The sequence below is a fragment of the Rhinolophus ferrumequinum genome, chromosome 13 (genome assembly GCF_004115265.2).
Source record: "Rhinolophus ferrumequinum isolate MPI-CBG mRhiFer1 chromosome 13, mRhiFer1_v1.p, whole genome shotgun sequence".
In the NCBI taxonomy this organism is placed as follows: domain Eukaryota; kingdom Metazoa; phylum Chordata; class Mammalia; order Chiroptera; family Rhinolophidae; genus Rhinolophus; species Rhinolophus ferrumequinum.
The window spans coordinates 45,551,679-45,623,767 of record NC_046296.1 but is presented as its reverse complement, the minus strand read 5'-3'; the positions used below and the strand labels follow the sequence as shown (position 1 = coordinate 45,623,767).

General features: G+C 36.4%; 1 protein-coding gene and 1 pseudogene across 1 annotated transcript; one reads left to right on the top strand and one right to left on the bottom strand.

Moving 5' to 3' along the window:
• Positions 1-3,483: 3,483 nt before the first annotated feature.
• LOC117033324 (60S ribosomal protein L23a-like) lies at positions 3,484-3,958 on the bottom strand (annotated as a pseudogene).
• A 14,620-nt stretch (positions 3,959-18,578) lies between these two features.
• RMDN2 (regulator of microtubule dynamics 2) lies at positions 18,579-70,688 on the top strand. The gene is made up of 10 exons (XM_033124304.1): positions 18,579-19,047; positions 40,758-40,932; positions 41,953-42,055; positions 45,509-45,569; positions 52,215-52,290; positions 53,353-53,430; positions 57,636-57,734; positions 63,251-63,304; positions 63,392-63,472; positions 70,038-70,688. Exons 1-10 carry the CDS (start codon positions 18,596-18,598, stop codon positions 70,089-70,091), a joined length of 1,233 nt encoding a protein of 410 aa, XP_032980195.1. The 5' UTR covers positions 18,579-18,595; the 3' UTR covers positions 70,092-70,688.
• Positions 70,689-72,089: the final 1,401 nt, after the last annotated feature.

Here is a 72,089-nt window from a genome sequence, read left to right as displayed (position 1 = left end):
CTGCCAAAGGAAAGGGCTGGGCTGAATGGTCTGAGAGGCCAGTATCAGGTTTACCAGAGCATAAAACAGTCACATCTGCTCTTTCTGCAGTGCTGCCCTTCTGAGAATCTCCAGACATTCAGACATACCTGCTTTATTCCTCAGTACAACTTCAAGGCTAGGTCCCTGACTCATCTATGACAAAGATCCTATAAGGTGACTGGCTGAAGGTCACAAAGTAAAATCGATTTCAGGGCCCAAAACAGCAACCCAGTTCTCCCTTCCTGCTTTATTCAATCAAGACAGCTTGAAAACAACCCCCCACCATAACCACCCCCAGAAAAATTCTTGATAGATTTACATTCGTGTAAAACTTCTTTTTAACTTAAATTTGAACTTTTGAAATGGTGTGTATTTATACATGTATACTGTCACTATTCAAAACTCTTCCTTTAACTTGCATGAAATGCTCATGAAAGAACATTTAGGAATTGTGGTGAAACAATATCGACACATTTTTCTTTCCGTGTTTTTTTAAAAACAAGAAACTTCAGTTTCCATACACAGTCCCTGTACCACTCAGGACCTGGTGGCACTGATTCGGCCAGGGATACTTAATATTCTGCTGTTCTTCGTCTGAGAGGCTTAATGCTTTACATGCAAAGTTCACTGGCACAGAAACCCACACCGTCTCAACCCTGAGTACTGAATCCCCGAAGAGCAGCCAGGCTCCCCAGAGGTTAAATCACTGAAAGCAAACATTGTTTCCCAAGGCAACATTATCTTATCTCTGACTTTGTTCCCTTATCTAAGAAGAGAGAGCATCAAATTCTTCCTGCTATCCCAATGTAGTGCTTGTACTGTTGGAAGCAATGCTGACTTCTTATTTTCTTCCATCATAATCACAACTTTTATGCAGCTCTGTAAAAGGAAAGTAGGGATTTTGCAAGATCTGTCAGTCAGGAAGTCTCTTTTCCAATATCTGTGCTTAAATGTGTCACCATTATTTTTATAAAAAGCCCAGTTTGTCTCAGACAGTTCTGTTACACCGCCCAGGTAGGAAAGCTGGCAAGAGACGGAGTAGGGAGGAAGGGGAAGCAGAGGTGCTGAGAGCCAGAGACCAGGGAAAGCTTATGGTTCGGCCACAAAAGAAACAAAATGCTAGATCTTGAAACTAAAGGCCATGGAAATGACCACAGACGCCAGCAGCTGAAGCCATAGCATGAACCCAAAGCATGAACCGAAAGACGGGTGGAGGTAGGGGTTGGGGGCAGGGGAGAGAGGTCAAACAAACTCACTCTCAAGGGAAGAGAATGGAAATAGAGCATGGCTACGCTGGCAGGATACAGGAGCTGCCTCAAGAGTTCAGCTCACCCTCAGGGCAAGTAGAGAAGGCGAACAGAGTGGGGAAGAATCCCAGATTTAAAATCTGAAAGTAACTGGGTGACCTTGAATAGACAATTTTGATTTCTATTGCATTGCTAGTCAGGATTAAGAGTTCCACCACTAATCTAAATTCAGTCACAGATGGATAAAGAACGTGACATCTTTGCATGTTTGAATCTTATGACTGAAAGACTTACCTGCTATACCAGCAATCTTTTGCAGTATTGAAGGATGTTGTAGTGGATCTCTCCAAAATATGTTTACTCCCTAAAAGTTAAAAGGCCATTGTCAGCATGCCTTATAGCAAATCTAACCCAGAAGCCTAAAAGGGTAATTTAGCTTTGATGATATCAAGGTTTTTGTATTTTGTTTTTTTTAGTATTAAATCATAGAATGGATCCATATTCCTAATATGTAATACTCCAGTCAGAGTTTTACATACTTAATATATGAACCTGTTTTAAACAGAAATAAATAGAATCACTATGTTGACTTATTTCTATTATAATGTTTCTTAAATAGGTACAAACATAAAATAGGTATAAAATCCTTATGTTTGATGTCCTTTTATATTTATAAAGGAAAACACATAAATATAAACAATACCCATATAATTCAAGGTAGTAATATTAATTTAATAATAATTGATGCTGTTTTGCTGAAACTAAATTGTTGCTTAAAGGGTGACTTCAGTGCAGGTTCTTTCCTGTTCAGCATGTTTATCCTACCATATGCCCTGGGACCACTCAAACTTTCTGCTCTGTTTCTTTATTTTGCTAATGCACAAAAAGATACATTAAATTTTGAGGGTCATTGTAGCCCATATGGATTGAGGGACCCACAGGTTCAAGAAGTCCGAAGCCCAGAGTAGCAAGCTTTTCATCATTAAATTGGGGGAGGGACTCCATCGTCACTCAAGGTTTATCCTATTGACATATAAGGAAAATCATGCTGCGTCTCATTCCATCACCAAACCTACAGCATTCTGCCACAGCCAGCCACAGACCTCTCAACAGGAAGTAAATAAAAATGTGTGCTGAGTGCAACTTAGATTTGAAACCCAGTTTATATAATTTAGTAAAAGAAAAAAGTTGATGTGTATACCAGTGTACACTTATTAACTCAGTAGTTTCAATCTAGTATGAATACATTAACCTATTATTCTCTTGGACATTTACAGCTTAACCCATTTATTTATAAGTATAGACTGAAAAGTCTTGTGTAAAGGTATTTCAGTCATCAGTAATATTTTTTTTCTGGAGGTTGGGGGAGATGGGGGAGAAGTGGGTTGAGGAGGAGAAAATCGAACTGTAACTCAGAATGGCCCTACAAGTAGATCTGACCTTGTCCTTGTGGCATGTCTGGATCCGGAAAAGTCTGTTTCAAATCTCTGTCATGGGAGATGGAGCTGGTGTAGTCAGATGCTGGGAGCTTATTCTTAAAAATCTTTAGCGGCTGAGAGGAACTGCTGAGACCTGGAATTGGCCCCATCCTCTAGGCCTTGCTGGCAATTCAGCAAGTCTACATCTTTGGTCCATCCCAACTCTTCCCATTGATTTCCTTCCTGCCAGAGTACTGCTGGAATCCTCTCCTCCATGTACTACATAAACTCTGTTCTTTACCATAAGAATCTCAGGCCTACTCTTGGCCCATCTGACAAACTTTTGGAGCCAGCATAGATCAACCCAGTTTTCTGACCTATAATACTTAGGCCCCTGTTAATGATGTTTCTGACAACATAATATGTTTCTGGAACACATTCTCCTTTTCAGTTCAGACATTACTCCTTAAAGTACAAAAGCATGGTAACAGAAGAGCTAGCTCAGGTTCATGAGCGGCATCCCATATCCTGGAGTCAGTTATCAGCTAGACTTACTCTCAGGAGATAGGAGCTATCTGGGCCTGAACTATTCTGAACTCATAGCACCATGACAGATCAAATAAGAGACTTACCTATTGTCCTGGATATTCAGATATTGTAAACATACATGTGGACAGAGTGTACTACTTTTTGTGACCCTCCCACCTCCACCTAGATGTTCATTCGTTTTTTGTTGTTGTTGTGTTTTTTTTACAGTGAAAAAATTTTGTATTTAGAATTAGCCAGCTGGACTCAGTTTAGATGATCCCCATTTTGTTGGCAACATCCAAAGCATCATAGTCAGGAGCCAGGGGAACACATGCCTTCTTCTCTCCATCAGGCCTGATGAGGGTGCTGACCTTGGCCACGTCAATGTCATAGAGCTTCTTCCCAGCCTATTTGTTCTGGTGTTTGTTGGCCTTGACACTCACAAGGAACACAGGTGTATGTTGTCTTCTATCTTCTTCATGGCTGACTCCGTAGTTAGGGGAACTTGCGGATGGCACAATGGTCAAGCTTGTTTCTCCTAGGGGCGCTCTTCCGAGGATATTTAGGCTGCCTTTGGAGCCACGGTGTCTTGGGCCTTCGAAAGGTAGGTGAGATCTGGATCTTCTTTTTTTTGTGGCTGTGGACACCTTTCAGGACGGCTTTCCTTACCTTCAAAGCCTTTGCTTTGGCTTCGGCTTTGGGAGGGGCAGGGGCTTCCTTCTTCGCTTTCAGGGCCATCTTCATGAAAAAGCTAGATTTTCATTCTTTATCTTTTCCCCTTCCTACCACAACTCTTAACAAATTATTCTCCAGTGATTTAATTGATGATCTCAGAAAATCAGTCTAATAAGTGTCTAAAACCACAGTGTTCAGGATAAACAAAAAGTACTAAGGGGCATTTTCCCTTTGAGTTGCAATCTTGAGAATGTTTCTTCAGTGATTCATGCAATGAATGAGGGCCTTCCTTATCTTTGCTGATTATTGCATAGTCCAAATACTGCCGAATTTTATCATTCTTATATTCCTGAGATATACTTCAAGAGGCTGTTATCTTTTTGTGAGAATAGTTGTTTGAAATTTAGCAATACTTTGAAAAGTAAATTTCCAGTTGCTCAAGTGCTTTGAACCTGCAAACTTAAAATTTCTTTGTCAGTTATTCCAAACTTCCCCCTGAAAGTATAAATGCTTGCTCTGTCTGGGTATAAGTGCAACAGATTTTCCCCCAAGCTGTGCTAATAAAGATCCCAGGCACACCTATACTGCCTCTGACTTTATTTGCAGAACCCTAGAAATATGCCATTAGCTGTCATCTCAAAGTATTTGAAAATCTAAGTGACTTCCCTGAATCCCTTCTAACTCTAAGTTTATGAACTTACAACATGCTACAGAATTGTATAGCAAAGGTATGAATAAACTGTGTTTTCCAGAAAAGCACTGGATTGGAAATAATCTGAAAGTAACTTGACACCAATGCTTGATGAAGACAATGAATATGCTTTATCATTTTTGAAGACATTTCGTAAAAAACTTGGCGTCTCTATAGGCAACTAGCATTTTGTTAGTCACTTATTAATTAAGGGTAGCATTTTTATGCATTAACGTTTTTAAGTTTTCTTCTACTGAGTAAAATAAAACACAAGAGGGAAACTTAAAAATGAACTTTTAATTTTGTGTATTAAAAACGAATTAGCACTATCTTACCTTGAGATTTGGAAAGGCAGCAATGGAAGAATTAGGAGAGATCATCAGGAGCAAAGATGTGTCGTTAGAAACCAAGGCTAAGATCATCCACACCCTCGTATTCCTACTTACTATGTACGAATGTGAAACTGGGACGGTGAAGAAGGCTGTTAGGGAAAAAAATGATTTATTTGAAATACGGTGTTGAAGAAGAGCTCTATGGATACCCTGGACCACCAGAAAGATGAACAAGTGCGTGCTAGAACAAATGAAACCTGAAACATCACTGAAGGCAAAAATGACAAAACTGCTGCTGTCCTACTGCGGGCACATCATGAGAAGTCAGGGTTCTTTGGAAAATACAATAAAACTGGGAAAAATAGAAGGCAGTAGGAAAAGAGGAAGACCAACTATGAGATGGAGTGACTCCAGAAAAGAAGCCACAGGCATGAGTCTACAGGAGCTGAGCAGGGCGTTGTGGACATCACTCATTCACAGGATTGCCAGGAGTCAGAGCCCACTCAGCGACATGTAATACACACATCTTACCTTTCTGTGCACTCATTATCTGAGCCTAAGCTTTCTATCACTGATCAGCCAACATGCTGCAGAAATGGACACTAGCAACTAGGCTTGATTAGGAAAGGCAAGGAGGGGCTGTCAATTGCAGGTGAAGAGTTCTGAGCTGGATAAGTCACACTCCTCCCTGAGAGGCTGTTTCCTTATCTGCAAAATGGAAATGAAAATATGCACTCTGCCCATTCCAGAGGCTGGGGTGACAATGGAACACAAACACATGAAAGTCCTTTGATCGCTACAAAGTGCCTCCTGCATGCCGTGTTCTATGTGTCTGATAAAGGAGGCAGAAAGCGTTCTCACACCTTTTGCATCAAATCTGAGGTCGTGCCCACTGAATATACACAACTTGAGAATTAACTTGTGAGAGGAAAGGAATTTGGCAAGCAGAGAATGACTGTGACACAAATAATTTATCTGGATGACAACAATAAATCTGTTGGGCAACTACTAAAGAGCAGGTGCTGCTCACAGGAAAGTTGCCTCATTTCAAGCTGTGAAGGCTTTCCAGAACATGTAAGCTCTGAAAGCTGCCAAACAAGACCCAGAGAAGAGAGTGGCCCTGTCAGAAGATATTGAAGAAGCAGGGACAGTTTCTTCTCATGCTGAGAGAAAGGGAACTGTGTTTTAATATCTCTCTCTCTCTCTCTCTCTCTCTCTCTCTCTCTCTCTCTCTCTCTCTCTCTCTCTTTCTCTCTCTCTCTCAATCTCTCTCTCTTTGGCAGGAGAATTGCAAGGAGAATCCCTAATGAAATATCCAATTTCCAGAAACAGAATATCATTTGGTTTCTTTCAACATGGTCTTTGAACCCCTTTTTGGGTAAAAGACCAAAAATAAATAAAGACCAGATTCAACAGTGGTTCCTCTAGAATAAAGCTTCTTGATCTCATTTTTACTTTAGAATTCAGCAGTAGATCGTCACCTACACTGCTACATGCATTGTTTCTGCATTGTTTCATGCAACATCAATTCAGGATAATATTTTGAAATGCAAATTCCCTGTGCCCCATCTCAGGACTAAAAATCTGAGTTGGGTGGTCTGAGAATCTACAAAATCAGCAAACAACTCAATCAATTTCTATGTATGTCTATACATAGCTCAGTCTTGCAGTTTGCCACCTTAATTACAAATGCTACTAAGAAGATTTAGTGGGCCTTGCAAAGCAGAAACCAGTGACTAAAACATTTTAGAATATACATATATTTATAATAGAAAGAATTCCAAACACTGGATAGTAAAGTTCTGATAAGAGAAGTAGTTTGATAAACAGGGCTGGCTTCAGGCAAAATTTAGATCTCCGACATGAAGTCAAAGTTTTCCATTTAATTTTAGAAACTTCATTTCTCCTTTCGCAGCTTCCCTACAATTCCATGTTCCATGACCCATGGGCCTTTCTTCCCTGTAAGCTACCTTCCCTGGCATTAGCTAAATAAAAAATATATACATATTAAAAAGCAATTACATAGGCTGATCACATGTGGGCAAATTTGCCAAAACTTCTGGTTGAAAATTGAAGAATTGAGATACCTAGATATTTTAATGTATTCATGAATCTACTCATTCATTCAAGATATATATATTACTGAAGGTCAAATGCTGAGGGTAGAAAACTAAGGCACGATCCATGTTTTTAAGAAAAATCATGCAAAATATAGAAATTAAGAACTTATAGCTATTCTTTCAATGATGCCCAACAAGCCTCCCCAAGCATTATTTAATTCTCTAGGAAAATGTACTTGTCTTTGTGCTATTTCCATTAACTAAGGGCTGGGATTCTATGAAGTTACATGTTAACTTACAGATCTACCAGCGACTAGTGGGTAGAGGCCTGGGACGCTGCTAAACATCCTACGACCATGACACCCTGACAACGACAGAGAAGTCTCCCTAGGACAAACAATTATCTAGTCCAAAAAGTCAATAGTACTGAGGTTGAGAAACTGTTCTAAAGAGATCAAAAGCCACTTTTTGGAGGAAATTGGGAGATCTTTTACCTCCTTGGTGAGAGCTATTTCAGTGCAATTTTAGTGGTTTCTGCAGTAGACTAATAAAGGGAGGGAAGTCAGGAAAAGAAAAATTTTTAAGAGAAAAATTTTAAAAGAGAGAAAAATTTTAAAGTTTTTGGTAGTGGCAAATGTGCGAAAAGGCAGTAACGTGAGAGGAGGACAGGGCTGTAGGAAGAATAATTGGTGGTACCAAAGTATTTTAAAGTATTTGAATCAACTGAAATTTTCATTTTCATTTAGATGTTTGAAAATTTTCAAGCCACAATCTAAGCCACAGTAGCAATACTTTATTTTGATCAAAGATCTTTATAGATTCCACATCTTAAAAATACGAGAAAATAATGATGCCTGATTATGGTCGTATCTCCATGATTGCGAACTTTTAGCAAAGGAAAATGATAGAAGTGCCTTTTTGTATAAAATTGAATCTCACAATTAAATACTTTATGAAAATCTTGGAAGCTATTGTCACTCTGCAAATAAAGTCTTATTACATTTCTGTATGTAAATATCTAAATTATTGAAGTAGTTTGTAAACAGTCTTTCATTTATTAAATACAGACACGCCTTGAGTTGTGCTTTCTGTACCATGAGTGACTGGCCAGACATTATGTCCAGAAGAAAAATTCCTCTCAGCACCCTTCTGTTTGAGAAATGAGAGGTTTTTATTACTAAGAGAGAGAGTAAATGTCATTATTGTCAGAATTGGCTTTTTTTTTTTTTTTAAAGGAACATTGGAAGAGTTGTTTTGCCTTATGTGAGAAAGTCAAAGAGTCTTATGGCTGAATGAGTAGTTCTTTTCTTGCTAGCAACCTGACAGTGTGTGGTTGGTGGTAGGAATTTTGTTGTATTAGTTGGTAAGCAGACTCCATAGCTGGAGGGTGGGGTCTCTCTTTTCATTGGATAGTTAGTAGTTGCTGCAACTGGCAGAGACAAGTCCACTTTCTTTGTTTTTCAAGCGGAAGCAGCCAAGGCCGTAGCAATAGATAAATGAATTCCTGACCTCAGCATTTCTGAGTTAGAATCCATCTGACAACCACACGGTATGTGGTCAAATGGATTATGAAGGATTTGATGGGGTTAGTTAAGAAAGAAACCACAATTTATAGCATGATTTTCATAATAAGATAGGTTCCCAGTTGTAAACCATCAAACTACAATTATTTTGGATCACAATACAAATGGTTTGGTCACCTGACTTATGAGGCAAGTTTTTTCCTAAAATCATTACAGTGGTGAATTTCAGTGTTTATCTTTTTTTAGATTCACTTCTCTGAATAAGAGTCCAAATATGTGTCTTAATTATAAACATAGGAATACAATTTTTATAAAATGGAACAAGTTTTAACAATCGTCGATTAATTACTGTGTCTCTATTGCAGCAGGAAAGTGTGTTATCTCTACAGACTGATTTACATACCAGGAAAGAGGCTTTCTCCATCTATTGAATAATTTCTTGAAAGAATTATGCTCCTAAAGGGAAAAATAATGTCTTTATATAGTCTGAGGACAGTGGGTCTGGAAAACAGTTAACCCAAATTTTTCCCAGCAGAACCTCGCCCAGAATTAACTTACCACCCAAGTCCAAAATGAAATCTTTTGTCTGACTTACATACAATTAAAACTATTCATTTAAACTAATTATTTTAACTAATTTGTGCATACATGTATCGTAAAAACATTTTGTCTAACTGATGAACATTCAAGTTTATTTTCACTCTGCCATAAACAGACCTTGCCTCGGGAATGAATGAAACTGACCTTGCCTCGGGAAGTTGACATATATGATCAAGGATGTCCCTGAACATTTTCTCTCAAGAGGAAGAAAGAATGCAGAAGGGAGGAGCTGAATTACTCTTTGCTCTGAATCTCTTGAGTTCCACTGTAGAGTGTATCCAAGGTTGCCCTTTGAACAGGCTGATTATAGAAAATCAGTGTAAGAATGTGACTTACAAAAGCTCCTGCGATTTCTGAAAACACTTCATTCCTATCTTGATGTGTCACGGAATAGCTGCTGATAATCACTGAGCAAGGTTAGTATGAACTGGGCAAGGAATATACTCGTATGCCTTTCTGAAAATGACTGTTTCTTCACTGACGGAAAACTTAATTATTCCAACAAAACAGAAAATTTCTAATAAGAATTCTCTATTTTAATGAGGTAGTTATGTTTTTAATAAATTGATTCAACATTGAATTGCTAAGTAGTATTATATAAATTTTGTTGATAGCTCTTCCTTCATGCGTATCTTTCTAAAATACTGTTTCTGATTCATTCAGTACAGGCATATTGGGTCAACTATTTTCTTGTATTTAAGTGATTGATTTATTACACTAACCACTTAGTCTTATGGAAATATTTCATAAACTTTTCCTCATGTCTTTTTCAAAGAAAGCATTGTTGCCTTGGAAGGCCCAATTTAGTCATAGTTATTTTTCAGAAATTTGGGGGTAATTTTCTTGTGTTCTAGGGAAAATTAAAAACAAAACAAATAACTGTTTATATTAGACACAGTATTAATTTCCCTCTTTTCCCCAAACTGTGTTCTTACCCTAACCTGAATATGAGAGACCCACAACAATTTTGTACTCTGTGGCTTAGAGATCATGGTAAAACCGTACAGGAAAGCCTTCCAAGAGGTAAAAGCTCTCGTCTGGGGATTCAGTCCCTCCTGTAAGAGGAGCAGTGAAAGCTGAACCCCACGTCACTGAAGTGGGAGATGCAGACAGAACAATAGCATGTGACAAGTGCTACAATGTGCTTATGAAAGATGCTGTGAAGAGTTCCCTCCAAATGTGTTATCACAGGCAGGAAATCCTGGCTCACGGGGAATGGTTACGAGGGAAGGTTAGGTTTGACTTGCTTCTAAAACTACCTGTGTGGCCTGCAACAAGTTTCTTCACCTCCCTAAGCCTTGGTTTTCTCACCTGTAACTTTTTGTTTTTTAACCTCAGTGGACTGTTAGGAAGATGGAATAAGATAATTCATGTAAAGAATGAAGCAGGACGGGTGTTGGGGAGCTGGGTGCAAAAGGTGAAGGGATTAAGAAGTACAAATTGGTAGTTACAAAACAGTCATAGGAATGTAAAGTAAAGCACAGAGAATATAGTCAACAATATGGTAATAACTATGTATAGGGCCAGGTGGGTACTAGACCAGTCAGGGGGATCGCTTCTTAAATTATATAAATGTCTAACCACTACATTGTACATCTGAAATTAATATAATATTGAGTATCAACTATAATTGAAAAATAAAAATCAAAAAGTAATTTTTAAAAAAAGAACGAAGCAGTAACTGAATATAAGACTCAACCACAGTTTTTGCTGTGGCTGTTTTTTGCTCTCCGTCCAGTTCACAGGAGAACTTGGAGCTTCAGTTATGCCTGGCTGGCTCCTTTCTCCACCACTACTCTTTGTATAGGCAGACTTGTATCTTTCCTTGCTCTTTCTTGCTCTCTTAAGGTTAATGTGTTCTTAATTTTAAAATAATTTCTTCAGTTATTTTGCAGTAAAATACTTTCTTAAACCCATCTGAAAAAGAAGGTATACTTTGCTGTTTTGTGGTAGGTTTTCTGGATGACATGGTGTTACTAATTATATTTACAGGTCAGCCCTCAGTTTGTCAATGAAGAAATCCAGACTGTAAATTAGAAAATTTGAAGAGCAAAAATATAATGTAATGTAATGTAAATGTTAATATCTGACTATCACCAATTCCTGAGTTTTCAAGTAAAATCCAGATCAAATTTCTAGAACACAAACAAGACTATATCTTCTCAAGGAAATGGAGGCAAAACTCTTGATTGCCTTCTAACTAAACAGTTCGATTTCCTTTAACGGTCTATTGACTAAGTTGACAGGTGATAAAAGGATTTGGAAATAATTGCACAACAAGGAACTATAAGAATAGTTAACTATAGAGTATTTTGGTAATGGTCACAGGGCTAAAACTACCTTTGTCATTTAAAGGCTTCCTAGGAATAAAACCATTCAGATAAAACCCAAGAAATAAAACAAACAAAACCACAAAAACTCTTGATACACATTTCTCATATTACTATTATATGAAGGACTACAAATTTCTTAATGCTTTTTTCTTGAGTGTACATATTTTTTTCAGAGAAATGTTTTCAAATATTTAATATAGAGTATGTGTACTGTGCCGAGCATTGGGGATATAAAGATAAATGCATCCTTGCCTTGATGACATTCACCATCTCAGGGGCACCAGTCAGTGACCAAGCAGTAATATAATAGTACAGTGTACACGACAGAGGAGTGCTGAAGGACAGCAGGGAGAGGTTTTATATTTGTTTAAACTCCTTAGCCTTCCACAGAAGTTTTGATCAGGCATGAAGGATAATACCTTTGGGGCGGAGGAGAATGTGTAAAGTAGCTTCTCAAGTGAAGCAGGTTAGGCTGGCTGAATTGGTTTTTGACAGGTGGCAAAGAGCAGGGTATTCCAGGCACAGAGAGCAGCCTAAAAAGGACACAGAGACTAGAAAAAAGGTGGTTTATGGCAAGATGATAAGGTAGTTTGGCTATAGCTGAGGTATAGCACGGTGCCTGGTGAAATGGTAAGGGAAAAGCTGGAAAAGTAGGTGAGGACAAATTGTGAAGGGTCTATATGCCACTGGTACCATACCAGATGATTGTAAATGCTATCTAGTTGTGATGAATTAGTGTCTTAGCTTGGGCTGCTATAACAAATCACCAGAGACTGGGTGGCTTAAATAACAAACGTTTATTTCTCACAATTCTAGATGCTGGAAATCTGAGATCATAGGGACATTATGGTTAGGTTCTGGTGAGGATCCTCTTCTGGGTTGCAGACAGCTGGTAGAAAGAGTGAGCTCCGCTCTCTTACTCTTCTTGTAAGGGCATTACAGTAATCCACTCATGAGAGCTTCAACCTCATGACCTAATTACTTCCTAAAGGCACCACCTCCACATACCATCACATTGGGGATTAGGGCTTAAATATGAATTTTGGGAGAACATCAACATTGGGACAGATACTTTTGAAATTCCTAGTTTTTTCCTTCTTCAGAAGTTCCTTTAAGACTGTACACTCCTATTATGGGTCAGAGGAGTCATATCTTCTTTTTCATGTCATCCCTACAACAGTACCTGGCAAAAGTAGCTCCTCTCTTTGCTATTTAGTTTTAACCTTAAAAGATTAATGACTACCACTACATGAGTTTCTACTTCCCAGATAATTTTTACTGATCAAGGAGCAGAAACAAAGGGCAGGCACGGAACAGGTGTTGCATAAGAATACAGCAAGAGTCCAGCTATTTAACCCTACTTCCTGAACTTGAAGAACAAGTCAGTACCAGGTGCCATCTCCCTCTTGGAGCAGAGTAGGTAAGGCCTGTTTTCAGCCCACACCCTATATTTTAACTGAAGACGTCTCCTGTGCTGTGTGCTGGGCATGCAGCAGTGCATAACTCAGTGGGCTCCTTCTGGAAAAGCTTAAATCTCAAGATACTTTAAGCTTCTTTTCAGTCTTATTGAAGAGACAGTAAAGTTTCTTTAGTCATAAGATCTTGTTAAACTTTGCATAACAGGTTTACACTGTATAGTATTCTGGCTAAATAAAGCAGGTGTTAACATTATATTGTAGTATCTTTGCACACCATAATAAAATGGGAGTGAAAGTAGTTCTTAGAAGGCAGTGCTTCAGTAGTTTCAAATCTCAGGTTAGTCTGATATCTTCCAAAATATAACTAAGTTTTAATAAAATGACTATGGCTAAGCTTATTCTTGAATGCAGCTTGCTTAAAGTTCAAAAACCATCTTATAGTATTAAAGATCCTATAGAATCCCCATCAGTCAAGAGTATTATATGAACTGTAAAATTAGTCATATGATTTTTTAAATAGTTTTGATAGGCTGTACCGGTTTTTAATTCATTCTGTACATTGGTGGGGAATTTAGTAATCAAAGACTACCGTGTTTCCCCGAAAGTTTCTGATCAAGGACAATCAGCTCTAATGTATCTTTTGGAGCAAAAATTCTTATTTTCGGGGAAACACGGTAAGTCTGCAAGCCTAAATTTAAAACTCAAAGTGAGGGCAACACAGATGGGAATGAAAGCGCAGTTATTTGGCAGAATTTTATTTTCATTATACAAACCACAAGAAGTGAAATTGGGAAAAATCTCCTATGTTAAGGATCTGAGAAAATGATGGTTTTCATCTAAAGCCTACTTACTACAATGGTGCGGGGACGAAAATTCGTGGGCGGTGCTCATTAAAAGGGCAGACGAGTTCAAGTCAGGAAAACGAGGCTGGGGACATGATTACTAATTAGTTCAAGACACTGTCACGCAGAGGAGAAGGTTCAAAGTTGTGCCTAGACAATGGCACAAAAGGCGGCCAATGATAGGGGAGGGTAGGTGCATTTGGGAGCGGGAAAGGACCGGGGTGAGGCAGTGAAGAAACGCGCTGGGAGGTGGAAGCTTGTGCCAAGCCTGTGGCGGCGCGGGACGCCGGTGGCCCAGAGCCAGGGCGCTGGGGAGGGGGGACGGGCGTCTAGGGAAGGCGGCATCCGGGCAACAATGTCCGGTGAGGGTCGGGCGGCCCCGCGGAGCACAGTTTTCTTTTACAAAAGGTGCGCTGGCCGTCCGTCCCAGGTGAGGTAACAGGCGAAGAGGCGGAACCTGCGGGGCGAGGGGCCGCGGACTCCTCCTCCCGCGCCGCCGCTCTCTGGGTCAGAACTCGGCGGCCACGGCGCCGATCCTCGGCACCCGCGGGCTGCGGAACGACTGTCCGCTCGCCGCTTCCCTCCCACCCTCCCCGCCCGCAGGTTCCCGGTCCTTGGTCCCCAGTCTACGACGGCAGACGACCCCGCGCGGCGAGCACAGGTGCGTGCAGAGGGAAGTGGGGCCGGCCCGGAACGGACGCGGCCGGGGGCGTGCGGAGGGTCGAGGCCGCCCTTCCGGTGGCGGTCACTGCACTTCCGGGTCGCGTAGACCTCGGGCTGCCGCATCCTCACGCCCACGGGCACTGCTGTTCATTGTCTCGGCGGCTGAGTGGGTTTGCAAGCGGCTTCCCCAGGCGCAGCCCTCGCCGAACCGGTGGCCCAAGAGCCACAGCTCCTCCCGTTGTGGGGTGCGTGGGAAGTGGGCAGTGTGCTGCCTCGGCCCCGCAGGTCTCTGCAAACCTCGATGCGTTTCTGCCAAAGACACTCGCTTCGGCTCTCTGGGTCTTACCTTTCAGCCTCCCGCAGACGTTTTCCTTTGTTTTGTTTTGCTCAAAACAAGCTCGGATTCTCTACCTATTTTACGCAAAAGGAAGACCAGATTTTCAGTGCGACAAAGTTGCAAATAAGCCGAACTTCAGAGAGCTCCAAATTAAAAAATTATAAAATTGAAAAAATTAAACCTGATGAAATATGAGAATTAGAATTCGCTTAGAAGTATCAGGTTATCCAGGTTGCTTTAGGGAATCTGATCACTAATTCAAGTCCTCGGAGCGATTCCTTTGGGAAACAAACCTCACCTTGTCTGTAACCCATAATGTTCCTTTATTCCTCTTGAAAAACTTTTCATCCTGAGTTGTATATTTTATGTATTTCCCCCAAGAATCTGCTTATGAATTAAGTGAATATGCTAGATTTTTCTGAAAGCATTATAATTAACTTAGTAAAGCATAATTTTTATCTAAAAGTTAATTTAAACTGGAAAACGAAAATTGTTTTCTGAAAATTTTTCATGAGTTTCTACAGAGAAATTTTAATGTAGAAATTAGAGTCAACATTTTGATAATTTATTTCAGAATTCTTGATTCTCTGAATAATCTTTATTACACATTAATTTTGGATACCAATTTACATTAAAATAATGTCGATTATTTCCCATTATTATTACTAGCATCTTACAAATTGAAATTTGTAACAGGAATAACACTTAGCATCTAATTATCTAGTCAATAGATTTTTTTAATTACTGTGTTTTTATACTGTGTTAAATACAGTGCAAGTATTTACTACTAATTTGATAATTAAATTTATAAAAGTTATATAAATGATGTAATATAACCTTTGAAGTCATCCTGCAGGCAAGCGTTCTAATCTATTATTAATTTTCTACATTAGTATTTTTAATGAGTGGCATTTTTCAAATTATTTGCTTAGAATCACATTCATTTTATACTGATGTAAAACTCAAACATAGCTTGAGCTATTAGTCTCTAATTGTGGCTATTTAAAACCACTACCTACTCCAATGATTCTAGTTTTTCCCCAGAACTTTCATAGTTCTGAAGTTGTATTTCAGCTCTGAATATCTCTGCCCAGCCAGCATTCTCCTTCGTGTCCTTGTTGATGCTTTCTGAATCTTCATCATGCAGCAGCGCAGCCAGTAGTTATCAAGGGTGACAGTTCTCACTTCCTAGTTGTGACCCCTGGGTAAATAGCTTGACAACTGTGTGCCTCAGTTTGCTTATCTGTGAAATAAAGATCATAATAGGACCTGCCTCAAAGAGATGATTTGGAATAATTCCTAAAGAAAAGTTGAAACAAAATTTGATACTTTATCCCACCTGTTTAAACCTGGTACCATCTCAGGGATAAGATCTTCATAGGTAGATTTTGACTTCCATTTACTTACTAAAGTGAAAAAGATTCGAACTAGACTGTTTTTAATGTAATGTTCAAGGAAGCCCCAGTAGGACTGAGCCAAGAAAGCAATCAGAATAGGAATATTGCTTTTAATAGATCTCTACATCAGCATATGAACATCCTGCATTAATCTTTTTACTGACAGAAAAGAACCAAAATGATCAAGCTTCATGAATAATTATTAGATGTTATGCAAATATAAGTCATGGGCATATAATGGCTTTGATATCTATTGCTTTTTCACAATAGTCTTCCAAAATAATTTAGTTTTGTGATTTTTTTCTTGTGGAAATAAAATTGAACAGCTAATAATAATTACCTACAACTTCAGCTGAAGTTACAAATTGATCTGAGTCCACTGATGGCAAGTATTCTGGATGGGATGGGAGTGGATCGATATTAGATTTACAGTTCACAATTTTACCAGTTACATGAAAATACTTTTTACTAAAAAAAAGAAAAAATTAATTCTAGGCAAAGTGTATCCTGAGGTCATGCAGGCCAGATTAAGCACAACGGCTTGCTACTGGGACCCTTAGCTTCAGAAGAAGGCATTTTTAATTCTCTCGGATATAATATTCACCAACACTTGAGGCTATTTCTGGAAGATTATTATTTTAAAATCATTAGTCCTTCTCTTTTACACTTAGACCTGTAATGTAATAGAGCATCCAAATAGCTCTTTCTCTGCATACCTCACTCATCTTCAGTGCAATGCCACACATATTCTAGGTGCTTCAGTTTCTCTGAGCTCTGATCTCTGTTCAACTCAGTGAGACTACCAGGCTCTATTTGGTTTTCCCCTCCTTGTGCCCTCCTCCAGAAGTTGCCTCCAATTGTAAACCTGGGGAGATTAAAGGATTTACCTCATTTGTTTCCTTTTTCTCAGGGATCACAGGTAGCAGTGCTGTAATAATCTCCTTGAGAAAGTGTCAGGAAAAACAAACCAAAACATTTATAAATTTAATTGCCTGTAATGAACAGTTTGCCATTATTTGTAACATTTCTCCCAAGTTGCTAACAAAATTTAATACAAGTGTTGACCTTTTTACAGAACAGGGGAAATTGATGGGAAAACAGTTTGGGGAACTTCAAAGTCTATTAAAAAAAAAGTCTTACTATATTTTACTCTGATTACAAAATTTCATCAAAGTTCTAATATACTTATTGCCACTGTAAAGGCTCAGAAGGAAAGGGGGCTTTCTGTTATTATTTTTCTTTAATGGTCTCCTGACTTGAAGAACAGAGATAAGCAATAAAATTAGTGAAGATGGGATATACTGTGTTTCCCCCAAAATAAGACCTAGCCAGACCATCAACTCTAATGCGTCTTTTGGAGCAAAAATTAATATAAAACCTGGTCTTATTTTAATATAAGACCCGGCCTTACATAATATAAGACCGGGTCTTACATAATATAGAATAGAATAGAATAGAATAGAATAGAATAGAATAGAATAGAATAGAAAATACTGGGTATAATATAATATAATAATATAATACCCAGTCTTATATTATATTATATAATTTTTGCTCTAAAAGATGCATGCATTAGAGATGATGGTCCGGCTAGGTCTTATTTTCGGGGAAACATGGTACTAAAGAAAGATTATGCTGCATTTACTCAAAGTAGCTGAGTTTATATGGAGTTAGGTGGGCCAGAGCTTGGACCCTGAATGCAAAAAGATAAAAATAAAAGTTCAGAAGGAGAAAGGAGTCAAAGAAATGACTTCTTTATTACTTTTTTAAAAAGTGAAAATTTGAAAGAAAAGAAAAGTATTAAGACCTCAGACAGAAATAGAAATGTAAGGAGCAGAGTAATTCTGGGTCAAAAGAAGAAAGGAGATGAAGCTTGTTTATATGTTAGCATTTCTGCTTTCCATGTTGAAAAAACCAGAGATGGGGTGAGTTACAAACTTGCCAAAATTCTCTAATATATTTTGTATCTCAAAGCCCTGGGCTTTTAAAATGTTTATCATTCTAAATTTAAGTATAAATGTGAACTAGATGCTAAGGAAGAGCTTTTTGGCCTTCCTTAAAGATGAGACCCAGAAATTAGCACACTAGTTAATTTTATAGAAATAAAAGGTTCAGAAAGAGTTAAGCATAATTTGAATTCTTAAATAGTTTTCTTCAAAAATTTATAATGATGCTTTTACTTCTCTGTTTATCACATCCTTCAAAAAGACATGGTAAAGAATAAACTTCAGGCCAGTCATGTGAAATACAAATTCTGAATTAAAGTAGTTGATACTTTACACTGGACTTCAGTAATATCCCTTAAAGTATATATTTCCACTGGACCACGTACATTATAAAGGTAATATATTTTAGTTTATGATTTATCAAGTATTTTTTGTGTATATGTGATGATGTAGACTTGGCTTTTATTGATTGAAAAAGCTCTATTATTTTTGTCTTGGGCCAAGACAGAAACACTGTGCATTTACATTTGTATTTTTTAATTTTTAGAAACAAAAGCCCAAGAAATGCCTCAGTCCACAAACAAAGAACTGATACTTGGCATTATGGTGGGAACTACTGGCATCAGCTTGCTTCTTTTGTGGTACCGCAAGATTTGTAAACCAAGGACAGGAATGAATTTACCTAAATTTCTTTCTCTGGGTGACACATTTGATCCAGTGACTTTGCAAGATGAAATGCATAATGGCCAAGACGCAGCAGCGATCTTTCAAGGAAGGCAACTTCAGATACTGGAGAAGTTAAATGAATTACTGACACATGTGGAAGAACTGAAATCGGAAATCAGAGTGCTTAAAGAAGCCATTCCGAAACTGGAGGAATGTATACATGGTGAACTTGGAGGGAAGACCACAGCTCATAAGATAAGTCCTCAGCACAGAGCTAGAAAACGAAGGCTTGCCACAGTTCAAAGTTCGGGAGCAAGTAATAGTTCAGAGGAAGCGGAAAGTGAAGGGGGGTGAGTTTCTTTAAGATGTTTCCCATGTTGAATTGATTATTTATTGTGTTTTGCTATTATTTAGGTACTTTCATTATGCATTTCTGGTCATATATTTTGCTACTAACAAGCCATAGAAAAATTATTTTGGCTTACATTACATGAAAACCGTATTCAATAGACATCAGCATTTAAGCTCGTGTAGACTGCATTGACAAAAACAATGTAAGTGACTTACTAGTATTGGATGACATCATGTGCATATCGAATAAGACAATAATTGTTGGCCAAACTTTGTAACCTATTTTTATACATATTTTTATACAGTATTAAATATAGCCTATTTTATACTGCATGACTCCTTATATAAGAACTATCCAATAAATGCAGTCCAATAGAATCTTCTGTGATGATGGAAATGGCCTGAATTTGTGTTGCCCAATATGGTAGCCAGTTGAAGTATAGCTAGTACAACTGAGGGACTGATTTTTAAATTTTATTTAATTGTAATTAATTTAAATTTAAATAGCCATATGGGACTAGTGGCTCCAGGATTGGGCAGTGCAGACCTAAAAGGATCTGAGAATGTACAAATGATTCCATTTCATCCTCACATGGGGTAACACATTGAATTCTAAAACCAAGAACATAAATAGTATTATTTTGTAGTGGAAAAACAAATGATTTATGAATAAAGAAATTGTGCTTGACTAGTGTTTCTGAGAAGTAAAATAGGCAAGTAAATAAAGAAGCACTAGTGAATATGACATAGCCTGAAATTCTTTAAGGCAAGGAACTCTTGTATTCATCCTTGTATTTCTCACATCTAATGTTGCTGGAACACATCTGTGCTTGTTGACCTAAAATACATACTTTTTTGTTTTTAAAACTACTTCCAGTTTGTTATTGGATCAGTTCAAACCCTTCTGTTTCTAGTATGTTTACTAGACTGCTTTTAGTAACTGCTATTTAGTGAATTAGTTAATCTTCTTTCTTTCAAAAGGAACTAATAATGGATAAGGCAATTCTAGAGATAGTATATATTAAATTATTTGGTGATCCCAAGCAATGCTTTTTCTATCTTTCAAGTCACATATAGATAACCATGCTGAGTAGCAAACTACAAATAGCGAACCTATGTGGATAAATTTAATAACGTAATGAACAGAGTTTAAATTTAATAACGTAATGAACAGAAAATATAACAGAGTTAACCTGGAGCTAATTTAATGATGAACATTATTGTTATTTTGTACAATTAGTTACATCTGGTAAGCCATTTGTACAAATAACTATAATTAATGTAATAGATTGAATAATTTACATTCACTACACTCAGATCAGCTAAAGGTGTAACTGTACTATAATCGAATTCAGAGTAGTTCACTGTCTCTGTTTTGGGAAAACTTGAATTTGTCAATCCAAATGAACTCAGTCAATTCTTGTTTAGAGCTGGTCCTTTTGAGTTAAAGACTCAGTCGCATTCAGGATTTTCCCCTCTTCCCTCCCCAGGTGTATACTGGGTTCCTGAAGGGACTTGACCATCTAGGCACCAAGAGAAGGGTCAGTCAGTCCTGATAGCATTTGTTGTCCTTACTGGACCCCAGTTCGGGCAGGAAACTTCCAGGATGTACCTTGAAAGGCCCTTTTAACCTTCACTATGAGGGCTTATTCATTACCCAGATGTTTTAGAACAGAGCTATTCAGAGAGTGATCTGTGGATCAGAAGCATAAACATCCCATCTGGTCTGGGAGCTTAATGGAAACGCACATTCGCAAGACTCACCCCACACCTCGTAAATCCAAACCTCTGGAAGTGCTGCCCAGGAATCTGAATTTTAACATGCTCTCCTAGTGACACTGATGTACTCTAAAATTTGAGAAGCTTTGTTCTGGAAGATTTTCTAAACTTCTGCCGAAATAGTATGATGAAATTGTTTTAATTAGTGGTAGTTATAGTTACAAGTAAGCAAGATGTTCATGGGGCATAGCGAGCTGTGTCGTGCTGGGGTTTGGGGCTTGGTGGGAATGGAGTGGCTAAGGTGAAAAAGGAGGAGGTGTAGGTGATCATAACACATAATGAAGGTGCCTGGCATCATGCAGTTGATAGAATGAAGAGTCGGGAACGGATTGAAGGAAAAGCATGTTTTAGATGCGTGCCATGATGAGGGTTTACTAGCTTTGGGGGGGCTAAGTCTAATTATGGTTTTCTTAAAAATAAGTAGTGAGGGGGCAATTTTAGGACTGGAGATTTAGATAAGTAGTCTATCCAGAAAAATATTACACATCTCCTATATATTACACAGACTAGTATATGATTTCTTTTCCTTTCAAATATCCAGACATCTTTTCCCCACCCCCCAAACACATCCCCAGACCCTTTCTTTAAAAAATTAGTTATCATAGATTTACTTCAGTTGGGGGAGGGTGGAATGATCTGTCCTCGTTTATTACCTCCAGTGGGCAGAAATGTTTGTTCCCATTGAGATCTAGTCATAAGGTCATCATTTCCTGTGGGTGAGCCCAGTGGGCAAGTGCTTTATTTAGAGGCCCTATGTGGGACTGTTGAACAACAAACTAACCACATTTTGGAAAGAGAAGTTTGTTATAGAAACTTAATATGTCTTACATAATCTATTGTTTCAATATGCAAAAGATGTTCTTTTGGAAAATGTAGTCGTTGGTCTCATTGTGACTTAGGAGCAATGGAGGACCATTTCACAGGACAGGGGGAAAAAGTAGTAGATTGCTGTGGGGAGAGCCAGCCCTCCTTGGGCTTCTTACTCTCCTACACATCTTCCTAGGTGTCCCAAAAAAGAGGCCCTGAGCACTCTGTTTTTTTTCCTTGATTTTTTTGGAGAAGTTTTAGGGTCACAGCAAAATTGAGGGAAAGGTACAGAGGTTTCCATGTAAGCCCTCACCCGTGTGTGGCCTCCCCACTATGAGCAGCCGGCCCCGGAGTGGTGCATCGCTTACAGTTGCTGAGCCTACAATGGACACATCATCATCCCCCAAAGTCCATAGTTTACATTAGGATTTGCTCTCGGCATTGCACATTCTATGAGTTTAGATATATATCCATTATGGTATCACACAGAGGATGTTCACTGCCCTAAAAATCCTCCGTGCTCTGGCTATTCATCCCTCCCTCTCCCCCAACCCTTGGCAACCACTGATGTTTTTACTGTTTCCATAGTTTCTCCTTTTCCAAAATGTCATATAGTTGGAATCGTATATATAGTATATAGCCTTTTCAGATGGGCTTCTTTTGCTTCATAATATGCATTTAAGTTTCCTTCATGTCTTTTCATGGCTTAACAGCTCATTTCTTTTTAGTGCTGAATAATATTCCATTGTCTGGATGTACCACAGTTTATTTATCCATTCACCTACTGAAAGACATCTTGGTTGCTCCCAAGTTTGGGCAACTATGAAGACCGATGCTATAAACATCCATGTGCAGATTTTTGAGTGGACATAAGTTTTCATCTCATTTGGGTAAATACCAAGGAGCATGATTGCTGGATTGTATGGTAAGAGTATATTTTATAAGAAACCTCTGTACCGTTGTGGCTGTACCGTTTTGCATTCCCACCAATAATGAGACTTCCTGTTGCTCCACATCCCCACCAGCATTTCAGTGTTGTCAGTGTTCTGGATTTTGACCATTCTAATAGGTATGTAGTGGTATGTCATTGTTGTTTTAATTTGCATTTCTCTAATGACATATGCTGTGGGGTATCTTTTCATTTGCTTATTTGATATCTATATGTATTCTTTGGTGAGGTGTCTGTTAAGGTCTTTGGCCTATTTTTAAATTGGGTTGTTTGTTTTCTTATTGTTGAGTTTTAAGAGTTCTTTGTATATTTTGGATAATAGTCCTTTTTCAGATGTGTATTTTGCAAATGTGTTCTCCCAGCCTGTGGCTTCTCATTCTCTTAATGTTGTCTTTTGCACAGCAGAAGCTTGTCAATTATTTCTTTCATGAATCGTACCTTTGATGTTGCGTCTAAAAAGTCATTGCCATGCCCAATTTTATCTAGGTTTTCTCCAATGTTGTCTTCTAGGAGTTTTATGCTTTTGCATTTCATATTTAAGTCTGTGATCCATTTTGAGTCAATTTTTATGAAGGGTGGAAAGTCTGTGATCCATTTTGAGTCAATTTTTATGAAGGGTGGAAATCCTGCCCATTTCTGAGTTGTGGGGAGAAACCATGAGAAATGAGGTAATAGTTTTCTCCAGGAGGAACAGCAAGTTTAGCAGATATGCTTACTGCTTGCTTTAAAAGTGATGGGTTTCTTAAGCTCAGTGTTCCTTTCTTTGTAACACAACTCACTGCCATGCAAGAGTCTCTGGGCCCTCTGCATTGCCCTTGTGGAACCTCGGGTCAAGGAGAACCAATACAAATACGCTGGTGATCACATTGCTTGATTTGCTGTGAGTAATAAAGTTCTCTATCTTTGACCCAAGAATGGTATATCTTCCACATCTATGAAACAGTAATAGATTAATTTATCACCTTGTATGTAGCGTGAAATCAAATTATAAACTGGCAATTATATGGTGAGAATTAGAGAGCTTTAGGCCTCTGGAAAGGGATTCCTTCAAAGGTTTCTCAAAGAAGGTTGTTAGGAAGGGAACAAAAACAGAAGGTGGTAGTAGGGTATTCAGGATATTGAACAGTAAAAGCAAATAGACTTGGGAGGGTGTTTTATGTTGTAAGTGGCTACACATGTAACACCTATTATATGAACAGTGCAAGTTGGTTTGGAAAAGGAGAGGATAATATATATATAGTTTGTTTTTTTTAACTAATAATGCTGTTAACCTTGCTTTGAAGTGAGTTTAAGTTATTTCAAGGGTTATAAACAGATCTCCATAGTCTGTGCATGTGGCCCATACAATCAGGTGTTACACTTTACTGCTAAGGTAGGTGAAGCTTGTTTCATTTGGGGGGCTGTAACATTTGCTATTTAGGTCTTTAGACCTTCTCAGCATATCTTCGGACCAAAGTTTGTAACAGTCGCTTTTCCATATTACTGGAAGTTGTAAAAACCTGGGGTAAATCGAGTTCAAGTGAGTTCATTAGCCAGGGATATGTAGGGCAGCTAGTGAGAGAAACAGTTCCAACTAAAGAGTTGTGCAGATATCATATATGTTATTGCCATCATCCAGCTGTTTTCTCATCCCTTGGATTTATTGGCTGACTCCTTGAACATAATGAACTTAGAATATACACTCCAGCCACGTGAATTGGAGCTTTTCAGAAAGGTGCGTCACAGGACTGTTTTATGCTGAACTGATGTCATTAGATTCTAGAGTCTGCTGTCATCACATTCTGTATTATTGCAATGTTCATTCCACATGCAACTTAAGAGTTCAATCTTGTGATCTGTTTCACCTACACAGGGCATTTTATGACTTAAGGATGATGGCTTAGAAAGGGAGAGATTTATTTTGGATTAAATTCAATATGGGAAAATGCTTAAGGTAAGCCTTTCAAAAGGAAAAACACTTCTCCATAAGTTTCATGCACTAAAGAACATTGATATCTTCATAAACCAAGCTTTAATGCTTCCTTTAGTTTCCCACAATAACTGAATATCTGGAATAGCTGGATATTTATCTGAAATATTCTCCTGAGAGGTTCTGCTTCATCCATGGTTAATATTTTTCAGTACATTAGTCAACAGTGTATAAATTTATTCTACTTAACTGCTTTAAATAAAAGTAGTTTAATAGTCTCAAACAGATATCATGGCTTATTATTTTTGAAACAGAAAGGTCTACCTTTTCCTTCAGGGGATCTGTTAGTTCCGGTGCCCTCTCATATGTTTCTGTCTGCTCCCCTGGATCTTTCAACTTATCTTCCCAAGGTTTAATAGGCTGGGCAGGTAATTAGAAACAATCTTTTAGACTTAGGCATTCTTTTGGGTACCTCTATGTGACCATCCACTTCAGCTGCCATAATTTTCTTATTCCCTGTTGTTTCCATATTGGTAAGGTGGATGCAGTTCTTCAGGAAGCTTGGCTGGTTTCCACCTCTGATCCCTAATTTTTTCCCTCATTTGACACTTTTCTCACTCTAGCTGCTGTAAAGAGGACCAGAACTTCCAACCAAATTGTCCTGCAGATAAAGTTATTTCAGACCCCCTGCTGCACCATGGAACCTCTTCTATTATTCAACCAAGCACATCTCTTGACCTTAAAACAAGTCGTCCTCCAATGCGTAAAGTCGGTTTCCGTAGAGGTGGTTTACCTGGAGGAAGTAAATATTCATCTTCTCAATCGAGTACATCTACTTGCTCATTTTCCTCTGAAAACAGATATTCTTTATTGGTTAAATTTCAGAAAAGCAGTGCTTCCTTTCACCGTCAACAAAGTAGAGCTAACTTTGATTCTCAAGAAAAAATAATCTTCAATGATTTAACATCTTCCTCTGGCAATTTTGGCTTTAGATTCCAAAGACCTTTTTCTGCCCCTAAACTAAGTATAATTTCCTGTTATGAAAGTTGTACTGTTTTTACTCTTCAACCAAGTAATGAGAACATACTTAATTCGAAAGAAACTGCAATAGTTTTTAAAAAGTCATATATTACTGATACTGAAAAACACGTAAGCTCTTGTACTTCTGTCTATAACAAGCATTTTATGGATTTTCAAACAAGAGCTGATTCCTCAGCCCGTGGGAACCTTGTTGATAGAAGCGTCTGTCAACACCGTACATCAACCTACTTTTCTCTTCCATCTCTTACTTCCTATTCTTATCAACAAAATGGAATTGCCACTGATATTCAAGAAAGAAGCCAATTAAACGAAGATTCCCTTTATTCTGATTTTCAAAGTGTCAGTACAGATCATCCTCCAGCTATGACTCAACAGCATCCCTCTGAAAGTGTATCTTCTCCTGTCCTCCATAATGTTGGATTTTCTTTGTTTCACAACAATACTAGGAACGTTACCCCATTTCAAAATGAAGTTACCGCAGATTACTTTGAGGATGAAAGCATCGCCAACTCATCTCAAGATGAAGACAAATCTTCACCTATTGAAATCCCTAAAATAAGGTCACCTCAGACTTTACAACTCTTAGAAGGGCAGCTCAAATCAGACGTTTACCTACCAGGCACACGATAGTCTGTAGAAATCACTGCTGGGTTCTCATAGCAGTCTTCTCTCTTCCTAAGCTTCACTGCATTTTCTAAAACGTGTTTCTATGTTGCAGTCTAAACTTAACTTGAATTGCTGTATTTTTTGAAAGGTAGTTTATTAACATTATTAGCATATGGAAGTCAAAGATTATTCATGTGTTTCGGGCTTTTAACAGATTTGGCACAGACTGACTAGTCCCAAATTTCTGAGTGACTATTGTAACACATCTATGGTCTGAAAATAACATTAAGCTTTGTTATGTAGGTCTTCTAAATGTATTACACTCTTTGAAAGTTTAGCATCTTATTTCATCCTAGTCTAATCATTAGAGATAGTATTCCTATGTAGTCTATATTGCTATATTTATCAATTCTCAAATTTTCATTTATATAAGCTTTGCTAGCTGTATTTCTCATGCCAGATATCCTACTGACAGATGATATTTTTTATTAATACAAAGATCAAATCATAAGTAAAAACATGTTGTCATGGAAATATGTAGAATATATTGAAACCAGCTATTTTAACTAAATACTTTTAATGCACATTTACGTATGAATATGTCTGAGAATTCAGAGAACTCTGAAATCAGAGATTTAAAAAAATGTATATATTAAGGTTATTTTTATTTTTAAAAGTGAATATTTTTCAGATTTTTTTCAAAAATTTTTATTTTAAAAAGTATCTCCAAAAATTTTATTTTTAAGAGTGAATATGTTTTAGGTTTTTTTCCATTATATTAAGCAAAGTTTATAAATATATTTGTCAGAATAACTAATAAGTGGAATATGTATATAGGCATATTCCACTCATTATTAACTCATCATTATTCCACTCATCATATTCCACTCATCATTATTTATATATATATATATATATATATATACACATATATATATATATGTATATATATAAACTTAAAAATGGTTAAGTTAGAATTAGGTAATCTTTTTAGAGGAAAGGAATTTGCATTATTTTCGATTATTTGTCATAATAAGATGTCCCCTAAATCTGTATCATTGAACTAAGATGTTATTTTTGTTTTTCTCTTCCTTTTAGCATATATCTTAATTTTTTTTTCTGTTAGTTGTTGTGAAATACACATAATATTTACCATCTTAACCATTTTTAAGTTCTGTGGCTTTAAAGTATGTTCATATTGTTGTACAATTGCCATCCATTTCCAGAAATCTTCATCTTGCAAAATTTAAATTCTGTACCCATTAAACAACAACTCCCTGTGCCGCATCCACCAGCCTCTGGCAACCACTATTCTTTCTGACTCTATGAATTTGATTTTTCTAGGTACCTTATATAAGTGGAATTACATCGTTCTTGTCTTTTTTTCTTATTTTGTGACTAGCATAATGTCCTCAAGATTCATCCATGTTGTAGCATGTGTCAGAATTTCCTTTTTTTTTAAGCGGAATAGTATTCCATTATATGTATGTACCATATTTTACCATATTTTACTTATCCATTCCTTTGTCAGTGGACACTTTAGTTGCTTCTATCTTTTGGCTATTGTGAATAATGCTGCTATGAAAATGGGTGCACAAATATCTCTTTGAGACCCTGCTTTCAATTCTTTTGATTATATACCCAGAAATAGAATTACTGGATCATATGGTAATTGGGTTTTTAAAATTTTTGAAGAACTGCCATATATTTTTTCCATAGCAGCTGTACCATTTTATATTCCTCCAAGCATGCACAAGGATTCCAGTTTCTCTACATCCTTGTCAACACTTGTCTTTATTTTTATTTTTATTGTAACCATCCTAATGGGTGTGAGGTGGTATCTCATTGTTGTTTTGATTTGCATTTCCCTAATGATTAGTGACATTGAGCATTTTTTCATGTGCTTATTGGCCATTTGTATCATTTGTATATCTTCTTTGGAGAAATATTTGTTCAGATCCTTTGCCCATTTTATAATCGGGTTGTTTACTTTTTTTTGGAGAGTTTTAGGAGTTCTTTATATATTCTAAATATTAGCCTTTTATCAGATATTTGACTTACCAATATTTTCTTCCATTTTGTAGGTTGTCTTTCACTCGGTTGATCATCTCTTTTGATGCACAGAAGTTTTTAATTTTGCTGTCTAATTGATCTATTATTTCTTTTGTTGCCTATGCTTTTGGTATCACATACAAGAAATCATTGCCAAATACAATGTTTTCTTCTAAGAATTTTGTAGTTTTAGATTGTACACTTGGGTCTTTGATCCATTTTGAGTTAATTTTTGTGTATAATATAAGGTAATGGTCCATTGTGTTTCTTTTACAGGTCACTATCCAGTTTTCCTAGCACTATTATATATATATATATATTTGTCCCCAGCATTATTTATTGAGGAGACTGTTTCTTTCTTCATTGAATGATCTCGGCAATCTTGTAAAAAATCATTTGACCATATATGTGAGGGTTTACTTCTGGGCTCTCTATTCTGTTCCTTTGATGTATATGTCTGACTTTATGCCAGTATATACTGTTCAATATTAAGTCTTCAAACCCATGAGATTTCTATTTGTGTCTTCTTTAATTTCTTTCAGCAATGTGGTGTAGTTTTCAGTGTACAAATATTTCACTTCCTTAGTTGAGTTTATCCCTAAGTATTTTATTCTTTTTGATGCTATTGGAGAGTTGTTTATTTCCTTTTATACAACTGATTTTTGCAAGTTGATTTTGTATCCTGCAACTTTACTGAATTTATTAATTCTTACTTTTTATGTGAAATCTTTAGGGTTTTCTACATATAAGATCATGTCATCTGCTAAGAAATAATTTTACTTCTTCCTTTCCAATTTAGGTGCCTTTTATTCCTTTTTCTTGCCCAATTGCTCTGGCTAGAACTTCCAGCACTATGTTGAAGAGAAATTACAAATCGAGCACTCTTGTCTTGTTCCTGATCTTAGAGGAAAAGCTTTTAATCTCTTGCTATTGAGTGTGATATTAGTTATGGGCTTTTCAATATGACCTTTATATTATGTTGAGGTAGTTTTGTTCTATTGCTAGTTTGTCACACATTTTCATCATGAAAGGGTGTTGAATTTTGTCAAATGCTTTTTTCTGTACCAGTGTCCAGTATCATTCTTTTGCATATGAATATCCAGTTTTCCCAGCACTATTTGTTTTCCCTTTTTTGTTTTTATACAGTTTTTTTCCTTTTTTGATGTTGATGTTGACCAATCCTTGCATTCCCAGAATAAATCCCACTTGGTCACGGCATATAATCATTTTAATGTGTTTCCAAATCTTTTTACCTAGTATTTTGTTTAGGGTATTTACATCAATGTTTATCAGGAATATTGGTCTAGTTTTCTTAAAGTGTATTTGTGGCTTTGGTATCAGGGTAATGATGACCTCATAGAATGAGTTAGGAAATATTCTTTTTGGAGGAGTTTGAGTAATACTGGTGTTAATTCTTCTTTAAATTGTGGAATTCACCAGTGAAGTCATGTGGTCTAGGGCTTTCCCTTGTTGGATTACTGATTTCATCTCCTTACTAGTTACAGATCTGTTTAGGTTTTCTATTTCTTCCTAATTTAGACTCAGTAGGTTGCCCATTTCCGGGAATGTATCCATTTTTATGTAGGTTATCCAGTTTGTTGGCATACCATCCTTTGTAGTACTCTCATAATCCTTTTTATTTCTGTAACATTGATAGTGAGACCCCATCTTTCATTTCTGATTTTAGTTGATTCTTCTCTCTTTTTTCTTAGTCAGTCTAGCTAAAGGTTTGTCAATTTTGTTGATCTTTCTGGAGAACCACCTCTTGGTTTTGTTGATTTTTCTCTATTGATTTTTATTCTCTATTAATGTATATTTCTGTTCTAATCTTTACTCTTTCCTTCCTTCTGATAGCTCTGGGTTTAGTTTGCCTTTTTTTACCCCCTAGTTCCTCAAGGTAATTTAGGTTGTTGATTAGAGAACTTTTTTTTTAATGTAGGCATTTACAGCTATAAATTTCCTCCGCACTGCTTTTATTGCATCCTATAAGTTTTGATATTTTGTGGTTTTGTTTCTTTTGACTCAGGAATTTTCTAGTTTCCTTTGTGATTTTATCTTTTACCCATGGTTGCTTAAGAATATGTTGTTTAATTTTTACATATTTGTGGATTTTCAGTTTTCCTTCTGTTGTTGATTTCTATTTCATTTCATTATAATACTTTGTATGATTTCAATCTTTTAAAAATCATTAAGACTTGTGTTGTGGCATAACATATGATCTGTCCTGGAGAACATTACATGTGCTTTTAAGAAAAATGTGTATTGTACTATTGTTGAGTGAAGTATTCTGGATATGTCTGTTATGTTAAATTGGTCAATAGTGATATCCAATTCCTCTGTTTCCTGTCTGGTTGTTCTATCCATTATTGAAAGTGAGGTATTGAAGTCTCCTAGTATTATTTTGCTGTCTATTTCTCACTTCAATTCTGTCAGTGTTTGCTTCATGTATTTAGGAGCTCTAATGTTTAGTGAATATGTTTATTATTGTTACATATTCTTGGCAAATCGAGTTTTTTAAAATTATAGAATGTCCTTCTTTGTCTCTTGTAAGCTTTGACTTAAAATCCATTTTGTCTGATATTAATATAGCCAGCACTATTTTATTCTAGTTATTATTTACATGAAATATCTTTTTTATCCTTTTACTTTCAACCTATATGTGTCCTTAGTTCTAAAGTGAGTCTCTTATAGACAACATATAATTGATCCTGATTTTTTAAAAATCTATTCTACCAATCTGTGTCTTTGATAGGGGAATTTAATACATTTATATTTAAAGTAACTAATAGAGAAGGACTCACTATTGCTATTTTGTTATTTGTTTTTTGTATATCTTATGTAGCGTTTTTTGTCCTTCATTTCTTCCCTTACTGCCTTCCTTTGTGTTTACTTGATTTTTTGTAGTAAAACACAGATTCCCTTCTCATTTTTTGTGTGTTTGTATTCTATAGACATTTTCTTTGTGTTTGCCCTGGGCATTACATTTAACATCCTAAATTTATAACAACTATTTTAAACTGATAACAACTTAATGTCAATTGTATACAAAAACTCTTCTCCTTTACATATCTCCACCCCCATTCATTTTATTGATGTCATAGATTATATCTTTATACATTGTAATAACCATTAGCATAGATTTATCATTATTTTTATGCTTTTCTCTTTTAAATCTTTTAAATAAGTTAAGTAAATCTTTTATTTCCTTTTGAACATTTATTTTGTTCATTTGAATGGGCCATCTTTCCATATTTCTTTGTATGCTTTGTTAAAAATTATACATTTGAAAAAGCCAACTATCCCAGCCTTTATAGACTGTCTTCATGCAGAGGAAGACTCTAATTAGCCCAGTATGAGAGTTAAAAGTTTTCTCAGGTCTCCTAGGCATTTGTTTTCACTGGGCCTGTGTATATGCTTTTTTCCCAATTTCCCCATACACACAACTGTTATTAAATATCTTAATTTCAATATGAGTCTCACCCTTGTTCTTCTTGATGCCTTAGTTGTCCTATTGTATTCCTTTCCCCATACTCTTTGCACCCAGGCTACCCGGGAGTGTGCAGTCCTCCTGTTGCTCTCACATGCCACAGTGCCTGCCACTGCTTTTAGTGGCCTCCAATCTGATATCCAAACTATGCCTTCATTTCTGGCTGAGCTCTGAGGCAAGCGAAACTGAAACCAGTCTCCCAGGAATTTCCGGGACATTCCAGAAAACAAGATCCACTCTTTTTCTTCTGTCCCTGAGGAGAAGACGGGAGTTGGACAGCTTCTTCCCAGCCATGTTGTGCCATGTCAGGGAGGGGTGAGGCAAGGCTGAGCAAAAGCACCCTGAAGTTTACCACCATTTTGAGTATGGCTTTTTCTTGCTTGGGTATTCACTTGTTTACTGCAAATCTTTGACTAGTTTATAGATCTCCCCCAAAGCTGTTTCAGTCTGTCTATTGTTATTTATTTAGTGCTTCTGTAGTCTACCATCTTGCTGACACAATTCGTTCTTCGCATGTATCTTTTGAAAAACAAAGTCATGGGAGTGAGGTTTTGTAAGGCTGAGCAAAGGGAACTGAATCAGGATGCTTCATGTGGGGAGACTACATTACTGTAGGCAGGCATGTTTTGCCTATTCTGATGCAACTTACTACTGATATACTTTTATAAATACACTATTTTATTTTCACAGTAAATAATGTCATTTCCTTTTTAGATAATGCAAGTAGGCTTTTAGAGATGCTGTTGTTGCTATTGAAGCAAGTACTTATGCAGAAATGATGGGATAGGGAAAATGGCGTAGTTCTTATTCAAATTGGGAGCAGCAAATAGGACCAGAAAAGTATATGAGAAGACCAGTGTTTGTTGGTAAATTGGACATTTTAGGGTGAACTTCTCCAGTTCTGCTAAAATAGTGTTGGAAAACTGTGTTTGACATCAAATAATCTATGAAATTCCTATCCTCCCCCCAGGGAGCTCTAACCCGAAAGTTAATACGGTTAAATCTAAGCTCTAACCCGAAGTTAATATGGTTTCCCCAGGCATAATTAGATATGCCCTATTGTTAAAATTTGCTTTCAAAACTTTCTCCTAGTTTTTTATAAATGCCCAGTTATGAGTAAAAGATTCCTGTCTAAAGTAGGAAAACAATTTTCCTACACTTGGGTGTTTCTTAATGTGGGGAAGAGACTAGCCTAGATGTTCTCTTTTGTTTTGTTGGCCACTTTGTCTGTTGTTGTGCCAGTACCACACTGATTTGCTATAGCTTTATCTTTTATACTATAGTTCTGATATCTGTTTTTTAAAATGCTCTTGGCTGTTCTTGCACTTACCCTTCCATATTAATTTTAGTTAGGTAAGTTCCGTAGAAAAACACTATTGTGGTTTTGATTGGAATTGCATTAAAAGTGTAGATTGATTTGATGCCATATGAAATTATTTTAATATTAAGTTTTCCTGTCCATAGATATATCATCTTTTTCCATTTATTTAGGTACTCTTTAATGTCCTCAGATGATATTTTGTAATTTTCTGTAGAAAAGTCATAAAAAAACTTTGTGGAATTTTTTCCTAGGTACCATGTATTTTTCCTGCTGTTATAAATGTTATATTTTTATAAAATTACATTTTTCTAACTTGTTTTATAGATATAAGAATACAATTGATTTTTCAGAAATTGATTATAAATGTCTTTTTATTTATCTGTAAATTCTGTTAGGTTTTTTTATTCTATTGAATAATCGTCGAGTGGAGAAAAAGGAACCCTCATACACTGTTGGTAGGAATGCAGATTGGTGCGGCCACTATGGAAGACAGTGTGGAGGATCCTCAAAAAACTACGAATAGAATTACCATATGACCCAGCAATCCCTCTCCTGGGTATCTACCCAAAAAAATCTGAAAACATTTATCCATAAAGACTAGTGTGCTCCAATGTTCACTGCAGCTTTATTTACGGTGGCCAAGACATGGAAACAACTATTGTCCTTCGATAGATGAATGGATAAAGAAGTTGTGGTATATATGCCCAATGGAATACTATTCTGCCATAAGGAAAGATGAAATAGGACCATTTGTGACAACATGGATGGATCTTGAGATTATAATGCTAAGTGAAATAAGTCAGACAGAAAAAGTAGAGAACCATATGATTTCACTGATATGTGGTATATAAACCAAAAACAGCAAAAGAACATGACAAACAAATGAGAAATAAAAACTCATAGACACAGACAATAGTTTAGTGGTTACCAGAGGGTAAGGGTGGAGGGAGGTGGTAGATGAGGGTAAAGGGGATCAAATATATGGTGATGGAATGAGAACTGACTCTGCATGGTGAACACACAATGGGATTTATAGGTAATGTAATACACAATTGTTCACCTGAAATCTATGTAACTTTACTAACAATTGTCACTCCAATAAACTTTAATTTAAAAAAATAAGAAAACAAAAAAAAGAATAATCATCAAATAGTAACAGTTCTGTTTCTTCTTTCTCAATTCTTATAATTTTTATGTGTGTTTCTTTTAATATTTGTGCTAACATGACCTGCAGTACAATATTAAATAGAAGCAGCAATATATCGTACATCCTTCTCTATTCCTGATTTTAAGGAAAATGCTTCTAATGTTTCATCATTAAGTTTCTGGTATATAACCTTTATACCAGAAGTTTCTGGTATATAACCTTTATCAGGTTCAAAAGTCTGTTATAGTCCTTGTTTATGGGTTTGGTATTTCTTTTGTCCTGAAATAGCATTGAATTTATTGAAAAAAATTTTTGTGGTAACCACTGAAATTATCATACTCATATAGTTTTTATCATTTTATCTGTTGTGCCAGAGAAATTTTGTAATGTTAAACTGTGCTTGTAATTCCTAGAACAAACTCAATTTGGTTATGATGCTTTCTTTCATGTTCATTGCAGTTTTTTGGTTATTTTTGAGGATTTTTACATCTACTTTTATGAAATTGGCCTATGATTTTTATTTCTTATACTATCTTTGTTTGGTTTGGGTATCAGTTTTACTAGTTTCATAAAATGAACTGAGGAGTGTTCCTGCTTTTTTAATTCCTTAGAAGAATTTGAGTAAATCTGATTCTTTGGAGATTTGATAGAATTCACCATAAAACTCTGTTATTTCTCTCTCTCTCTCTCTCTCTCTCTCTCTCTCTCTCTCTCTCTCTGTCTCTCGATACATGTATTAATTCTGATTTAATTTATTTAATGGCTATAGGAATATGCAAGTTTTTGTTCCTTTTTCTTATAATGTCTTTATTAAGATATTATTCATATACCATAAAATTCACCCTTTCAAAGTATACTTGGTGGGTTTTATTTTATTCACAGAGCTGTATAGCCATCACCACTATCTAATTTCCACTTTCATTACCCCCAAAAGAAAGCCTGCACCCTGTGCCCACTCATTCTCTATCTCCCCTTATCCCCAGGCCCTATCAACTATTAATCTACTTTCTGTTGCCATGGCTTTGCCTGTCTGGTGGATTTCATAAAATGAAATCATACAATATATGGCCTTTCACTTGGCATAATGTGTTCAAGGTTTATTCATGTAGTATCATGCAACAATACTTTTATCCTTTATATTACCAAATAATATTCCATTGTTTACTCATTTTGTTTACCCATTCATCAGCCGACGGGTATTTGAGTTGTTTTCATTTTTTTGGCTATTACACATAATGTTTTGATGAACATTCCTGTACATATTTTTATATGGACATATGTTTTCAAGTCTCTTAGATATGTACTTAAGAGTGTAATTGCTGAATCATATGGAAACTCTATGTTTAACATTTTGAGGAACTGCCAAATTGTTTTCCAAACCTGATGGACCATTTTTCAGTCCTATCAGTAATGTAGAAGGGTTCCAGTTTTCCCACATCCTTATCAACACTTGTTATTGTCTCTTTTATTTTAGCCGTCCTAGAATATGTGAAGTGGTATTTCATTGTGATTTTGAATTGCATTTTCCACATGACTAATGATACTGAGTATCTTTACATGTGTTCATTGGACATTTGTTATCATCTTTGGGAAAAATATCCAAGTGCTTTTCCCATTTTTAAATAGAGTCATTTGTCTTTTTATTATTAAGTTGTAAGTGTTCTTGATATATTCTATATACAAGTCCCGTATCATATAAATGATCTGTAAATACAGTAGTCCCCCTTTAGCTATAAGGTACATGTTCCAAGACCACCAGTGGATGCCTGAAACATTGGTTAGTACCAACCCCTATAGAGACTATGTGTTTTTTTCTATACTAAATAAGAAGTATACAGATGAATTGTCACAAACTGAATACAATTGTGAAGTCAGCACCTAGATTTAGAGACAGAATATTATCAGAACCTCAGATATTCCCAACGTGCTCTCTTCTAGTCACTCCCTGCCCCCATCCCCAACAGGATAACCCATCTTGATTTCTAAAAGCATAAATTATTTTTCTACTTTATACAAATGAAATAATACACTGTATACTCTTTTGTGTCTAATTTCTCTCAATTGACATTATCTTGTGATATTCATCCACTTTGTCATTTGTAGTTGTAGATCATTCATTCTCATTACTAAATATTCTTCCATTGTATAAATATACCACAGTATTTAAGCTCTTTCTAATTTGGTATTTGGTAGTTTCCAGTTATGGAAAATTATGATTGGATAAACGTATCTTTTGGGTATATACCTAAGAGTGAAATTGCTAGATCCACAGAGCACACATATGCCAGCTTTAGGACTTATTGCCAAACATATTTCCAAAGTGGTTGTACCAATTTATACTCCCATCAGCCATGTATGAGAGCTCCATTTTCTCCACATCCCCACTAACCCTTAGTATTTTTGTCTTTTGCATATTAGCCATTCTGGTAGGCATAGTGTTAGAAGTGTATTTTTAAATTATTTTCAAGTACTGGGTTTTTCTCTCCTACTTTTTAGTTATATTGTCAACAGAGAATATAGTCTTCATAATAGGTTGTTATCTTTTGTGGCTTGCTTCCTGACCTTGTATACATGGCTATTTTCATATTTCATATGTGCTGGAGAAGAAAGTGTTCTCCATATATTAGATGTCTGGTTCTACATATTAGTTGGATTTGAGTTTGTTAATTTTTGTGTTTAAATTGCATCTTTACTATTTTTATATACTTTTTCAATTACTGATGATATTGTTAAAAATCTCCCATTCAGATAGTGGATTTAATTTCTCTTTGTATGTCTTCTAGTTTGTGTTTTTTATATATTCGAAGCTAGTGTTATTAGATGCATAGAAGTCTGAACCTGCTCTTTCTTTCTCACAAATTGGATGAACCATTTGTTGTTGTTTCGTGTCTGTCTTTAAACTCAATGCGTTTTGCTCTAAACAGTGTTATCTCTGATATTAATCTAGTTACTTTCTTTTAATTATCATTTTCTTGTTATTTCTCTGGGGCAAAGACTTGGTTAAAAGCTATCTTGGCTCATGCAAATTCTGATTACTGGTCCATGCATGTGTCACTTTTACTCATTTATTTATTAATAGTTAGTTATAAATAATATAATAAATACCAATGAAACCACCTCTTAAAATAAATGATAGGACCTGGGCAATAATCCTTATGAACCCATTTGGCTCCTCTGCCTCCCCTTACCAGAAGGTAACTATCATCCTGAATCTATATTGTTCATTCCTTGCTTTCCTTTTTATATAATTTTATTACATGTGTGTATTCCTTTAAAAAACATTTCATCTTTATTGTATTTATAGAAAGGGGTTCATACTGTATATAATTTTAGGAGCTTATTTTTCCACTTAAGTTTGTTAAGATTCCGCTATATTTTGCACATCACTGTATTTCTTTTATTTTGACTGTTGTGTAGTATTCATCCACTCTCTTGATGGGCATTTAGGTAGTTTCCTGGTGTTTGCTATTGTGAGAGTACTACTTTCTCTATTCTTATACAGATCCCCTTTTGTACATGTGTGAGACTTGGGCTACTGGGTCCTAGGGTATGTGAAAGTTCAATATTTAAAAATAATGCCAAGGTGTTTCTCAATTAGTTTTACCAATTTATATGTACATTGGACCCTGTGGAGTGACTTCCTCTCCAACATTTGGTATTGTCAGACTTTAAATTTTGTAAATGAAAAGGTGTAAAACAGTGTCTCTTTGTGGTCTTTGTTTTTCTCTGATCACTAGTGAATGTTTAACATCCTTTGTTTATTGGCTGTATATATTTTCTCACTTAGGAAAGCCTATATATTTTTAGCATATTTCTCTGGTGTTTAATGTGTTTTTGTTACTGAATTTAGGAAATATTTATGTATTCTTAATATTAATGTTCTTCAGTTAGATGTGTTGCATAAAAGATATTCACCTATATTTTCTACTTAGAGTTTAAAATTATTCTTAACGCTTAATTCTTTATAACATCTAGAGTTACTTTTTTTAATATTATAAGGTAGAGACTGAATTTCATCTTTTTCCATAGAAATCACCATTTTTTTTCCAGCTCAATCCATGATTGAGTTTATCCATGATTAGCCTGAGATCTGACATACCAACTCTGTCATGTACCACATTTCTGTATATGTATAGATCTGTTTCTGAGCTCTGTTCTATTCCATCACTCATCCATTTATCCTTGTACCAATATCACACTGTCTTTAATTATTGTAGCTTTGTAATACGTCTTAATATCTAGTGTGGTAATTCTTCTCTCCCTACTCTCTTTCTTCAGGAGTACTTTGACTATTCTAGGCTCTTTACTTTTCCATATAACTTTTAGAATCATCTTATTAAATTCCATGAAAATTCCTGTTAGGTTTATAAAATTGGGATTACGTTGAATCTGTGGTTTAGAGAGAATTGACATATTGACAACATTGGGTGTTTCTAGCCATGAACATGATCCTTTTTTTAATGAATTTAGTTCCTTTTAATACATCTTTTATGATATTCTCCATAGAATTTTCATATATTTTTTATTAGATTAATTCCTAGGTGTTTGATATTCTCTGAAATCATTGTAAATAAAATATTTTATTTAATTATGCTTTCTAGGGATTTTTGCTGCTAATATATAGAAATGAAACTGATTTTCATACATCAATTTTATATGCAGCCAACTTGCTAAACTCTCCTGTTAGTCTCATAATGTGTGGCTTTTTAAATGTTTTCTATAAATAATTTATCATGTGCAATAATATAAAGGTTACATTTGAACAAGGATGTGAAACAGATGAGGAAGTAAACTGTGTGGCTATCAAGGGAAGACGATACCAGGCAGAAAGAAGAGCAAATACAAAGATGTTAAAACAGGAACATGACTTGTGGGTTCAAGGAATATCAGGGAAGGCAGAGAGTACATGGAGTGCTCTGAGCAAGGAGGAGAGTGGTAGGTGATGAGGTCAGAGGTTCTGGGCTAGATTATGTAGGTAGGGCCTTGTAGACCATTATAAGGACTTAGATTTTCACTGTGATTTGGACATCCTTTGGAGGGTTTTGAACAAAGGGTGACATGAACTGATTCAGGTTTTTAAAGTACCGGTCTGCCTACTACTGTGTTGAGAATAAGCTATAAGGGTCAAGGACTAAAGCAGGGAGATGTGATAGGAGACCATTGCAGATATCCAGGTAAGAGGATGGTGGAAGTAGTGGGTAGAGGTGGTACAAAGTGGTGAGATTCTAGCTCTATTTCAAAGACAGAACCAAGAGGAATTTCTAACAGACTGGATTTGCCTAGGAGAGAAAAAAGAAGAGTCAAGGATGGTTCTAAGTTTTTTGATTTGGGCAACTGGAAGAATAAAGTTTCCGTTAATATCGTTGTTGAAGAAGTTGAATATCATTTCATATAGTGTCTTCTTTATAAGGACTTTGAAATAAATTTATGTTGAGCCTCAGTATTAGAAGTAGTTGCACTTCTCTCAAGAACTTGTTTTGTTTGTATCTTTGTTAGTATCTGCACAGTAATATAGACTGTGACTATATTGGCTGCTAGAAGATGTAGGAACCACATTTGTGTCCCTTGCAGCAGGGGTATAGATATTTAAAGTATGTGTACTTTTTTATTGACGTCACATTTGACCTTGTTTTTTTATCTTATCTCACTACTTTTAATTCGTTCTATGTTATGTATCCATATATATACTTCTTTAAAAATCTTTTTACTACAGGACAGGGTTTGAATAAATGAAAACATCGTTTGGGTTGTACACCACCCAAAAATGAAATGTGGAAGGTAGCATGAATTTTTAAAAACTAAGCTTAGAAAAAAAAGTTTTTTAAACTAAGCTAAGAGTTAGAACATCATCTTGAACAATAAATGTATGTATGTGTGTGTGTTTGTATTTGAGTACCTGCTGAGTTCCTACAACTTTATCATTCATTCAACAATATTCAGTACATAGTTACTATGTGTCAGGTGCTGTTCTAGGTACTTGATACATCAGTTAATAAAACAAAGAATGCTATTGTCAGGGAGCATGCAGTCTAGTGGGGATGATAGTGACAAGAATAGCACGTGTAGTAGACTGGTAAATTATATAATATGTTAGAAGATGATACTACAGAAAAAAATGTCAACGGTAAGGGAGTTTGGACATGAAGGGAATGTGGGTGGATTGGAATATGGAGGTTGCAGTATTCAATAGAGTGGTCTGGATGGGCCACGTTGAGAAGGTGACATTGGAGCTGAGACCTGAAGGATGTGAGGATGTGAATTATGTGCCCTTCTGAGGGAGGAACATTCCATCAGAGGGAAGAGCAAGCATGGGTCCTGATGTAGGAGTGTGACTGGCATGTTTAAGGAGCAGCTAGGCGGCCAGTGTGGAGTTGAATGAGTGAGAAGAATGATAGGAACCAAGGTCAGAGAGGTGATGTGGGTGAGGAGACAAATCTCACAGGGCCTTGGAGACTGTGGTGAAGACTTGAGCTTTTTCTCTGAGTGAAGGGGGCGTCATCGCAGGGTTTCAAGCGTAAGAGTGGAATGATTTGACTTGCGTTTTAAAAGGATCACTCTGGCTATTATAGTATAACTTTCAAAGGATTTAATGATTATTTCTGCAATTTTAGGTATATTACAGCTAATACTGACACAGAAGAACAGAGTTTTCCAGTCTCTGTAGCACTTAACACACATGCAGAGGAATTAAATTTAGATGCCCTTCTTCAGAAGGTAGATAATTTACGTACGAACGAGACTAGCAAGATGGAAAGTTTTGAACTACTTTGTGACTACAAAGAAAAGGTAAGATATGTTTGTATAGTTTTGACATGTTTGTATAGTTTTAATTTTTTTATTTAATCTATCCAATTCATATTATGACCATAACAATTGTGTCACAGTTTGCACAGGTTAAATGATTGATGCAAAATTTTTCTATAACATGACTAAAATTTTAAAAAAGTAAATATGAGAGTTTATTAGGCTCTAAGATCATAAAAATGAGAATCAGACATGAGTATACAGATTTATTTTGATTTTTATTTGTTATATTTAATAAATATTTTATAACAGATAAAGAACAAGGTACATTGCTTCTTGGGAGGGGGAGTGAAGCTACATTTTAAGTTTTCTAACTTACAGTTATTAATATAACAGCCATTACTATTTTCATGTCTTTCTACCAGTGGTCACTCTGCAGTGTTTAACATTGGACTGAATTGGGAAGGCCCATCCCTCCCACCACCACCATCACCACCTCCAAAAAAAGGGAGTTTACAAATACCCCAAGGAGCAATAAATATCTTTCTTTCCCATGAACAACTCTAACCATTGAAGATATAGAGACCCTAAACAAATTGTCTAAAAGTTTTTAAATCTCCAGGATTATATTCAGGTCACGTAGGTGAAAAATTGATTGCTCTTTTGAGTATATATGATTTGTAATAACTTACAAATATTATCTGAAATGCTAATTGAAGCATCATATTGATAGTAGATAACTTAGAAAGGAAATTAGAAGAGGATACTACAACCCAGGGAGAACCCATAGATTCTGGTACCTATCAATTCTCTCTTCTATGTAGGTGTGGAGCTAGTGTCTGGATAATATTTATTGGTTTTAAGATCCAAATGTAACACTATATGAAATCATATTTTATAGCCATGAATATTTTAGTTTAAAATGTTATATGCACAGGAAGAGATGCAGTCATCTTTAAACACCAGTTTACCTGCCTAATAATATAAAGTTGCAGGAAAACATTTGTAGTCTGGTCAAGTTACTGAGTTAATCTCATGTGTAGTTCTATCTTTTCTTTTCAGTTTAGAGATGAAGTAGAGTTTATTTGGAGGTTTTCTCGTGCTTACGGAGACATGTATGAGTTATCTACAAATACACAAGAAAAGAAACATTATGCTAATATTGGTAAGTATTTTGTAAAGATTGATTATCCTCAAGTGACCGTTATGTATAATAAAACATTAGTGAATTTTAATTAAAGCTAAATTATCTTAGTTAAAACCAATATGTTTAATCTATTTCAGTATATCCTGATACTAAAAATCACACATAGTCTAAGGACAGAAAGGTTTTTTTAGAACTAAAGTATATGTTCTTCAAAAATATTTGAGCATATTAGAATAGGCAACCAAAAAACTCAAATTGCAGCTTTGAAAGTTTCTAAAACCACAGAAAGATGAGATATGAAGTGGTCATGTTTGGGAAGCAGTAATAGGCGGAGAATGGTTGTGTTCAGCAGTAGACTTTCATCACAATTAAAATAGCCCTCCTACTTCCTGTAACGCAGAACTCCAGGTACTACAAAGAAATAACCATTCAGAGTTTAATATTTTTTTAACATTTATCTTGGTAAAACAAGATTAACTTTGAGCTGATAATTGTTTTAGCTGAGTGATGAGTCCTTGTGGTTCATTATACGGTCCTCTACACTTTTTGGCATGGTTTTGAAATTTTCCATAACAACAACAACAAAAGAAAAATAGCCAGAATATATCTCATCTTGACCCTCACTGAATAGCAATACTCTTTCTTGCAAAAAGCCCCTTCCAGCCAACTCTGTTAGTTTCAGGGTAGTAATTTGACATCAGGACTTCTTTAATTCTTTTATTCCACAGTCCTCTTTTCTAATTTTTCCTTCTCTAAGATAGCATGAGGAAGAAACAGCAGGAAGGTGATGATATTTCAGATCTTTCAGTCCAGTTCCCTGTCATTTTTATTTCCAAGAAGGAAACTCCTTATAATTACATTTCTTCCACTTGTAGATTTCCTTGCCAAATGACCTCTGCACTATAATTCTTTCTCAGTGGGAGGAGATGGAGTAATTCCCCTCTTGTTCTTTACACATTCATCAACTTGGCGGGGCACTTTTTCTGTAGCGATCCATCTTACAGGCCATACACAAAATGGAATTCTAGAGAAGAGATTTATTAATTTGAAGGTAGATAAAAATTTAACCAAAGAGAACAAAGTGATTTATTTTTATGTCTACTGAGAAAATCAAAGTGTATCTATGTAATTGTTTCAACATACATCAATATCAAATGCAATTTTTTTCTTAAGCACCTACCCTACCCTGGGCATTAGGGGTTAGGAGATAGAAATATGATAGCAAAATACACATGTTCTCAGACTCAGAAGACCTTATGGCTTTGTGGGGAGGCAGTGTTATTCAAATAATCATACATATAAAGAAATACACTGAAATACATTGTTAGTAAAGAAGAATGCAGGGTTAAGAGAGTATAACAGGAGGACGTGACGGTGAGGGTGGGCATTGATGCAGGGAAGTCTTTCCTATGGAAGGAATAGTTCCACATAGGTAAAATGATTTGGGATCTGTATTTTAAAATGGAGTGGGAGTTTAATTGAGTTAACGTATGAGATAGTGAAAATGGAAAAAAAACATAGGCTGGAGGAAATTTGGGGACAAGAATGGACAATGGATTGGAATAGGATATATCCAAAAAAGAAAAGTTTATAGTGTCAGAGAAAAAGGAGTGACGTCTCAGATGTGTTCATTCAGATATTGAACTAAATTAAAAAGAATTCCTTTTTTTTGTCCATTTAAGAAGTATTTATTCGAAATCACTGTGTCCAGCAACAATGTTAAAATGAAGGGTGAAGGGAAGGAGAGGAGGGAGAGAAGGAGAGAAGACCAATATGTGTAAGATGGTGTGACACTGGGAAACTGTCAATGTAAACACTAGACATACAGATAACATGGGGGCAGCCAGTTATAATTCAGTGTACAGGTAGTGAGTGCCTGATAAAGGTGATGACAAAGTGCACTGCAGCTGAGACCAGCCATTGAAGGAGTGAGGAAGAGTGCTGCCTGTTATTCTTCATAACAGTACATTTGAAATTGTTATCTGAGGGAAGATTTGATCACCGGAGAGTGCAGAAAAGTGTACTCTCCAGTAATCAAATGTACTATTATGTAGTACATCTTTTGAAGTATTATGATTGATCGTAACTTGTATTCCAAATAAAAAACGAATCTTATATCTAAAGGAACATTATTGTAATTTCCAGAATCAAATGATCAATACAGATGCCGCAAAGAGATCACCAAATACAATTCAGTAAAGGAAATAGCTTTCCTTTGAGGCTTCAGCTGCATAAATGAGGCTGCAGAACTAGTCTGTATACTACCCAGCTTCCGTTTACTTGTATATTCTCAAAGTGATGGACTCTCCTCTATTTTAGGCTTGGGATTGTGTGCTTACTAAAAGCTATTTTTGTTCATTTGGCATCGTAGCTAAAATGTTGATTTGGTTTTTAATGTTTCTGCAAGTGTGTTTTTCAATTTTTCATTTAGAAATTACTCTTTTAACTTATGTCCACAATGTAATATCAGTTATTTTAAAATACTTCACTTTTTAATTTTTCCAGTTTATGTAGATTTCTACACAGCGTAGTTTTCCTCATGGATAGAGCTATAAAGTACCACTTTAACAAATTAACAAATAGGATAATGATTTTAGAATGAAAGACTTATTTATAAAGATTATCTCAATGACTCATTTTACAGATCAATGGATATTTTCTCCCCACCAGGGGGAGGGGGTCGGGGTGGGGGAGAGGGGCAGGGACCGGAGCAGGGGAAAAGGAAGATAGTATCAAATAAAACAGTCCCTTTTTGAGAAAGATTTTCAGAATGTGGTTCAGTTTTGTTGCAAGCATTCTGATTTTTCAGGCCAATAGACAAACCTCTACCCAAAGTAATGATTGCATTATTAAAAGTTATTCTAAACTAAATAAAAGTGGTTTGGGAGAATTCTTTATGTACTGCGCCTGCTCATTGTGAATGATTAGGCGAGATCTTTCCTGGGCAGCTTTCCCTTAGCCTTTCAGAGGGAGTTACTCACTCTGTTCTCTTCTGCGCTCTTTTTCACCTTGCTTTTATTTTTTCCATATAATTTGTTTATATACTTGCTGCCTGCTGAACTGTGAACGCTTGGACGTCAAGAACTGTGTCTTATTTGACTTTTATTCCCAGAAGTTCACATAATGTGGCACTTAGGAGGCACTCAGAAAATGTTGGTTGAGTTCACTACAAAAAAGTTTCTATTAACACTTTTAAGTAATGGATAAATGACTTTTCTTGCACTTGGTTAAATCACTTAGTCCAGTGAGTCTCAAACTTGAGCATGTATCAGAATCGCTAGAGGCTCCTTAAAGCAGATTGCTGAGTCCCCAGAGTTTATGATCAAGTAAGTCTTCTGTGTGTCCAAAGATTTGCTGTCTAACAAGTTTTCAGGTGATTCTTTTGGTCTTGGGAACCACTGATTTAATTCCGTAATCTACCTCCCTCCAACTTACATGAAAGTACTAAGTGTAATTACATTTATCTTTCAGGAAAGACATTAGGTGAAAAAGCTATTACTAGAGCACCCATGAATGGACATTGTCATCTGTGGTAAGTACATAAAAATGTATGCAGTCTTTTAAAATTCTAATATGCCTGTATAGATTACGATGGATTTTTAAAATATTATTAAGCCATTTAACCTATCTGTCACATTTACTGAAAAATATATTTAGTAGATAACATAGTAACTGTTCTTGTTCTGTTTATTCTCATGTATTTTTCAGTATGCATATTTTAAATATACTTAAGGTAAACTTTCATGGAAGATTTCATAAGTGAACCTACCAACTCCAATGGCTTTGAACATGATAAATTCTAATTAAAACTAATTTAATATAACATTTTGACAACAAATACTAAAATGATGCCATGTTTATAACCGAAATGTAGAAAGAATGCTTCAAATAATAAAAGCACATTGGCCATTTCTTATACCTTGATGAGTCAAGGCATACAAGTTCCACAGGTCAAAGAAAAGCCATTTATAAAATAAGAAAACTCAAACAAAGGAAATTTAATTAGTTGGATGGGTATAGGTGAATATCTTTGGAGCAAAAAAAAATATTCCTAAATATGTTTTGAGTCCTTGTATGTATAGAATTATGAAACATAAATAAGAAATGTATTGTTCTTAATTAACACTTCCTTTTATCCATAGTTTCATTTTTGCAACATTTTTTAGTTCATTGGTTGTTTTTTTGTCCTAGCAATACAGGTACTTTAGGTGCTAGGAATATATAGTAATTAATTTATGAGCTTTCTCTCAGAGCTATGTTTCCAGAAATCCACCCCTTTTCAAGATTATTTTATTCTTATGGAGACTCTTAGAGAAAAATCTCTCAAAATGGCTCCCTTTCTTCAGGTCTACATTTGTCCCACAGGAAATTCATTTTTGTCCCACCAACTCTGAAGTGCAAACCATTTCCTTAAAGCAGACCTGTTTCTTTACTCTGCTACCGGCAGGGGGAGCTCCACCCACAAACTCGCATTTTAAAATTTCCCTGGACAGGAGTCAGGTAACATTTTTTTATACCGCTTAAAACTCCAAGGGACACATGCCAAAAAAGAAGAATTCTTTTGAAGCTGCACTCACTTGGCTTAAGATGAGATGCAGGCCTACCGCTGCCCTCTCTCATAAAAAGGTGGGAGGTGGAACCAACAGTACCCTCACAATTCTGTCCATAGAAATCCTCACTCCAGATCCTTCCTCCCACAGTGAATTCTTTGTCTTTTCTTATGTATCCTGGAGACAGGTGAAGAGCTAAGCCCAGCAGAACCTGTGAATCATTTCTTTAGAATGTCACCCATGGGCAATAAAGTGTCTTGTTTAAGAAAATATTGAGTATTTTTCTGTGCCCTTGGTGACTCTGCAAAACTCTAGGGGAAAGATAATTTTGCAGTTAACATCCTGGTATATATCTTTAAGAAAATTTCCCCAAGACTCCCCTGTAGGAGTCTTGACTATTATTTCTATAGCCAATTTTATCTTCCCAATCGAATTTGCATAATGCTAACTTAACAAATTAACATATGTATGCATTAAGGCGCATCTGTTCTTCTACTTATTAGTAGTAAGTAATGAATCTATAAGGATCAAGCTATGCTCTCTTCTTCTCCTTTGATATTGGAGGTATTTGGGAGCTGGTTCGCCAGATTTGGATGCAGAAAGAACTCCTAAGAGCTCCTACTCTTAACTCTAAGTTCTTCTCCTCCTCTTCCTCCTTGATTGCTCTTCCTTTGCTCTCTTCCGTCTTCCATACTGCATTTGCATCCATGAAGAATCACATTAAAAATGTACATCTGATGTTAATTATCAATTTGAGGACATTTCTCAGTGTGAGCTTCAAAATTTTCATGGAGGAAAATGTTCAATCTTCTCTGAGGGTTTCTTCATATGTATCATGAAATCTTGTGAGGAAAGATTATGCTTCATTCTTCTTTAGTGGGTTGCCCAGTCTCTCTTCCAATAATCTGGCTACTTCTCTGCTTATCTTTTTTCACTTTTTGTTGTGAATAATTGCTGTCTATATAACCATGGGATTTAACCCCAAGATGAAATCTTACTAACACATACACATGTAATGATCCAATTGTGTTTCATATGATTTCTTATTCGGCTTTTAATTTTAAAAAATATTAAAATCTAATCAGTTGATAAAAATTAACAAATTCAAATGTCAATTTTATCTTAATTCTTAAACTATATTATGTATTATATAATATGTTATGTAATATACTGAATACAAAAGTTCTCGTTCATATAGATAATAGAGGTGATGAAAAAAAACAGAAACTAAAACTTCGCTTGAGAAGCAACGGGGAGAATTTAGGTTAATTGATTCCATAATGAATTGTAATAAAATATAGTGGAAAGGTCTTACTCTGCTGGAATCTTTATCAGTATGTTAAGACATTTTCTCATTCGTTCAGCATAAATGACAAACTGGCCTACAGAACAAAACCAGCTTCCTGCTCTTGTAAGTTAAGTTGTATTGGAGCATGACCTCACCCCTGCATTTGTGCATAGTGGTGAAGTGGCGCAGTTGCAACAGAGACTCTGACCCCAAAGCCTGAATGAAATGTTTGCTAGCTGGCTCTGCAGCAGAAGTTTGCAGACACGTGGTTTACAGAGTTGTGTGATGGTTTATAAGCCTTCAGTTTGAAATAAAAGATGCAATCTTTAGGAATAATTACCGTCAAGGATTACCTCTGAGGGAATAATTGGAAAACAAATATTATTTTAAATACGTGTTTTTCATCTTCATCTTTTCCAAAATGAAATTGCTTTGTAATTTTAAGACTACATGAGCTTCCTATAAAGTTCTGCTGTTTTTGTTGTACCAGCCGAAAATACTTCTGGAATCAAGAGATTAAAATCACCAGTGGATTTGCAGTTTGTCAGACAAATGGGCCTGACCTTAATTATAAATAATGTCTTACATATTTGTTGTGCCCTACTGTTCACAAATTGTATCCACATGCCTTATAGCATGTGATTTGCAGAACAACTTGTGTTCATTTTATAGATAGTGTAAGCAAGGCAGTGTGTGTGTGTGTGTGTGTGTGTGTGTGGTGTTGATTTAGTAATCAACATTTACACAATAAGTGGAAAAACAAAAGCAGATCATATATTCTTATATACTCAGTATTCTATTACATTAGTCTTCCTCTGCTTTCTCACAGCATAAATAGCATTCATGCTGAATCAAAAGTGCTGCAGGGAAACTCATGGAGTTGTTGAAACGTGAATGTTTGTCAGTTGTTCAAGATATATTCAATATCAATGCAAAGAAAATACAGAATTTGTGTCAAAGCATTTGTAGTTAGAATGACCTGTAGATGGAGGTAATAGACCACACTGTGAATTAACTCTCCTCAGAGTTCCTGTTAACCAGAGAGTTTAGGAAATAAAATTTTAAATTACATTTTTAAAGATGAACAATATAAAAAACAGCAACAGAGAGAGAGAGAGAGAGAGAGAGAGAGAGAGAGAGAGAGAGAGAGGTGGAATTGATTGCCAGAAAAGATGTGACGATCCTTTGGAACAAAGTGGCCAGGTGAACTTTGAATTTATGATATTTATAATTTAGGAAGATAAATAATATTTTAAACTTTTAAGAAGGAGATTTCAAAAAAGATTATGAAAAACATAAGACTAGTGACATTATTTGTAAAGGAAAGTGTACATATTTTATATAATGGTATTAATAAATCATGGGGGGTTTTTTCCTGTTTTTTCTTTACTCAGAGTAACTTGGAGAGCATGTGCTGAGAGCTCAATAAAAGCCTTAAAGATATGCATAAGTAATTCTGATTTTCAGAAAATAGAAGATTAAGTCCAGCACTGATAATTGCCTTTGTTCTGTGAACCTCTGGATAAGGAAATTCAAATAGACCCAACATAGATTTTTTTCTAAAAATCTGACATGAACTGTGTTTTGTTTTGTTTTGTTTTGTTTTTTATTTCTTTGCTAGCAGATAGAATAGGGAAATTGAGCCAGTATATCTGGATTTAAGCAAGGCCTTAAGGCAAGTTCACTCCTAACATTCTTGTGGACAAGGTGTAGAAACGTGCACAAACTACTGGTCTCCCCATGCTGACAGAAGGGTTTAAGCCTCTGTTATTCAACAGAGTAACTAATGACAATATCATTGTCAATCTAGACGTGATTCTCGAGTTCCTGGTCTGTATCTTAGATACTAGTGTGTTCAGAAATTTTTGCAGTGGGTGAAGATATAGAAGGTATGCTTATAAAAATTACAAATAACACAAAATTAGGAGGAACAGGGTGTATGATGGATAACAATAGTAATTCAAAGGATTTTCACCTGGAGCCACGGCTTCGGTGCTGACATGGCCAAGGCAGGCAAATGGCTCACAAACAGCATTAAGACACCCAGATCACAAAGATAGAAATCTCTTAAGGGAGTGGACCCCAAGTACCTTTGGAACATGAGCTTTGCTAAGAACCACAACAAGAAGGCCCTGAGGAAAATGCAAACCAGCAATGCCAAGGCCATGAGTACACGGGCTGAGGTCATCAAGGCCCTCGGAAAGCCCAAGGAGGTCAAGCCCAAGATCCCAAAAGGCGCAGCCGCAAGCTCAGTCGACTTGCCCACATCGCCCACTCCAAGCTTGGGAACCGTGCTTGTGCCCGCATTGCCAGGGGTCTCAGGCTCTGTGGGCCAAAGTCCAAGGTCAAGGCTCAAACCAAGGCCCAGCCCTGGCGTGGCTACAGCAACAGCTCCACTTCCAGCTCAGGCTTTGGCTCCCCAAGGTTCCCAGGCGTCCACAAAAGCTCCAGAGCACAGACCTCTGTCTGCCAATGTGAGGATAAAAGGACTGGTGTGACCCCTGGGCTGCTGTCTGCATGGGGCGGGTGACCTCCTGTGCTATTTGTGCAAATAAACCTGAGGCAGGATCTGTCAAAAAAAAAAAGAAAGATCTTTCACATGTTGAAAAGAGATACCGAACAAGGTGTGAATTAATAGGGATAAATATGGAAGGGGGGATGGAGAGAAAGTGTCAACATTTAAGGACATTAGGGAAAAACAATGGAAATTTGAATAAAGTGTGGAGTTTGGTTAATAATGTATTAATATAGATTCATTGTGAAAATTATGTATTAATATTACATTCAGTATTGATACAGTTATGATAAATGTACTATAGTAATGTAAGATGTAAACAATAAACTGGATATTAGTATATGGGAACTCTATTCTATTTTTGCAACTTTCCTATAAATTTCAAGCTATTTTAAACTAAAAAAAGTTTTTTTTAAAGTGGCCTAAGGTTTTCAGTCTAAATAAGTTATAATGCCCATAACAAAAATAGAGAGTTTGGATATGTAGTTGTGCAGGATTTTGCTCCCCAATCTGGAACTTTTGGGGAGGAATGCTAGAATGACAGAGAACATTTCCAAAGAACATGGTGAGGCTGGAGGGAAAAGTAGAGGGTTTCATAAGGCAGGTGGAGAGTCGTTTTCCAGCAATCTTAAATTCTCTGGTGGGTGCGGAAATGTATGTGAAATGCAGTCTGACTTTGCAATTTGGGAGTAGTAGTAGCTCCTCATCTAGTTAAATTCTCAGATCACTTTTATTGATTGATTCAGTCATCTCTCTTGCTTGTACTGTAGCAGATTCTATTGATTATGTATCATAGAAACTGAAAATTCAAGAGATCAAAAAGTCATAACGGAAAAATGGCCATTTTATTGGTTGTGCATAAGTTGTGTGAATTATGTGACCTTTTATGTTCAGGAATAGTCTTAGTGTTCCAAATTAAGGAATTGTTCACTTCATATTTGTAGTTGAAGGTTATGCTTATCCACAGAAACAATCAATTTAGCACTCAAAATTACAATTTTCATTTCAGTTATGACAATACAAGTAAAACTTAACATCTACTCTTGAAATACGTAGGGAAATGAATATTTTCCCTAAGACAGAAATACTCTGAAATACTTTGAAGACTTTTGTACAGGCAGAAACATTCTGATTGTGAAAAGTAATATATCCCCAAATTTTAAAGAAGGCAAATAGCTGAACAAATATTGTACCAATTTATAGCCAAATGGCTACTTCTGTAAGTCTTGCATTCCCAATGGAAAAAAAGGAAATAACCCGGGATGCTCTATTCTAGTAATTCAGTGTTTCTAAGGAAGGATTGAAGGACATGGAGAATTTTTTTGGAAAAGCATGTTCTAACATTACCTTTGACTTTATTTGGTTTTAGTCATGATACTATTTTTATTTTCAAATGACATTAAAGGAAGCCACGAAATTTTTATTTTTGTTAAAGAGGAACGGATTTGCTGATATAATTTTCAATGTAATACTTATGTGATTCTACTTTTTCTGAGAGCCTCTTTGTGACTTTGATGGTGATGACGGCACCCAACATTTCTTGAAACTAGCTATATGCCAGGCACTATTCTAACTAAGCAACTACACGTTTCAGATATTTTACCTCACAGCATACATACGAGACAGATGGCATTAGTATCCCCAGTTATAGATGAGGAAACTGGCTTCATATCAATGTAAAGTATTTAGTATTTTTAGAGCCCTTGCATTTAACAAATCTGTTGTCAAATATTAATGAACGCTTCAGAGATTTTTTTTAAATATTATATTTGATGGTATTTGATTAAAAGTTTACAGGATATCCTCTGCTTTTATCCTTTTCAGGTACGCAGTTTTGTGTGGCCATGTATCTGAGTTTGAGGGCTTACAAAACAAAATTAACTATGGACATCGCTTCAAGGTATTTCTTTTTTCTTTTTTTCTTTTTTTTATTAGTTTCAGGTGCACAAAACAATGCACTAGTTAGACATTTCACCCCTCACAAAGTGATAACAACCTCCCTCCCCCAAGCTGTTGCCCCTCTGACATCGTATATATCTATTACAATTTCATTGACTCTATTCCCTGTGCTATAAGGGTATTTCTTGATATTAAAAATGTTTTAATGTAGCTATATGTTCCATTAATAGGTACAAATCAAATTAGTCAACAATTAGTCTCTAGGAATTTATCTTTTTATTTCAGTGAAATATCAGTCTTTAAATAATACTGTGCCCAAAGGAATCAAACTATTTTGGATGATTAAAGATTATTATTACTCTAGATCCTGAAAGAAGTCACATAGGTGAATGTTATTTCATCAAACATACAGGATTAGCCTCTATCATGAGCTCACCAACATTTTCATGACTGGGACTAATTAGTTAACATTTTCTTCATATTGATTTGATGGGAGGAGTAGAATACAATCTAGGGCTTAAATTTATCATGATAGATGAATAAAATAAGTAATGCAAATACGTATCATTTATAATGCGCCTCTAGTTATAATAGCTCAATAAATAACCCCTCGAGATCAATAATTGTAGGGATGGGCACAGAGTTTTTGTTTCCTAGTTCCCTATAACCATTTAACAATGTCAGGGGAGGAGAGTCCTCTACCACCTCGTGCTGCTGTTTCCTCCATTATATCCTAATCTGTTGATATTTGTAAGCCTGCCTCTGAATCAAGTATGAGTTGGGCGTGTCATGAGCAAACAATAATGTGACTGGGTGTCTATTTTTATAGTGACATTGTGGCTTTAAATTATATGATTATTAAATCATAGTCACAGTTCTGCTTCTAGTTCTGAGCAATCATTTTTGATCACCAAATCATTGATAAAACTTAACTGTATTAATGATAGAGATGGAGGAGGGGGACGAAACAACATGGTAAAGTTTCTTTGAATTTATTAGGTACAGTTCCGTTCAACACTACCCAACACCTTAGGGGATGATATCTCTTTGGATTTTCTTTCAGGAACATCTAGATAAAGCAATCCAATTTTTACCTGAAGAACCCTTTTTGTATTACCTCACGGGAAGATACTGTTACACTGTAAGTTGAATACTTTTATCTATAAATCTTATTTGACTATACTATTGTTGTGTGATATATGTTGAGTGACTTATTCATTCCTTTATTGTTTTGCCTAATGTCTACTGTAGGGAAAATGATAAAATCAATACATATTTTATGAGATTCTCATTTACATATGTTATATATAGGATGTTATTTCATATGTGTATGTGTATTTCTTTCCTTACTACCTTTCCATTTCCCCTTGAAGCGGTCACACTGTCTCCCTTGGTGCTGTCTCAGGGGGTCATCAGCCACCTACACATATGCGCCCTGCATTTGGTGCACTACTCCCTGTTTTGTGGGAGGACATTTTTTCATCAATTAGAGTGTATTAAGCGTAAATTATGTGCTCATTAGCCAGAAGATAAATAAAACACTGTCCTTGTCTTCAAGAAACTTAATTTAGAAAGGGGACATGGGCTCACCAACATTTTCGTGACTGGGACTAATTAGTTAACGTTTTCTGCATATTGATTTGGTGGGAGGAGTAGAATCCAGTCTAGGCCTTAAATTTACCATAATAGATGAGTAAAATAAGTAATGCAAATACATATCTTTTATAATGTGCCTCTAGTTACAATAGCTCAATAAATAACCCCTCAGGGTCAATAATAAGTAAAGGCAGCTGGCAAGTCTAAGACCGAGTGTCTTACAGGACATTAGTTTACAGAAAATTAACAGAATGTAAATATATATCTTAAGAGATGCATGAAAAAATTACCGTAAAGAGAAATGATATTTCTGAATGAGAAAATTAGGGTAAGCAAAAGAGGAAGCTTTTTAATTGATGCTTGAAGAGGATTAGGGATGAAGACGGAAGCATGCTTTTATTGAATACCTGCTATCTATCAATGTGCATTTTATGCCTTACCTTTCTTATCTCATTTACTACTTATAACAGTGCTATAAGCAGTTTTTATTATGCCAGTTTTAAACATTAAGAATCTGATTTTAAAATACTTTTATCAATAAAAATGAAGTAAAAAAAATAAGAAAATATTTAAGAATCTGAGTCTTCATGAAGATAGGAGATTCACCTAAGATTTAACATCCACTGACCCAGCCTCACATGGGTCTGGAACTTGAATGTACATTATTTTCCTAGACTTCAAAAACCCAAGTAGGAAATTTTAATTCAAAATGGAAACTGATCTGGGCTGCCAGATGGCTCAGTGGGTTAGAGAGCCAGCTCTGAACAACAGGGTTGCTGGTTCAATTTCCACATGAGCCAGTGAGCTGCGGTCTCCACAACTAGATTGAAGACAATGAGCTGTGCTGAGTCTCCGGAGGGGCGGCCGGATGGTTCAGTTGGTTAGAGCACGACCTCTGAACAACAAGGTTGCTGGTTCAATTCCCCCGCGGAATGATGGGCTGCGCCCCCTGCAACTAAAGATTGAAAACAGCGACTGGACTTGGAGCTGAGCCGTGCCCTCCAGAACTAGATTGAAGGACAACGACTTCGAGTTGATGGGCCCTGGAGAAACGCACTGTTCCCCAATATTCCCCAATAAAAAAAAATAAAAATAAAAAATGGAACCTCATCTTCATGCCAAAGAAAAATGGCAGAGGCTAAGGTTAATACTCCCTGGAGAAATGTATCCTCACACAGGCTTTATAAAACTCTTGCAGTGTGGCACAACAATGATGAGCACGAAAATAATAGGATATGCAAAAAATAAGCCATCTGGAATGATAAAACAAGAAAAAAAGAACAGAAATACATCTAAAAGGACCTCAGATTTTGGAAACGTGGAATACAGAATATTAAACAGCTATCTATATAATGTGTTTTTTAAAAATAAAAGGAATTAGGGAAAAAATGGTTGAGGAACATAGGGCTACAAAAATGACCAGATAAAGACGAAAAATTGAAAAAGAAATAATTTTGATTTTTATAAAAAATATATTATTTGACATGAAAAGTCAATGATAAGATTTAGCAGGAGATAGGCTCCCCTAATGAGAAAACCAAAGAACTTTTAAGATAAATATGAAAAACGTACCTGGAATTCAGCACGGATAACAAAGAATAGAAAATATGAAGGAGAGATAAAAAGACGTGGACAGTAAGTTAAGGACACCAAATAGTGGTAACTTTTCACCCACCTCTTTTGGTAATTAATAGAATAAGAAGACAAGGGAAAAAAAAGTATCATTACTTTTATAAACATTGGAGCCTCACTTTTAATAAACTTGCTCTAATAGACATATATGAAAATACATACCTAACCATCAGAAGATACACATTTTTCAAGCATATATAGAAAGTTTACAAAATTGACCACATATGAGGCTTTAATAAATTTCAAAGAATTGGTATCATACAGTTTTTCTGATCATAATGCATTTAAATTAGTGCTTAAAAAACAAAACAACTTTAAAAACATAAATATTAAAGTTAGAAATAATATGAAATGATAATTAAAACCCTAAGAAGATGCCATTTTATTTCTACTTATTTGATAAAATTCAAAAACACCAATATGAGATGTTGCAAGAATATGGAACAACAGGAATGCTTACATTGTTGTGGGAGCATAAATTGGCACAACCACCTTAGAAACAATTGGGTATTATATTTTAAATTTGGTTACTTGCCTACCATGTAACCCGCACGAGTGCCTACCTTAGAGAAACTTGCAGATGTGCTCTAGAAGGTATGTACCAGGATGCCTATAGCAGCCTTGTTCCAAAGAGCAAACAAATGGAAAAGACCCAAACGTCCATTGACAAAAGAGTGGATGAAAAACCATATATTTAAGTGATACAATATTTCATAGTTATTTAAATGACTGAACTTCAGTTATACTCACCAACCTGGATGAAATCTTAAAACTGTAATGTTAAGTAAAAAAAATAAGTCATAAAAGGAAATAAACAACATGATAACATTTTTCAAATAAGCTTCCTAGAAACCTAGAAGATACAATGAAGAAGGAAGGCACTTGATAGGGTTAGGGACAGCATTAACACCCTTTTAAGTATTCATTTCTGAATCCTTTTAATCTTTTATAAGAAATATCTAATATTCATATTTGGAAAAATCGAAAAATTTTTAAAAGAAAGAAAAAAATATATGATAATATGAAATCTAATTTTGGTGGTTATTGGATTAAAAAAATTTCTCCTGGATTGTAAATATGTACGAGATCTGACAATTAAGTTCGTGAACTTGTTGCAACCATGTTTCTAACCTTTTTTGATATCAGAGGGATTATTCATTATGATTTTGTACCAACTGGACAAACAGTGTACTTTGGAAGTACTGAAAAGGCTGCACGAAAAAGTTAGACGACCTGAACTTTTCACTAACAGTTCATGTCTCTTGCATCACAACAATGCACCAACTCACACGGCACTGTCTGTAAAGGAGTTTTTAGCCAGTAAACAAATAACTGTATTGGCCCCTAATGACTTCTTTCTTTACCTGAAGATAAAGGAAATATTGAAAGGAAGACATTTTGATGGCATTCAGGACATCAAGGGTAATATGAGGACAGCTCTGATGGCCATTCCAAAAAAAGTTCCAAAATTGGTTTGAAGGGTGGACTAAGCACTGGCATCAGTACATAGCTTCCCAGGGGGAGTACTTCGAAGGTGACCATAGTGATATTTAGCAATGAGGTATGTAGTACTTTTTCTAGGATGAGTTCGCGAACTTAATTGTCAGACCTTTGTGTATTGGGCCCTCCATATACTCTCTCTGGGTTGAGGATACTCACTCTGTTTACATTTATGAGATGCTGGGCTCTCTGGGTCAGCTTGGTAGCATGGAGTAGGCAATAAGAGAGCAAAGACAGGGTCTCATAGCTACTATACTCTTGTGCAAAGAAATAGTTTCAGTCATCTCAGAATCATGAATCTGATGAACAAGCAAGATCAGCATTATTTCTCACCCCAACCTCTTTTTCTCTTATTGAACACAAATCTTACAACTATTTCAAATTGGTTTTGTAAACAGTGCTTTCAGAGATCATAGTTCGTTAGAATTATGGAAAAGGGAAATAAAATATTAATATCATAAAGGTGATATCTCTCATATGTTAGTAATGGATATGTATTTATATTTTTATATGTTATATGTATACACATATATATGTACACACACATCTATTTCGGGAGAAATTATTCATTCAAAAGGTAAACAACTTTCAAAGAGTGATGTTGCTCTATATTTGCAGGTCTCGAAACTGAGCTGGATTGAGAAAAAAATGGCTGCTACTCTGTTTGGAAAAATACCATCCTCAACAGTACAAGAAGCTTTGCAGAATTTCCTTAAGGTATATTTTATCTATTTATTACTTTAGTGTCAAACTGGTTACTACCTGCACCCGTCCTTTCTACCCTTGTCAAAGAAATCTTTCTCATCTCCATGTGTAGATCTCTAACAGTTTGAATCCCAGTTTTGGCATGTTCTGTTTTAAGCCTGTCATAATGTTTTAAAATTCAAACGACTGCTTAGAGCAGCAAGTTACGCCCTTCCAGGTATAGCAGCCCTTACTTCCAAGTCCAAGAGCAACTCTCCAGGTCATGCCCTGATTATTAAAGCTGGTCCCACATATACCTGATTAGCCTAATATAGAAACAGTTTAATCTTAAAGAACTAAAAGATACCAAAAGGAAGAGTTATTTTAAAAGCCACTCCATAGGTTACAGACAGTTCTATGAAATATTCTTGGGACATCACACCAAACCACTATTTTCATTCTTGTCTTAAAATGTATAATGGTCATGCTAAGAAAAGTCCAAACAGTAATATATGTATGTGCACACATGTAAATGTGTAATAGCCCCCGCCACATAACCAACTTCCTTTTGGGCTAATGTCTTTATCTTGCTCTGGAACCAGTGATAGAATCTTACAGATACTAACGTATTTTTTCCCCACCTACAATTTCAGATCTGTAACAATACAGGCAAAATCAGGCTCTGAACTGTATTGTCCAACATATTGTCTATGCTGATTTTTTTTGTTGTATTTTAAGGATCAATTTTCTAGAACTGAGAGGGAATTTAGAGATCATATAGTCTAAGATGGCAAATATTTTCATCGCACGTTTCATCTCTGGACAATGGCTGGGGCTGCCTAGAATGCTTTGTGAAAAAATAAGTAAATAAGTGAGATCCAGCACGAGCCCAGTGGAATATAGTACGGGGAATGGAGCGGCTGGTTGGCTCAGCTGGTTAGAGTGCAGTGCTCATAACACCAAGGTCGCCAATTCAGTCCCCACATGGGCCAGTGAGCTGAGCCCTTCACAACTAGATTGAAGACAGCGACTTGACTTGGAGCTGATGGGTCCTGGAAAAACACATCGTTCCCCAATAAAATTTTTTAAAAAATAGTACCAGGAAGAAAGTACAAGGGCCATGTATTTCTTATTTTTTATCTAAAGTGATCTTTTTTGTTTTATAAAGAGGGAATTACCTCAGGAACTTAATTTTTTCCAGAGTCAAACAACGGCTAATCAAAGACATGAGTGAAGTCTAAGGCTGCATCATCCCTATTTGTTCATCTTTTTTCTACCACTGAGAATTAGTTCCTCTATTTTAAATTTTGTAAGAATGTAGATCATGGTATATTTAAGGTAAATGATTTATAAAAGGTGCTGAGTTAATTAGCAAAAATGTCATTTGAACTTGAAACTCATTTCTTCATAGTATCAAAGTTATAACTAGGGTGGGGTCAGGTTCAGAACACTGCACAAAAGTTCTTAAGGTGCTCATGTACCTGAAATACTACACAGAGAAAATCAGAAGTGGTAAGAGGCACAAGAATGCAGGGGTAAAGATTGCAAACTCTTTAACCAGACCACCTGGTTAAAACCCAGTTCTACCACTTACCAGCTGGTTAACACTGGGCAAATTACTTAACCCCTCTCTCTCATTTTAATCAATAACATGGAGATAATAATACCTGCCTCACAGTGTTGTTGTGAAGATTATATAAGTTAATACAATTAAATTGCTTAGAGAGCACCCAGCGCATAGTAAGTGCTAATAAAAGCTCACAGAATTTTAACTGCATTAAAATGTAACCATCTTGGGGACCTCACCATTCAATCGTGACTCAGATTCTTACTGAAAATGCATTCCATGGTGTTTGTCAGGAGAGAAATCATGAGGACTGCTTCTCTCCGTATCTACGTATCTACGCTAACAACCAAGGGTGCTGAGGAGCCTAGACTGCTGAGGCCTAAGGCTATGGAGGAACTAAGAAACCTGGGAGGTGGAGGGAAAGGAAAGGAAACAGTACAGGCGTTGGATCCCACACCCTAGGAGGGTCTGCACCCCCTGGCCCTGGCAGGAGGTTATGTTGTTAGAGACTAGAACTCCTGCCCCCACCCCCCACTCCATCCCTTCAAAGAGCATTTACCAGGGCCAGGAATGTATCCCCAGAGCCTTCAAGTTCAGTCCTGTAGAGATCAAGAGCACTGGCTTTATAATCAGACAGTTTGAGACTTGAGCCTTTTCCTGTCTGTCTGACCTGGGCATGTTTATTTCTCCTCATCTTAAGTTCTTCCTCTATAAAGTAGGCATAAAAATACATACTTTATATGGTTTTTGTGAAGATTGCATAAAATAATACATGTAATTTTCTTGGCTCAAGGTCTAGCACATTAAGTGTTCTAACTGAAAATAAATGTTAGTTGCTATTATTTTGCTTTTATAACAAGTGAAATCTTGTCCACCAAACTAAACATCCAGGGAGGTGCTTTTAGATGCGGAGTTATCTGTGAATCCCCTGTTGTTTCTTTCTAACTATAGTATGCCTCCCACCTCATCCAAAATTCTGGCAAGATTCCCTCAGGCAGTGGTTCTCACTCTTGGCTATACATTAGAATCATCTAGAGAGCTTTAAAAAAAAATGCCAGCCCAGGCTACAACTCAGACTAATTGTTTCAGAATCTCTGAATATATTAATGATTAGTTTACATACAATAAAATGCACCCATTTTCAGTGTGCAGTTCAGTGAACTCTGAAATTTTTATGTACTCATGTAACTACCACCGTTTCGAAATCTGGGACACAGCCATCACCCTGGAGAGTTATCTTTGCCCACTAGCTGTCAAAGGGACCTTTGACGGCATCCACTGACCTGCTTTCTGTCACTGTAGGTTAGTTTCGCCTATTCTAAAATTGTGTATAAATGGAGTCATAATGCTTGTACTTTTTGAGTGTTTCTGGCTTCTTTTGCTCAGCATACTGTTTTGAGATTCTTGCATTTTATTGAGTGTATCAGTAGTTCCTTTCTATTGCCAGGTAATATTCCATTATGTGGACATGCCACGATTTGCTTATATATTTTCCTATTGATGGATGTTTAAGTCATTTCCAATTTGGGGCTATTGTGAGCAAAGCTTCATGGATGGATATGTGCAGTAAATGACAGGGATGGCAGTGCTGGGGGACAGGCTCCCCTGATCCCACCCACTGTTTGCAATCATGTGATTCCCTGGATCTCCCAGATAATGATGGAAGGCTGCTGCTTGAGGTTATGAGATGTTTGAAAACAAAGCTAATTTATTCAGCAATGGTTGTTAAGCACATACCTAGCATCAAACGGTCTCAAATGTAGGAAACACAGGGATGACCAACACAACCCCTGCCTCCAGGAAACTTGTACAGCCAAGACCAAGTAAACAAGTACACTGTCTTTGCCAGGTGTTATGATAAAGAGTGTTCTAAGAGCCTAGCCAGAAACTGCCCCTTAATTAGAATATTTCACTGAGTAATACCGCCTGCTTTGTTATTCAGCTAAGGCCTGTGTTCCTCTAGGCTTCTTTTTCTTTTTTTAACTTTAAGAAAAAAAAGAGATGTTCTGATTTATCATCCTTCTGCATAATTAAACATAGTGTTAAGGTATATATACAGAATTAAAACGCCAACATTAAAGAAACAAGAAACTGCTTATTTACATATTTTGGGGCAAGTTATCCAGAGAGAATTTGGACAGAGCTTGCAGAAACTACTGGACATAGAAGAAGTTACAATTGAACAAAGTTCAATCTAGGTCCCTCTATTAGAATAGCTAAAGAAATGTACTTAGTAAACTCAAGGAGTTGAAATCATTGGACAAGACACAAGAAGAAGGTAGGAGAACCAGAATCCATCAGCACCGTGGATGGCTCTGTAGGCTGTTCAAAGCTCTGGCTAGGACTGAACTTGACAACTTCCTTCAGTCTGTCGGCAGCCTTGCTGTCTCACGAGCAGGTTCTAGGCCAGATCCACACACTGTTTATCTACTCAGTCTGAAAGAGTTACACCCAGTCTGGCTCCCCGGACCAAGAGATGTTTGTCTTCCTCTTTTGAAGACCCTTCCTTCTGGGATTCTATGGAAAGGAAATGTCCTGCACAAGAGATGTGCTCACTTAAGGTACACTCCTCACACCCCAGGCTCTTGGATTCTCCTCCATGAGTATCCATCTGTAAAATGTGTCTATCCTTTGACTCAGCAATTCAACTTCTAGAAATCTTTCCTACAGTCATTATCACACATGTACCCAAGGATATAGGAGCAAGTATGTTCATTGATCATTATTAGTAACAACGAAACATAAGAATAAGTCTAAATAAATGTCTAATGGGGAATGCTTAATTTAATTGTAGTATATGTATAGTATGAAGTACAGGTCTTAGGGTCAAGGTAGACCTGTGTATGCTAACATGAAAAAATGTCTGCAATATGTTGTGGGGGAAAAAGTTTTGGACCAATATGTAGAAAATGGTCCCTTTTTAATTTTTTTCTCAAAAACAAATGATCATTTTGTTTGTTTGGTTTCCCTATGCTTGGTAAAACGGTCTGGTAGGATGCATGTCAGCCTTTTGGTAATGGTTACCCCTGGGGAATACGATTGAAATTAAGAATAAAAGTAGAACAGAGAAACTCTTACTTTTTAATTTTGGAAATGTCTGGATTGCTTGTATCTTACATTTTTCTGTAAACTTTTTTTTTAAGTACCCTTTTTTCTCTTGGGCTCTGCATCCCTGTAGACTTGGAGTGGGGTCCGGTTGGGGGCTTACTTGGATAGGCCTTTATCACAGCAGAAGCTGACTCTATGCCAAGACTGACTTAGGTTCAAAGAAAAGCGCTCTAGTAGCAATACCATATACCTGAAAGAGTTCTTATTTACCAGAGATAAAGAAAAGGAACAGGTACATAATAGATAAGTAGATGAAGAGTGCATTACCTTCATAATTCCCATTTATTAAATTCTGCAAGTAGGTCTACTACTTGGACTAGTTGTTTCAAGGACCTGTCTTTTCTTTAAATGTACTTGAGGTGATGGACTTCAGATATTATTCAACTCATATAGAATGTGTTAAAATCACAAGACATCAAAATCAAATATTAATATCCTAGAAGATGTTTGCCATGGGATTCCAGTCATGCTGTACCCTTATTTCCTAAATAGATTGTGAAATGTATACATAAGACTTGTCCTGGGGAGAGTGTATCACCAGTTGTTTTTGTTCCTGAAAGGAAAAGAGAGGAAGAATAGAGAAGGGGAAGTGAGGAGAGGATTATACAAAGGAATCCAAAAACCTTAAAGTATCCCATTGCTTTGTAAACTTTATGACCATAATAATAATTTCATTTTAAGGGACAAGATCAAAAACTATATTTCCACCTAAAAGACACTTGAACTGATAAAATGACTCAGATGTGACACAACCAACCTAAACTCTTAGGGTAATTTGGTTAATATTTGATTTATTGACATATGTCCTCTTCACTGGTTGTTACTGTTTTAATATCACCCTATTATTCTCTTTTCTGTTTCCTCTTAAAATCAGGTTGAAGAACTACACCCTGGTTTTTCTAAGTCCAATTACATGTTTCTGGCCAAGGTAATGAAGACTGCTGTTTTAAGATCACTTTAAATCCATTACATAAAAATGTGATTACCTTTAATAGTGATTATTTTTCATTTCTAGTGTTATATGGATCTTCGACAAATAGATAATGCCAGGAAGTTCTGCAATTTGGCAATGTTGCTTCCTTGTGTTACCAAAGAGGTAAGCCCAAACGGTGCCAATGAGTGCTATTACTTTATCAGTACTACGGTATTCCAGTTTCAAGTATGAACAATGGCTTATGAACATCTGGAGTTTTCTTCTATACCAAAACATTTTGACTTCGATTTAATTTGTACTATGAACTTCCTAAAATCGCTATAGGTAACCCTTCAGCAGGCGACCTCTGTATCTTTAAGAGACATGCAAATCGTGGGCTAGCAGTTAAAACGTCCTGATGCTCATTAGATGTTAGACAACAGGTAATGGACAAGCCCCACTAGGAAGGAGGGAGGACAGCATAATTCTGGGGAGTTGGTGATTAAACTGACAGGCAACAATCAAGCTAGACAGGCTGCCCATTTAGAACAAGAGGTGACCATGGGGGTGCCATCTTCAGTCCCCAGCTCATAGCACAGTGTGACTAGCCGAGGCCATGAAGAAGATTCCGAATGTATATTAATATTTTTTTCTTGGTCTTTGAGCACCTACCATTCATGAAAAAGAAACGATCCCATTGATTCTTACCCTTTCATTCACTAATTCAGGATTCTGGGTACGCTCTAAGATTTAGGAATTTCACAGAGTTAATATAGCTCACTCTATTTTCCTGTGAGCCATTTACTGGTATCATGGGAACAAAAGGAAATAGATAAATGTTTTCTTGCTCCCTTCGCATACCACCAACCATTATCATCTTCTGAATCACAATAGAAAAGAAATGCTTCAGAGATAAGCACTCCTCTTCTCTGTTGGAGCAATTCAAGGCATTTGTTGGAATCTGCAATATAAACATGTGAGACATGCCCATTGCCCTATAGGATCCTATAGCCTAGTAGAGAACAGGAGGCAGTATGTAAACAACTAAGCTTAGGGTAGAAAGCATGAAGTGCTAAGAGAGGTACTTAAGTGCTAAGAGATTGTTTAAGGAAATGTTAAAAGGGGAGAAATTGTTTTCACTTGGGAGAGATTAGGCAGCATGAGAGGTTGTCTCTGAAAGACATATATAAGTGAGGTGTTGGCGAAGCACATTGCAGATCATAAACAGAGGTGGAAAAGCAAAGATTTGTCTAAGGAGTGTTCAGGGCAGTCATGGACAATAAGGCTGAAAAGGGGCAATGAAACAAGGCCTGCCCAGGAACAGCTACTCAGGCTCCAGCAGACCTCTTCCCCACCCACCTGTGCAAGATCTTGGACTGCTTATATGTTTGGGATTTCCTACAGGGTAGATTGTCCTTCTAATATGAATCCCTCAGTTGTTTCCATTGGTTAATAGTGCAAAACGGCCCAGTCTCAGTAGCAGCACTCCTTCTTAAGACAATTTTTTCAGCAAAAAACAGATTTTTGTCCTGCTGGTTGCTCGCTCCGTATTGGTGATTGGGACCCTACCTTCTTACGTCTCTCTTGAATCATGTCAGTTTGCGTTACATGCAGTTTAAAACTGAGTGCCCGTGCATTCTTATTAAAATATGAGATTAGAATATGCTATGATAATGAGATATAATTGCATGGTTTGACATGCAAATATTTATGCATGAAATACAGATCTCTCACAAGAGGAATGTGAGATATTGATGGTCCTTAGGGTTTAATCCTTGGTACCTAAGTCTCTTGTCTCCTCTCCCCTTTCCTCCTCCCTACCCCCCAAACCTATGTCCATGGCTTTAAATGCTATCTGCCTGCCAGGGGTCCTCAAATTTATATCTCCAGAACTCTCTTCTGGGTTCTAGACCTGATTATCTAATGTCCTACTGGACACCTCCATTTGAATGTCTTACATACATCTCAAACTTAACTTGTCATCAGGCCTTTGGATCTGTTCTTCCTTCATGTTTCCCTTTTAGTAAATGGCACCCCTATCTACTCAACTGGGAAAACTGGAATCATCCTTGACACCTCCTTCCTTCTCAGTTGCTCAACCCAGACATCTACCCAATCACCAAATTCTTGGAATTCCTCTTCTAAAACATGCCTTGAGCCATCCAACTGCTATGTCTCTCTTCAAGCAGAGCACCACATCAAGCCACCAAGTTGGTCTCCTCACAGCTTCTCGCTTCCTGCCCAGTCATGCTTGGTTTTCCATAGCAGCCAAAGCAACAGATTGAACCTAAACCTCAACATGTCACCTCCCTGCTTTAAAATCTTTTGCTTTTCAGATGAAGTTCAGAATTTTAGCATGCCCTTCAAGGCTCTGATCTAGCTCCTACAAATCTCTCAAGCTTCATGTGTCTGCCATTCTCTCTTCCTGAAATACTCCCACCCGGATGTTCCATTCCCTTCACCAGCTTTATTCGTACTCATCCTTGAAACCTCACCATAAGTGTCATTTCTTCAGGAAAGATTTCCTTGACCCCCAGGCAAGAAAGTACCTTGTACTTTGCCTTCATTTAGCACAGTTGTGATTATATAGTTATTTGTGTGATTGTTCCATGAAAGTAGCAACCAGGTGTGTTTCATTCACCACTCTATTCCTAGTGCCAACTAAAGTGCCTGGCATGTAATAAGGACTCGGTACATATTGGTAAGAAGAATCAAAAGATTAGTACCATGCCCAAAAAAAAGAAAATAGGACCGGTAATAAATGTAACTAAGAAAACTGGACACTGTGGAAATACTTATATAATAAGCAAAATAGCATTAGCAAATATTTTCCATGTTACTTTTTTCCCCAGTGATGTGTCCATTTATAGTCCTAGCAGGGTTTTTTTTCCCCAAGTAGTAAATATACTATTGGAAATATCTCAATTTCTTTTTCAGTTAGAAAACTGAAAACAGGATGAGGTGAGTTAGCTGTAGTAACCCCTATCTCTAAAGTTTTTCCAGATTGAAATATACCCAATTAGGGATTTTGCTGATCAATTGATTCATTTCCAAAATGTCTAGCGGTGCCACTAATTACAAAGAAGTCAACCCAGCCTTCAGTTTTCTCTCCCTCATGTGAACTCACATAAGATATTTGCTTCTTTCTTGTGGCACTTGTAACCCTTCCTGGCCTTGTCGTCATCTGTGAACATGTCTTCTGTCCCTATCTGGGAGCTCATAACACTGCACTGGATAATGCGAGTGTCAGCGCTTAGGCTCTAGAGCCCAGTCGTGCGTGTACGCAGCTTTACATTCCCAGACTTGAAGCTACAGTATTTTATTACCCATGTGGACTTTTCTTGACCCTACGAAGGTTATCTCAGGTCCTGATAAACATTTCTTTTCAAATAAAAGGAATTCCTGTGTTTATGGCAATGTGAGAATGATTACTGAGTGAAATAATGATTATACCAGCAGCCTGGAGGAAGTATTCCAGTTACTGACTTGGAGTATACTGAGACAGCTCAAATATAAAAAGCATTATAATACACACACACACAAACACACACACCGTGCCAAAAACACGTTTACATATTTTAAGAAAGGAAAACTGTATTAAAATTGTAATAATATATACCAATAACAAAAGATGAATACAAGTCACATTTGACTTCTGCAATTACAAGAGGTGCTCAAAGTGGTTACCATCAGTGTCCAGACACTTCTGATTACCGCGAACTACTGCTTGAGCAACGTTGACCAAAGTGTCAACTTGGATGCATTGTTTTGGCACCCTGATATATATATAATATATTTATTATATATATATTATATATAATAAATACATGTTATAATATTTATACTAAAGGTATATATTTTTTTTCAATGAAGGATATGCTCATCTGGTAAAGAAAACTATTTTAAAATTGTTGTAATATTTTGAAGTGACATTAATCACTCTTCTAAGACAAACTCTTATAGCATAGTAAATAGAATGTTCCAGAGACAACCACAGGAAGAGGTGGACTCTGGGGATGCTGAAAGTAAAGAGTACTTCTTCATATTTAGCAAGTGGTATAGTTGTCTTTGAAGTTACCTGTTCTTTCAAGTCCTGGGCTGCATTTCAGGGGAGCGACTGTGTGCTATCTCAGCAGAAATGTTTGCATAGTTTGAATCTGGGGAAGAAAGGAATAACCTGAGCTGAAAACCATAACCTGAGTTCTTACAAGAGGACATGTGCATAAATATGGTCACTGTATAAAGTGCTTGAGACATAATGAAGACCTCAAAGTTAATCAGATAGTTTTGCTGTTGCCATGCTACAAAGCAGAAAACTTCTGTACGTGCAGGAGAGTAACACACCATGTGAATGTCACCAGTGTGGCAAAGACTTTAGCTAGAGATTATCACTGAATGATCAACACAGAATTCATGTGTAGAACAATGAATAGATGAATGGACGTGGGCAAACCTTTAACAGCCTCTCATCTCCTCAGTAGCAGAGATTTCATACTGGAGAGAAGTTCTTTGAATATAATGAGAATGGGAAATATTCACTCACAGCCCAACACTGACTCCACTTGTGTTAATTCACACTAGAGAGAAACCAGACAAATACAACAAACGTGGGAACCACTTCAGCCAGAGGGAGCTACCCGTTGTTCATAGCCAGGTACTCATACAGGCGAGAAACCCTTTGTCTGTGATCAGTGTGGAGATGTCCCCAGTAACGATATCCTTCAAATGGTATGTGTGAATTCACTGCAGAGAAACCCTGTGAATGGCATCTCTGTGGTAAAGCCTTTAGTTGGTGCTCTAACCTTGGCCGTCATGAGACAATGCATACTGGAGAGAAACCCTATAAATGTAATGAATATGGAAGAGCCTCAGCCTCACCTTTATAGTTACCAGAACATTCACATGAGGGAAAAGCCCTGCAGCCTTCAGCCAAAGCTCAAGCCTTGGTGTGCACAGAAAACTCAGAGTAAACCAAGAAGGAAAGCAGCAGTCTTGACCAAGTGGAGGAAGCCATATGAGAAATACCAGATAATTCGTGTTAGAAAAGCAATTCAGTGAAATAAGCATGGGAATCCATTTACTCATGGAACAACATTGCAGGACATCTAAGGATTTTCACCGTATAAAATACTCTTAGTGTCATGAATGAAGGAAAGTCTTCAATGGTCAAACATACCTTAGTCAGCCTTAAAGCTCTCACAATTGGGAGTTTCTCAGTCCTCAAGCCAAAGTGGAGATGCCTTCATCATGAGTTTATATGAGACACCTCAGACTGAAAAAAACACTATCAAGAACCCTTCAGTACACAATTCAACATATGATTTAGACTTTTGCCAAACGACATATTGCTGTAAATAGTGTAGTGTAAATATGTAGAACTGTGGTGCACCTTTGCAAATGTTGAATGCAGAATTTGGAAAGACACAATAAGCAATGAGATAACCTCTCTTCAGTACCTTAATAAAAGCTGATTAAAAATCGAATACATTGGTATTTGTCTTTAATACCATGAAAAAATCATGAAATATTGTGGGGAGTAATTGGTGCATTTTTCTTTTATTACATCATGATTGATCAGTTGATTAGTTTCTATTTTTCATGCAGCTCTAAACATATTTACAACTTTGTTCAATCAGAAAACAACATTTAATGTAACTGAAAAAATGTAGAACACAAATAATGTGTTCTAATTATATTAGTTTTGAAATATGTTTCTGCATGGCAAGGGTGAATGGAAACATAGACAAATAAGACACTTTTTTGATTCAAATATCCCAGGTGATGGTGACAGGGAGTAGGGGGAGGGGTAGCCTTTGTTTGTTGTCTAGTGTTCCAGCATCTAACCGCTAAGTTAGCAGGCATTTATTTAGGACTTCTAGGTGCTAGGCGCGGAGCTAGCCTTATGGTTACAAAGATAAACATGAATTATGGGTTTTTTATAAGCTTTTTTAAAAATAATACATTAATATTCTAGATACATTCATCACAACCTTCAAAAAATACTGATTTGATAGAAGTTACACTACTTGTTGACCAGACACTGCTATTGAATTTGTGTGTTCATGTTTATGAAGAACTTCCAGTTTTTTAAAAAACATCTAGCTATCAGCTGCTTCCAAATATCTACTTTGTCCAGTTTTCCTCATCTGTTTAAATTTGTTACATTACTTAAATTCTGTCTGATAGGTGCTCAGTAAAGGTTTGTTAAACACAGAAGTGCATAGGAGAACCTACCATCTGAAGCTATTGTCACTGTTTCTACTATCCACATTTGTTTTAAAGAAATAACAATACATGTGGAGTCCTATAAAACACATTATGTGATTTTTAATCTTAACTATAAACTCCCTGATAGTCAATAATAAAATGTATCTGCCTCTCTACATCAAACAGTGGAGTCTCAGATTTCTTCATATCCTTCTGCCAGGGCCAGAACTTCTTCCACATCTTATAGTTGAAGAAAACAGTGTTATTAACACGTTGGTGGGATCCAGTGTGTCTGCTTACATGGAAGGCACTGCCCTTCCGTTGTTCTACCACTCCAGACCTGGTGGAGGAGGAACCTGGAAATAGCATTTCATTCCTCACATTCTCAGAGATCTGAGTCATGCCTGCTTCTAAGTAACCCACAGTTTCTTTGTAATCATCTTTCACAAATTATCCCCACTCAACAAAAGTCTGTTTCAAAGTACCTAGAGTATCAGGATGAATGTGTGAATTTTCATTGTACATTTGTGTTTTCCTACAGGATAAAGATGCACAGATAGAGGTGAAAACAATGAGCGCTTCTCTGAAGAGGTAAATAAAAGAACTTCAACAAATCAGATGTGGTCCACTAAAATTTAAACTAATCAAAGTTGTGTTATTTTATTATCCTTTTTTTTCTTTTTTGAAATGAAGGCAGTGTGCTCAGATTTGAAAGTAAAACCATATTTCTGCAGAATGCATTCACTAATAGCATTACAAAACTAATCATGTTATTTGGGCAAGTTTCTTCTAATGTCAGTACAAAATGATCTTTAAATATGTACGCTTTGTATTTTTCCTATCAATAATCTATAGTCTTCAGATTATTTCTTTAAATATTTCTTTAAATAAAATATTTAAGTCAATCCAACAAAATGAACTCGAATGAGTGTTTTATTGTTGGCTTCAATGGAGACCTTACAAAACAAAATAATTTCATTCATGTGGATGAAAATGGAAAAAAATGATCAAAGGACATGAACAAGTTGTTGGTAACAGAGATAAACAAATGAAGAAATGTATTGTAATTAGTAATCAGAAATGTGAATAAAATTACAGTAAGATACTGTTTTACCATCAAATTAGCAAGGATTGTTTTGTTTTTTTTTCTTTCTTTCAAGAAACATTCAGTGCTGGTGATACCATGAGGTGGAACATTCTTATGCACCGCTGGTGGGAAGGCATTTTGACATAAACATTTGGTAAAATAAAATCAGAGCCTTAAAAATGTACTCTTGAATCTTGTAATTTCATTTCACAGAAATAAATCTAAAGAGAAAAAGTACAATTGTTTATACACAAATGTTACAGCAAAACACTATGTCCCACAATAAGAAAGCAGTTAACCATATTAGAATATAACTGCAATAGAATTTTTTTTTTAATTTTTATTGGGGAATATTGGGGAACAGTGTGTTTCTCCAGGGCCCATCAGCTCCAAGTCGTTGGACTTCAGTCTAGTTGTGGAGGGCGCAACTCAGCTCCAAGTCCAGTCGCCATTTTCAATCTTTAGTTGCAAGGGGTGCAGCCCACCGTCCCATTCTGCAACCTTGTTGTTGAGAGCTCGCGCTCTAACCAACTGAGCCATCCAGAGGCCCCTCCAGAGGCTCAGCGGCAACTCCTTGTCTTCAATCTAGCTGTGGAGGGCTCAGCTCACTGGCCCTCGAACCGGCTCGAACCGGCAACCCTTTTGCTCAGAGCTTGCGCTCTCACCAACTGAGCCATCAGCCACCTGAATAGAATATTATTTTAACATTAAACATAATTACAAAAATGATGTAGATCTTGCGTGTATACTATTTTATCTTGTACTTGCACTTAAGATTCTCCTTGTATTTTCCTCTGTCACTCCTCCAGTTTTGTTCTTTGTCAGATGTGTTTTGGCTATTCTAGGTCTTTGTGTTTCCATATGAATTTTAGAAATCAGGTTTGTTTGGGTTTTTTAAAAAATTTCTACCCAAAACATCCAGCTGGGATTTTGATTGTGATTGTGTTGATCAATTTGTCTTCTCAGCTCGAGATTATGGGGCTCCTTTAGGGTCCTCCCTCTGTGCACGATGGCCTGGAAATTCTCTGAAGGACTGTAGCGATCCCATCTCTCAGGGATGACTGTCCTTCCTTTGTTGCTGTCTAATATCTTGAAAACTATTGATTGATATGTTTTGGATTTTGAAAGACTTTGGGAAGTTTTAACATTGGGAAGTTATAACTCTGGAGCACTATCCAGTCTAATAAATCATTATTTCATGTAAGTAGAACAAATTCACACATACTAAATTTCTTTTTCAAACAGGTTTCTATAATGCTCAAAGGGATCCATTTTATAAAATAAAGCAAGTTGAGCAATTGTACTATGCAATTAATTATTTAATTGGACTTTAATTAGAAGTCTGAGACAATTTGTGGTTTGCTTCTAGCATTCTTAAGCTTTGGCAAATAAAGTTTGCCTATGATGAGTTAAATTATGCCTTCCCTCCTTCTTGAATACTTTATACATCCCAACTAAGTTAAAGTTGGGAAACTTGATTGGGAAAATAATCTGCTGAAAATTATG

Bases quoted from the DNA above. Each gene is read 5' to 3' on its own strand.
- RMDN2 (XM_033124304.1), top strand. From the start codon at position 18,596: ATGCCTCAGTCCACAAACAAAGAACTGATACTTGGCATTATGGTGGGA. The intron at 40,933-41,952 runs GTAAGATATGTT...TTTTCTTTTCAG, and splicing joins TTTGTGACTACAAAGAAAAG to TTTAGAGATGAAGTAGAGTT. The intron at 57,735-63,250 runs GTATATTTTATC...TCTTAAAATCAG, and splicing joins CTTTGCAGAATTTCCTTAAG to GTTGAAGAACTACACCCTGG.